The 69057-nt window shown below is 48.4% G+C and overlaps 6 protein-coding genes across 7 annotated transcripts in view; 3 read left to right on the top strand and 3 right to left on the bottom strand.

Moving 5' to 3' along the window:
- LOC149285768 (serine hydroxymethyltransferase, cytosolic-like) overlaps positions 1-1937 on the top strand; it is an 18679-nt gene extending 16742 nt beyond the window's left edge. Inside the window, exons 8-13 of the mRNA XM_089494842.1 lie at positions 1-27; positions 110-226; positions 820-942; positions 1138-1254; positions 1538-1648; positions 1765-1937. The exon at positions 1-27 is cut by the window's left edge and continues 186 nt beyond it. Coding sequence (XP_089350968.1) covers positions 1-27; positions 110-226; positions 820-942; positions 1138-1254; positions 1538-1648; positions 1765-1937 — 668 coding nt within the window. The remainder of the gene's footprint in view (positions 28-109; positions 227-819; positions 943-1137; positions 1255-1537; positions 1649-1764) is intronic.
- Positions 1938-6128: 4191 nt separating this feature from the next.
- LOC149285767 (guanine nucleotide exchange protein SMCR8-like) lies at positions 6129-10168 on the bottom strand. The gene is made up of 2 exons (XM_089495070.1): positions 7824-10168; positions 6129-6573 (listed from the first exon to the last, which is right to left on the bottom strand). Exons 1-2 carry the CDS (start codon positions 10166-10168, stop codon positions 6129-6131), a joined length of 2790 nt encoding a protein of 929 aa, XP_089351196.1.
- Positions 10169-10209: 41 nt separating this feature from the next.
- LOC149285766 (DNA topoisomerase 3-alpha-like) lies at positions 10210-19561 on the top strand. The gene is made up of 20 exons (XM_089494841.1): positions 10210-10392; positions 11529-11816; positions 12072-12131; positions 12261-12334; positions 12854-12929; positions 13122-13230; positions 13609-13752; positions 13925-14095; positions 14529-14629; positions 14726-14800; positions 15180-15262; positions 15639-15846; positions 16266-16451; positions 16849-16978; positions 17090-17203; positions 17290-17455; positions 17758-17898; positions 18048-18170; positions 18561-19291; positions 19377-19561. Exons 1-20 carry the CDS (start codon positions 10210-10212, stop codon positions 19559-19561), a joined length of 3348 nt encoding a protein of 1115 aa, XP_089350967.1.
- A 4043-nt stretch (positions 19562-23604) lies between these two features.
- Positions 23605-25845, bottom strand: LOC149285765 (mitochondrial dynamics protein MID49-like). Its single transcript, XM_089495042.1, has 3 exons — positions 25699-25845; positions 25346-25532; positions 23605-24656 (listed from the first exon to the last, which is right to left on the bottom strand). Exons 1-3 carry the CDS (start codon positions 25843-25845, stop codon positions 23605-23607), a joined length of 1386 nt encoding a protein of 461 aa, XP_089351168.1.
- A 2684-nt stretch (positions 25846-28529) lies between these two features.
- On the top strand, positions 28530-41802 carry LOC149285764 (protein flightless-1 homolog). 2 transcript variants are annotated; one of them, XM_089494906.1, is made up of 30 exons: positions 28530-28592; positions 30063-30173; positions 30700-30771; positions 31636-31716; positions 32048-32133; positions 32428-32589; positions 32705-32808; positions 32945-33120; positions 33346-33503; positions 33623-33707; positions 34137-34290; positions 34572-34705; positions 34996-35208; positions 35309-35488; positions 35738-35820; positions 36073-36147; positions 36239-36322; positions 36602-36773; positions 37011-37115; positions 37269-37460; positions 37557-37745; positions 38095-38234; positions 38614-38851; positions 39014-39168; positions 39544-39604; positions 39817-39945; positions 40588-40694; positions 40892-40997; positions 41320-41385; positions 41668-41802. In XM_089494906.1, exons 1-30 carry the CDS (start codon positions 28530-28532, stop codon positions 41800-41802), a joined length of 3816 nt encoding a protein of 1271 aa, XP_089351032.1. The 2 variants fall into 2 exon arrangements, with proteins under 2 accessions (XP_089351032.1, XP_089351033.1); XM_089494907.1 differs by lacking the exon at positions 32428-32589.
- Positions 41803-44963: 3161 nt separating this feature from the next.
- LOC149285763 (lethal(2) giant larvae protein homolog 1-like) lies at positions 44964-62371 on the bottom strand. The gene is made up of 22 exons (XM_089494840.1): positions 62291-62371; positions 57179-57276; positions 54096-54177; positions 53775-53905; positions 52623-52781; positions 52229-52391; positions 51688-51823; positions 51061-51115; positions 50810-50964; positions 50443-50660; positions 50261-50328; positions 49489-49642; positions 49006-49110; positions 48604-48896; positions 48086-48239; positions 47729-47882; positions 47319-47602; positions 46808-47072; positions 46134-46248; positions 45895-45983; positions 45521-45641; positions 44964-45039 (listed from the first exon to the last, which is right to left on the bottom strand). The coding sequence occupies exons 1-22, from the start codon at positions 62369-62371 to the stop codon at positions 44964-44966; spliced, it is 3156 nt and encodes a 1051-aa protein (XP_089350966.1).
- Positions 62372-69057: the final 6686 nt, after the last annotated feature.

The raw sequence follows: 69057 nt of genomic DNA, 5'->3' as shown, positions 1-69057 counted from the left end.
GGGCCGGCATGATCTTTTACCGGAAAGGTGAGTGTATTGGCGGTAAAGCATTCGGATACACCCTGTGTAGCTGGAACGAGTGACTGATTTGGTGCTTTCTCTTCCGCAGGAGTTCGCAGCGTTGACCCAAAGACCGGGAAGGAAATACAGTATAACTTTGAAAGTCTGATTAACCAAGCGGTGTTCCCCGGTCTCCAGGGCGGCCCCCATAATCACGCCATTGCAGGTAAACCGGGACATGAACCTGGAGAAATGGTTTTTTTGTCAGCTAATATTGGAATTTGCCATTTACAGCTCCTGGCGATGGTGCAGGTCTATTTCTTCTGTGCATGAGCACAGGTTTAAACAACACTGATTGTATTTAGTCTTCGGGCAGAGCAGGAGAATTGTGTTGTGAAATTACTTGTGTTTGGGACATAGAATGCCCTTTGACCCAAGAACAGCAGAGAAATGTCATTTAGATGTGTTGTGAAAAAAAGGCTTAATGCCGACGTGCAATAATACAAGAAGGAAAAAAAAAAGATTTTTAACTTCAAATTACAGGCGCCATATATATAATTGTATATAATATAATATATATATATCTCAAAATTAGCAACTATTGTGTTACATGAATCGAGTCTCTTGCCTTTTAAGTGTTTTTCTATGTTTAGTGCATCTGCTTTCCTCGGATGTGAACATGTTCTGATCTGTGTATTGTGTTTCTTTTTGTGCTGATTTATCATGGAATTTTGGTACGTAAAGGGTGTTTTCCTGTTAATGATAACTTTTACTGGTGCCGTATTGCATTTTAATGTTTTTTTATTTTATGGTTCGCAGGAGTGGCTGTAGCTCTGAAACAAGCTCTAACCCCGGAGTTCAAACTCTACCAAAAACAAGTTGTCGCCAACTGTCGGGCGCTGGCGGCAGCCCTACAGGAACTCGGCTACCACATCGTCACAGGTGACTGGTGACAATGGTTGTTTCTTTTGTAGCATCTGGCAGGAAAGGGTTAAGCAGAAAGTAATGCTGCAACAGCACCCACTGAAGAAAGGGGGGAAAAAAATGAAGCCGCTTTGCATACCCCCTGGACACTGATTTATACGTAGATTTTAGAGCGCATGTCATCCGTATGATCGGTTTTTTGTTCTTTTGCAGGGGGCTCTGACAATCACCTCATTCTTGTTGACCTCCGGAACAAGAAGACGGATGGAGGGAGAGCAGAGAAAGTGCTTGAAGCTTGCGCCGTAGCTTGCAACAAGAACACCTGCCCAGGTGAGCGGCTGACGCTGCAAAGACTCATCCTTAACACGGCAGATCTCACCCGGTTCACCTGATTAACTAGCAGAAGCATTCTCTGTGCCGTTGCCATTTAAACTCCATTTTTCTCTCACCAGCACCTCTCCAATCCCTTTATAAGAACTTACGCATGGAAGTCCTCTGCAGCCGTATCATTCTATATGTTTTATATGTCTTATTGAGAATTGGTATTCTGGAAGGCTTTTGAACCGCTGTAGGATGTACCCTAAATGTCTTTTTTTTTTTTGTTCCGTGACAGGGGACAAGAGTGCTCTGAGGCCTAGTGGCCTCCGGCTTGGAACCCCTGCCCTGACCTCCCGTGGACTGCGAGAAGAAGACTTTAAGAAGGTCGCACACTTTGTTCACAGAGGTAAGTGTTAGCCGGGGGCGGCCTCTGTGATCACACAACATATCCCGCGATACTCTGCGACGTTTACTTCTCTAGTTTTGAACTCGTTGATTTAAAGCTTTCTTCGTGTTTTATAGGCATTGAGCTTACGCTGGAAATTCAGAACGATCAGAATCCTAAAGCCACGCTGAAGGAATTTAAAGAGAAATTGGCTTCTGATGACAAATACAGAGAGAAAATCTCATCGCTGAAGGAAGAGGTGGAGCAGTTTGCCGGCTTGTTCCCTATTCCTGGACTGCAAGACCTTTGATTTCAGGTTCAATTTTATATGAAGGTATTCAGTTTTTCCACAAAAAAATTAAGGCAAATAGTATTTCTTAACCCTGGTGCTAAAGCGCTGGCTCTCTCCAAGAACTCATGAAGATCTTAACCAATATGAACTAATCTTACTTATACTGATGACATCACTGCTGACACCATAGCCCTGCCTCATCATGCTGGGAGTCAGCTGTAGCTGCTCTGGATACATTTTTAAAGACTTATTTTTATAGAGAAACCTTTTAATTATTAATTGGCTGTTCTAGACCCTTTTTTCCTTCTCTAATCCTAGGCTAGAAGGCGCAGAGAATTACTGATACTGTGCAGCTGGTGTTGAATATTACAAAATATATTTGAAATGGTTAATATTTGAATTAAGTTCAATTCTTTGCCCCGAGCGGGACTGTATGAAACGATTAGCTGTGCTTATGCGATTTATCTTCTTCGAGGGGGGAATGCTGGATCAGCATGATAGGAGGTGCAGTAGGAACTTGGCCAAGGCTAAGCACGTGGCAACCGGTTCAACGACAAACTTTTATTTTTCATTAATAAAACGGCACAGTCTGAGGCGAAAACATTCTTTTATTGTGAATGGCTTCCCGGTGGACACGGTTTGCCCGCGCACGCTCTGGGTTCATGCAGCACGGCGCACTGGCTCTATACCCTAGAGAACGGACTCACACATGCATTTTCCTTTGCTCTGGCTCTGCTGCCCCAAGTGCCCAGGTGAGGGGGCATTTATCAATCAAATAGTCTCAAGGAAGGGGTAACAAGCCCCATCCTCCACATAACGGCTCGCAGATTCAAAACAGGTTTCCAGCAACATTTATCATCGGCACCATCGCATTTAAATGGCTCGGAACAAAAACATGGAGATCTATTACAAACTGGGAGACGATTCCTTTTTTTCCATGCCAATAAAAGTAGTTTCACAGCTGTACAAAATAACAATAAATAATAACAATGGGTTAAATAAAGTGAGATGCTTAAAAACGGGTGGGCATTTACCTCCACGCCACGGCCTTCCGGGGCAGAACTCCATGTAATGTAAATAAGAGGTAGCAGAAGTCACTACTCACAGCTTATGATTTATTGCTCATCTCCCAAGGCAGCACGGGTAAGATACCCGCCACGCGCGGCGTATTCACGTATGTTTCTCACCCTCTGTGTGGCGCGGTGGTCCAGTTGGAAGCTCCATGAATGAGGCAGGAGGGACCATCAGAGGCCTGGGTGTAAAAATCCCAGAAGCACCAGCCCGCCGTAAATATAGATTACATTTATATCATTCCAGTGAGATGAGCCAATGCCCCCCAGCACTGACCAGTGGCAGCTTAGTCAATTTGGTGCGTAAACAGAAAAAAAAAAAAAAAAAAGCCCATTCTAGCACCATTGCAGCGGATACTACCCCCTGGAGAGGGTGGTGGTTAAGTGGCACAGCTTTCCAGCAGAAGTGAAGTTGATCCGAGTGCAGAACTGATCTGTTTAAATGTCTAATCACCTGGTAATTTTTGGAAGAAAATGTGTCTTACTACGGCTTCAGGGAGACCTGAAAAATGTCTGAGCTGGCCCTTGGCACTGCATACATGATACCGTCCAGGTATCTTTCTTAGTATTATCACCCTGTAGAGGTCTAAATTACTAAAAAAAAGTAGCGCAAAGGCTTACTGTTCACAAGTTTGGGGTCACTCAGCTGGAAAACAAGGACATTTCTGGCTGTAACATAATTTGCAAAAGGTTTGGTAACCATCAACGTAAACTTGGATCAGAGAACACAAGGGGCCATTGGGACATAGGAGTGATGGGAGTGATAAAGGGCCATTGAGACACAGGAGTGATGGGAGTGATAAAGGGCCATTGGAACTTTGATGGGAGTGATAAAGGGCCTATGAAGAGATTCCATTAAAATACAATAGTCATTTACAACATTAACCCCGTTTGTGCTGGATTTCTGATCCACGTCATGTTATTTTAATGGACAGAATGTGGTTTTCTTTTTAACAAATAAAAAGAAATTTCTAAGTGACCCCAAACTTTTGTAGTGTATGAGTCTCGGAACCAACCACTTTCTTAAAGGAAATGAGGCAGAACATAACCATCGGTCACGGTTACTCCGCCTGGTTTTGAACATATTTTACCCTTTGAGCCAGGAATCTGTATGAGCGCCTAAGCCTCACGAAGGGTGCAGTGACGGCCGCGAACACAGAGAGAAGCTTTATCAAACGCGAATAACGGGTAGTAGATTCATCGATCAAACTAGAATTCTAAATAAAATGTATTTTTTGTTAAACGTTTGCAAATGAGTTTGGGATCAAAACAGTAGATTAAGAGGGGGGGGGGGTAAAAATATCCCAAATGGTGCAAATCCAGCTCGCGTCTCTATTCTGGAAATCGCACGGAGATGAAAGAACAGACGCTTGTTAAATCCGGGCCTCGGCTGCTATTTGGGACACTTGGCAGGAGTCATCAGGAAAGGGAACACGAGAACGAGATGTCATTTCTATTCATATAACAGAACAAATCATAAGGGAAACAATTAGTGCAAAATACACATTCATATCACAGACACGGGGTCAAAGCTTGGCGTCCGGCTAATCGCTATACTCCGTGACCCCAAAAGCCAAAATATTTGGAACAAAAAATAAGAAATGAAGGCGGCCGGGGGCCTTGTGTGCATCCTCAACGCTGTAAACATGGCATATTGGGATCAAACGTAACTCGCCAGGACAGGAGAAATTAAATACGAACAAATAACGTGCATTAAAGATCTGCATTGAATGCCAGAAGTTCTAACGTATTCGCTGCGGCTCGCTGAGCTTCGATGAATATATAACCGTACGACGGCTAAACGGAAGGAGAATTGCATGTAAGAGACCTCGTCGCTTTGCGTGTTCCTCGAGAACCAAGTTTAGTTTATGGCTTCCTAGTTTTCTAGGACCCTAGCCGGGCCTGCTGCCCCTCAATTGAGAACAAAGTGCTCTAAGCTGCTTCCCCGTTCCGCTGGGCCACGCAGGTTAATCATTACGTGGAACCAAATCTTAATTCTCGAGGCTTAATTTGCCATCCGCGCCGTGCGCCAATGAGATGAACGCTATGAGCATTGACTCATTTTACAGGATTTGGGGGGGGGGGGGGGGGCACCGGTAATAGGCAGGGGGTATGGAGGGCAGATCACTAAATATTGGCAATTTACGTAAATGCCTGATTAGGCTCAGTGCAAAAGAGTGCTGACCAACAACCCCCCCCCCCCCCCAGCGTGGAGTCAAAGAGCCAGAAAAAAGGTCTTTGCAGGAAAAATATGAAATATTATGTAAATGCGACGCCCCAGCAGATGGTTTTACCCCAGGATCAAGTTTATGGGATACTTTATTGAATTATTCCTCCAGGCTCGGGGGCCGATAAGCACATGGTTAATGCGCTACTTTGGCACGCAGCCTTTTCGGTGATTTCGACTCATGACTCCTAGTATCAGGATTGTTAAAGCTGGTAGGGAGCACAGTGATGGACTTCCGAGCGTCAAGGAGATTTCTTTGGCTGGTTATATCGATATTATCCATGCTTAAAACCTACAAGCGGAAACAGAAACAACCACCTCGGGCTATCGACACAATACAGCTCCCAAGATCCCCTCCAAAGCGTCTATTCTCTAAAGGTCTAAAGAGGTTGCAGGAGAGTTTGGCCTCAACTCGCTGGGGTTGGACCTTCATAACGAAGTCAAGAGGTTGATCCCAAAACTCTCCTGCCAAGTCTCAAGGGTTAAATCTCTTTAGTGAATAAACCCCCTAAAAGGAGATGGTGAACAAGTCTTACATAGGCTGGGAACCGCAGACCATCAACCGCTGGACTCGGGACCCTCATAACAGAGACATTTTTAAGGACAAATATTGAAACTTTCCTTCTATAACAGAGCGTATTATCGGGTGATTTCAGACTCTCCCTGCGCTCCGAAACTAAACAGCGGCAGGTGCTGCTCAGCAGACCCGTCTTCTCAGTAGTACGGCACGTTCTGACATCAAGTCGGGGAAAGAAAATACATACAACACACCAAACAGAACACGCCATAGACTTTCTCAATACCCCCGGCCCAAGTTGCGAGACTTTTCATGCTTCTTAGTTTTTGGGGGGGGTTTTTTACATCCTCGAGGCTCTCCGTGGGAAGGAACGTCCGACTACGGCATCCCAGAGTTCAGATTTTATATAAAAAACTAGGGATATAGTCAAACCTGAGCACCGGGAGAAGCTGCGTCCCCGTCTCTCGTAGATAATGCATTTTGAGAAGCTCCGAGAGGTATTCCACTATTTTGCTGTCCTCCGGGGCGAGTCCGAGCAGCTGCTGGAGAAAAGCGTTCCTCCGCCGGGCGATCGACTCCTCGCTTTCTTTGTCTCGGATCGGAAGGTGGACGTGGTGGCAGAAGGTGAAGAGGAAGGCTTTGGAGCAGAGCTGGGTCAGCATGCTCTGGACGTGCATGTAGTACGTGCTGCCCTTCCGGATCTGAGTGCGGTGGTCGGCCATGCGATGTAGGAGTGAGCCCTTATAGACGGGACAGCGTAGGGTTTTGTTGTCCGCGTCCAAGATGCTGGTGTACCGGCCGTAGCGATGCAGGATGTGGGCGCCGGACGGAGAAAGTCCTCTATGGTAAAAACAATTTAAAAAATCATATACTGTATAAAACGTAAAAAAAAAAAGGAATTCAAACAAATTACCAGAATGAAAAGTCTCCCAGGGACCCCTGGAACCCCCGGGTCGCGGGAGTGGTGTTGCCCCCCCACTTCCTATCCAACCATTGCATGCGGGAACCCCCCCCGACGCAACCTGAAAAGGGAAGACTCCGAGTAGCTGAAGTCTGGATCATCCCCGGCATGTTTACGTCTGACCTGCCTTTTTTTTTTGTCGGACCCAGTGAGGAGTTCTTGGTATGAAGTTTAGACAAAACCACTAAATGTTACTGGAATCTATCACTTTTTATTAAAAATGAGGGCGTTTTGTTAACTGTACTCTTCCTTTATAGGAGATGGAACAACCTGCACGCACAGAACCCCAACGCGTTTCTCCCCAGAAGCTTTCTGAGAATCGGAAAAGAAAAATAGCAAAAAAAACTGACCATTAAAAAATTATTTTTTGTGTACATGTTTAGGATTTTACCATAATTGTCTAAATTAGAAACACTTGTAAGTGGGAACCCGACATTTCTCAAAACCTTTGGATCGCTCTCGTGTTGGGCTGAAACTCACCCCAGCCAGCACCAAAAGTGAATCAGGAACGCGTCGCAAACAGAAATTAAGGGAATTTCTTCTGTTTCATTTCCCTTTTCTTTGATACCACTCAACCTCCCCGCTTGCTTTTCGCGTGATTTTGACTCCTATATATTCAAATTATTTCTGCTCAAAGCTTCACCTACTAAGGCTTTATCTTACTGTATTGCTGTAACCGACACAATGTTTGGCCGCCGACGTGAAACACTCACCTGTCTACAAAATGTACATTTCCACAAATATAGGCTATCGGCACATATAGAATGTGGCAATTATATACTATAGAACCCCTCCCTTTTAATTCAATGAGCGTATTCCCTGTAATTATACGTCAAACAGGAGTATCGCTGACCTGCACATAGGAGGATAAACATAAGCTGGGTGTTGCAAATACTTTAAATACTTTCCCAACATATAGATTTAATATAAGTTAATGGAGGTGATTTGAGATCTATACCCGCAGTAAGAGATTGTCGACAGACTAGAACGTAAACAGCCCTCAATGTTTTTCGAGGGGAAGCGACATTCATGCACCCTTTTCCGCTTGTAAGATGAATGAACACATTCACAGACCGATCGCGCAAACGTTTCATATAGAAAGGCTTCTATTTTACACCAAATACTTTACCTGTGAAGTCCAATCAGCTTCCACTTTTGAAAGTCTGTTATGTGCAGCGGGGACGTGACCCACGGCTTTACCGGTTTGGCATCGTGTCCACAATTAGGGACAAATATAGACAAAGCAGTCACCAGCCTTTTCACAAAGGCCTCCTCTTCTCCCAGAACCACGAGAGTCCTCCCGCTCAGAAGAGAATATATGGCAGGATGGGCGAAGGGGTACTGCCTGATAAACATTAGCGCGTTCTGCCCGGCTTTCCTCTTGTGCCGTTCGGGGACGCCGATAACAGGAGGCGGGGAAGGGGTTCTATCCGAACAAGTGGACGCGCTGCTCCTATGACTTGCGGAATCCGAATGCTCTTCGAGAGCCATTCGTTTGGCTTCCCTGATACTTAGTAAATGACTGGACTCTGGCTCAGGTGTGGACAGTCCGCTTTCATTAGGAAGATTCCCAACCTCGTCCACCGATAGCTTCACCTGAAAACCTCCATCCGAGGGTCTACATGGCTGTGGTGGGACACTAATCACAACGTCACCTCCACCGGTCTCCAGAGATAGGCCTTCCGCTTCCGCCACGATGTCCGAATTATCTGAACCGATGCAGCAAGCCGGGTCTACTGGCAAGTCATCGAGATGAGTTTGGACCTTCTCAACAGGAGTAGAACTGCAAGGTGGATCTCCACCTTCTTCATCTAAATACGGCTCCTCTTCATTGATAACAATTTGGTAAGCGGCTCTGAAATCCTCAGGTATGACCGTCTCGGACGTACACGTGCTAAGCACCTCGATGCTGTCCTCGCTAATGGTTCTCCTGCCGGCCGCTTTCCTCCTCGGCGGCTGCGGACTAGAATTCAGCCTAATACACGGCTGGCTTTCGGAATGAGCGAGCAATGAGGTGGATCTTTCCGTCCGCAAAACCTCGATGCTTTCACCGCTGCTCACGCTCCCTTTCATATCCACATCAAGGCATTCTGCGTTCTCCCCGCTGTCACAGACACCGTGGTCGGGTTCTTCCGCATGACTATCTCCGGTAAACAGGTCTGGCTCGATTTTAATAGGGACGGACTCCACGCTCGACTTGTACGTCTCCAAACTCGTGGCGGGTTTGAGGCTTTCGGGCTCCTCTAAGAACCCGGAATTTCGCAAACTTTGAGAAACATCAAGCTTATCAACGTAATGCTTGGCAGACGCCTTCGCGTTCCACATTGACACATCTTCGAATAAAAAGTTCGTAATTGTTTGCTGCTCTAGAAGTGCTTTATCAAGGTGACTCATGAGTATATAACTCACGTCGCCCCTGTATCTCTTCTCTACGCCGGTTAGCAAGTCCACCGTCTGCGTAAAGAAATAAATATCGACAAGTTCCTCTAAGGTTTTCATTTTTTTATCGAAGCATTTGGCCGATTTGGCTTTTATGAACTTGGGAGTGTAGGAGGGTCTCAACGGGAACACAGTCTCCCCTCGCAAGGGGTTCAGCTCGAGTTCGGAAGCCGGTAACGGCTCCTGAGACTCATCGGTAACCGGCGCATCGTGCGAACACTCTGGCACGTATGGTTGGAAATCATTGGCGTTCAGCTTTCTGTATGGGTAGGACTGTATTTGCCTTAATAAGTCCCGATGCTCGATGATTGACTTCTCCACGTTGGCGAGTTCGTTGGCTTTCTCGATGGCCTGCGTGGTGTAGAAACCCTTGTCGTCCGTCTTCATCTGTTCTTCCAAATGCGCCTGGAGCACAGATCTGGTGTAATCCAGATCTTTAAGCTTCTTCTCCAGCTCGTTGGCAAACGCCTTCCGGTTCCCCGTTTTCAGGCAGTCGGACGCCTTGGAGAAGTCATTAGAAAGCTCCAGAAACTGCTGCATGATCTTCTCTTCATCGGTGGAGATGTAAGCCATGCAGAAGGGCCTGACGAAGCCCCGCGCCTCCAGGTCGTACAGCGTCAGATGGTGGACGTAGGCAAATGCCCCTTCCTTAGAGTCCCCGAGGACCACCTTGGAGTCCTCCACAAAGTTCAGCTTGGGATAGGAGGAGCCAGGCGGGTGGCCGACAAAGGAGGCTTGGTAGTCCACCGACATGATGCGCAAGGAAAAATAGTTCAGGTCGAAGACGCCTTGGACCCTCTGGTCGTCGGGGATGGTTAGTAAGGGCTGGGGCCCGACCTGCTCAGAGAACTCGGAGATGAGGATGAAGTCCCTGCTGAATTTGGCTCCCGAGAGCCTGGACCAGGGGCTGCTGTCTGGGTCAGTGAAAGGGAAGAGTGGTACCGAGTATTCCTCGGGCAGCCCCGGCGAGCCCTGCAACTGCTCCTCATACTCTTCCTCCCTGGTAAAAGCCACCAGATCCGGAGATCCAATCATCCTCCCAGTCGGGAAATCCTTGGCTCTCTTTACCAGACCCAATGCACCTAGCGATCTCTCGAAAAACACCTCACAGGGAGGAAGCCATCTTGGAAGATGGAACACGTGACCTCTTGTTGACGTCACGCCCCGTCCCTGAAACAGGCGACCACTGCGAAATATACGACGAACACCTCAGGAGAATAAAACCGAGAACTCCCGGGAGCTGGTACTCCCGAACACTTGTAAGGTTTACCCCGAGAGGGGGTCGCTACTGGGAAAACAGCGGAGCAATGCATTACGGGAGTTGTAGTTCGACTTGTTGCTTGGATCACATGACTCACTGTTCGGCCTCAGCAGCCGCTGACTGTCTACGGAAGCCGAGGAAGCTTGGACGGCGTAGGGAAGCAACACACTCTGCGCGGGAAAAGGGAGTTAATACTTTGTATCGCTCTATGCCATGTGTCACAGCAGCAGGTATTATACCCGGTAGAGCTTCGGACCGGAGGGTACCGTGATCACCACAACCAGAGGGGGGATAATTAAGGTATATCAGTGATAAATCGATTCTATCTGTGATCCGAGCTGGGCTGTCGTAGGGCTTGGGGGTATCTGTCACATGCTGCCCCCCTGCATGGCCGTTTCCTGTGACTTTAAATATTTAGAAGAGGGGTTAATGCCGGGAGGGGGGTCTGATGCTTTGAGATCAGCATGCCAGGGGCCACATCCCAATAATAATAATAATAATAATAATAATAATAATAATTACTGTTGTTATTGTCACCAGGTGTTGGTGCAGGTAGTAAATATGAGGCTCTCCTATCTTTTTCCTTTCTTTACTTTTTTTTTTCTCCTTACACTGGGGGAAAATGCTAAATGTGGAGCAATCACCATGGCAACTAAAAGAATGTTGCCCCTAACTGCTTCTCATTCAGTACTTTGCCCCACAGCTGCCCCATACCCCCCCAGGCAGTTTTGAATTTGATCTTAACTTATCATCATGTTTCCGAAACACGTTAACTCTTTATTTTATTGCCAAGTAAATATAATATGTAAAATGACCAAAAATTTATTGAACGCCAACCTGTCTTTGCTGTATAATCTCAGGATACCACCGCAATACAAGCTATATATATATATATATATATATATATATATATATATATGTCTCAATCTATAAAGGGGATGATCATTATTAATATTATTTATTATCATAAATTAATTTAATTTATTATCAATCGTAATAACGATAGATTTTTTTTTTTTTTTTTAATTGTAGATTTATTTTTTTTCTTTTCACTATAGATCCAGTGTTATACTAGTCTAGTGGATCTGCTTATGTTGATATAACTACCGGATCTCTATTGACTTCTATCCATAGGTGACCTTTGACCTTCCCGGCCGGACTGACTGCGCGAGCGAGTCTGCGCATGGACATGATTATTCCTGGTGCCGAGAATGCCGCTCGCCGCCGGGGATGATTTTTCAGACGAGTATCTCTGCGTTTAGTAAGCTCAAGATTGCTGCGCGTTCTCTAATTCGCTTGCGCTCCGCGGGGCCCGCAGACATGACCCTGAGGGGCCCGGTCCAGAAGGTTCTGTGCGTCGCCGAGAAGAATGATGCGGCTAAGGGGGTCGCGGATATCATGTCCAACAGCAGGATGAGACGGGTGAGCAGCCTAACATTGGCCATTAAATGGGAAGATAAAGCTGATTTAAAAATATATATATATATATTTAGAATTTTTTTTTTTGAAATCAAATTTAAAATTTCTAAAAAAAATAATCTAATTTTTATAATTTTTCTTACAATTTATTATATTTTTTTATAATATATAAAAATGTTATAAAATGTATTCTTTATTATAATTTCTGCTCTGCTGACATCTCGGTAAATTGTTTTTGTTTTTTTTTCTCTGATCCAGAGAGAAGGTTATTCCAAGTTCAACAAGATTTACGAATATGAATATCATTTGTTTGGAAGGGTAAGAGAATTATTGCGAGCGGACGGGAGTCCGAGACGTCGTGTTCTCGAGCGTTTGCGGGTTCTAGGTGTTCCGTGTTCCGCGTCCGGCAGCCTCGCGGAGATTAATCCGTGTTTTGCTGTTCTGCAGGACGTCGCCGTGGTGATGACCTCCGTGTCGGGACACTTGCTGGCGCTCGACTTCCAGAGTCATCTGAAAAAATGGTTGGTATGAAGCAGACGGAGCCAGAAAAACACTTTATCTAATTTATGGTGCTTTATAAGGAAATATCCAGAGATCCTTAAGTCATGTTTTTTTTTTAACTACTGTTCATAAGTTTGGGGTCACTCAGCTATTTTTATGGAAAACAAGGAAATTTCGGGTTTCTAATCATCAATTATCCTTTAAAACTTAAACTTGGACCAGCGAACACAACGTGCCATTGGGACACAGGAGCGATGGGAGTGATAAAGGGCCATTGTGACACAGGAGTGATGGGAGTGAGAAAGGGCCATTGGAACACAGGAGTGATGGGAGTGAGAAAGGGCCATTGGAACACAGGAGTGATGGGAGTGATAAAGGGCCATTGGAACACAGGAGTGATGGGAGTGAGAAAGGGCCATTGGAACACAGGAGTGATGGGAGTGATAAAGGGTCATTGGAACACAGGCGTTGTCTTGTTGCTGCTTTTATCTGCCATTACTGTAGAGGGCGCTGTTCTGTATAAGTGTTTCTTGTTTTAGGCACAGCTGTAACCCCGTGTCGCTGTTTGATGCTGAAGTTGAGAAGTATTGCCCTGATGACTTTGTTAACATAAAGGTACGGCCAGCCAGGCAGACAAGGCAGGAACACTGTATATAGCGCTGGGGGGTTATTACTGGATATTGTTTTCCATGGGGCTCTTACTTAGTAAACTGTGAGCTCGAGCTCTTGCTTGGAGTTGTTCCTTACAATACCAGCACGTGGCTGCGGATCTCGTGGTGACCAAGGCTCCTGCATCTCTAATTTCAGAGGACTCTGGAACGTGAGGTTCGGCAGTGCCAGGCGCTTATCATATGGACAGATTGTGACAGAGAGGGAGAGAATATCGGCTTTGAGATCATCCATGTGTGCAAAGCAGGTATGCAGCTGGGCAAGGGCGAAGTGTACTGGTGTAAGGGGGTGATAGATAAGTGGAATTGCCTGCCAGCAGAAGTGGTAGAGGGTAATACAGTGAGGGTATTAAACATGCATGGGATAGACATACGGCTCCCGAATCTAAGACGAGACCAACACTGATTAAGGTTTGAGTCTTTACAGCAGGAGAAACGGGCGACTAGACGGGGGCCGGATGGGGGCCGATCTGCTGGCAGGTTCTACTTTTCTACCCAATTTTAGTGTGTTATTCTGCCAAATTCCCTTTAAAACCATATAGGGGGAATTACGTTTATTTATGGGGTTATTTATATTTTTCCGCTCACATTTTCTCTTCCCACGCTTTTATTTTTATTTTTTGCAGTGAAACCAAACCTGCAGGTGTTCAGGGCTCGGTTTTCGGAGATTACCCCCCGTTCGATCCGAACGGCCTGTGAGAACCTGGTGCAGCCCGACCAGAACGTCAGCGATGCCGTGGACGTCAGGATGGAGCTTGACCTCCGGATAGGTGGGCGACCATCGCTGCCCTCGTAGGACGTTATTCCTCTGCCTCCAGTGTTTGAGACTCCCGGAGCTCCGAGGACTCCTTTTGGGTCATTTAACCGCGTTTCGCTCGGAGTCTCGTAGAGTCCCGTAGGTCCGCGGGCGGGTTGTTGAAGTCCGTCTCGTGTCTCGCTCAGGTGCCGCCTTCACCCGATTCCAGACTCTTCGCCTCCAGAAGATCTTCCCCTCGGTGCTCTCCAACCAGCTCATCAGCTACGGCAGCTGCCAGTTCCCCACGCTGGGGTTCGTGGTGGAGAGATTTAAGGCGATTCAGGCCTTTATCCCGGAAACCTTTTACAAGATCAAAGGTAGAAGCGACAACGCGTGACGTTACAAAACTACATGTGAGCCGTAAGAGGCTATTTATTTATTTATTATCGTGCGGTCATATACCGGGAATCGATACGCCATTTTTAGTGTTCTCCATGCGCAAGATGGTCAAACTAATTATAAGGCAGTATTGTATATGGATCTCTGTCGTTGTTACAGATACCTAGATGTCCTAAAATAAAGGATCTTTATTTTATAAATTATCTTTTTTTATTTTTATTTTTTTTTTCCTGGTCAAAAAGTACATTCTTGATAACGTTGTCCAGAGTTTCTGTTTCTATTGCTTGCGGAGAGTCGGCGTATGTTCTGAAAGCTGCCGCTTCTCTTTGTTCCGACGTATCCATGAAACGTTTTATATCTTTGTGCTTTGGTGCTCTGCTAACCCCCGTGCCATCGCTTTGTGTCCACCAGTGACTCACGAGCACGAAGACGGGAATGTGGATTTCAGCTGGAAGCGGAACCGTCTCTTTAATCACACGGCCTGCCTGGTTCTCTACCAGATCTGCATGGAGGTACGGGCTCTGGTACTGCATACAACGCCAAACCGGGTCAGATGAGACGTGATTCTCAGCGCATGTTTATTAAGAAATATCTTGATGCGTTTCTAGAATCCAACGGCGACCGTGGTGGAAGTGGGAAGCAAACCTAAGAGCAAGTGGAGGCCGGTGGCCCTTGACACCGTGGTACGTGCCGTGGGGGGGTACCTTGTTAGCTGTCGGCATTTCTCCATCCATTTCTCTAGTGGCTTAGAGCAAGTCTATCGCTTACAAAGAATTGATCCGAGTTGGAGACGTCTACAGTAGTTGTGACATCACCCTCGATCCTAATTAGCGAAGGGCCGTTAATTTGCATATGAGGTCATCATAATGGTGGTGCGTGCAGATCTACGGTTTCTCCTTCTCCTTTTCTTCTTCCTTTACAAATTGCCCCAAATTGGTGATGGTGATTCCCCCGTGAGGCTGTCCCTCTCGGTAGTTATGGGGTTACGTTATTAGGACAAAGGAAGAACGAGGGCTGCGGATCTGTCTCCTTCTCCAATTTACTATTAACTTCTTCTTCCAGGAGCTGGAAAAGCTGGCTTCTCGAAAACTGAAAATCTCAGCCAAGGAGACCATGAAGGTCGCTGAAAAGCTCTACACGCAAGGGTAACTCTCTCTCCTCTTACACGTAATTATATAATTTCAATAATGTTATAAATATTTAATATTAAAGATCTATTGAAAAATGGATGACAGCCAATTAGATTGGGGGGGGGGAATAAATAGCACAGTAGGCAAAACGGCCAATGACGTGCCAAGCCGTCGTCACATGGGGCTTCTGGCTTTAAAGGGATTAAAGACCTTATGGGTACGCCTGCTTCGGACACCCACGTGGCAGATTGATATTGTCGGCAGGTACCTGGCGATGTGTTCTAGGTGGGTAGAGCCGGAAACCCATACATTTTTGCGGGGTGTCCCTTAGCCCCCCGTTCTCCCAAATCTCAAGCCGCTGAATTTCACGAATCCCCGTTTTGCTTTTCAGTTACATCAGTTACCCCCGTACCGAGACGAACATTTTCCCGAAGGACCTGAACCTGACGTCTCTCGTCGAGCAGCAGACCCAGGACTCTCAGTGGGGGAACTTCGCTCAACGCATTCTGGATAGGGGTGGGCCGACTCCTCGCAATGGAACCAAATCGGATCAGGCTCACCCTCCCATTCACCCCACTAAATACGCTGGGAATTTACAGGTGGGCAAGCGCGTTCATCCTCATCAGGCCTTACGGCGAGGGTGAAACTGAAAAAAATGGGAGTCTGATTGCTCTACAGAGAGTCAGTAAATAGGAGAGGCTGTTTGCACCATGCAGGGCACTGGGTCCCTTTATTGTTGTTACTATATTTTCTTTGGCAAAGGCTTATTATTTTCAAAGTTCACTCATCCCTTAGGGAGTATGTAATGTGATAGCGGTCCTTACTAACTTGCTGTTTTCAGTATGTGAATTATTATTCCTCCCCGTTAAATTATCGCTAGTTCAGGGAGAAGGGAGAGAACTTCAGGACAGGAAGCCAAGCGGATAATTCTGGCTCTGCCACAGGCTGCTTCCAATGTCAGCTTGCTTCGGAAGTAATCTGAACAGGACCTGACTTTCATTTTTTTGTTCCCGCGCAGGGGAATGAACAGCGTATCTACGAGTTCATAGTGCGCCACTTCCTCGCTTGCTGCTCGCAGGATGCCCAGGGCCAGGAGACCACCGTAGAAATCGACATCGCGGCGGAGCGGTTTGTAGCTCATGGGCTGATGATCATTGCCAGGAACTATCTTGATGTTTATCCGTATGACAAATGGAACACTAAGGTGATTAATCGGGAGTCTTAAAAACAAAAATATATATTAACCCCTTAACAACCGGCACGTCATGGCATTAAACAAAAAATAACAGCTAAACACGAGCACCGCAAAAGTGTTAAAACAGCCTTGTTCACGAAGGTACAAAAAAAACAAAAAAAAAAAACAGCTGGGCCCTTAAGGGGTTAAAAATGTCCTGTTTATTTACATTTTAGTACAGTCATACCGTTTCCCTTTAAGTATGGATGCTTGTTATCCCCAAACCAATGAAAAAAAGTATTATTTATGTCGCTTTGTGTCCTTTTAGAGTATTGAGTATTAGAATGTTAGACGTTCAGATTTTTAGTAGAATCCAGATTTTTTAACGTTGTGGTGTTTGTGTTCCGTCCTCTTTCTGGTGTTCTAGATCATTCCGGTGTACGAGATGGGGTCCACGTTTCAGCCAACCACAGTGGAGATGGTGGATGGAGAGACGACCCCCCCGCAGCTTCTAACAGAGGCCGATCTCATCTCTCTGATGGAGAAGCACGGGATCGGTAAGTCGCTGCTCCTGTCAGTCTTTAAACTCTCGCCTCTATTCCTCGTCGATGCTGGCAAAACTTTTATTTGAAGCCTTTAATGTCTAAGTTTCCGTGCCCACTTTGCAGGTACTGATGCCACACACGCCGAGCACATTGAGACCATCAAATCGCGCATGTATGTAGGGCTCACGGCAGAGCAAAGGTTCCTCCCCGGAGAGCTGGGAATGGGCCTGGTGGAAGGTGAAGCAACGCATTGTAACCGTGGTGGAATGTATGGATCGACAATACGTTTCCGCTCATTAAAATAATCTCTTACCCGTCTGTAGGTTACGATTCCATGGGCTTCGAGATGTCCAAGCCAGACCTGCGTGCCGAGCTGGAGTCTGATCTGAAACTGGTCAGCGAAGGGAGAAAGGACAAATTCACCGTCCTTAGGCAGCAAGTTCAGAAGTATAAGCAGGTCTTCATAGAGGCGGTTGAAAAGGCGAACAGGTAGGTTCCTGCGTATTGTCACCGCTTGAGAAGAATGGTGGGACGATGATCCCAAGTCCTCCCTCATCTTATGTTGGTGGGAATTGGATAGAAGCTTGGACATCGCAGGCAGTAGGATAGACAGCAAGGGAATGGGCGGAGGTCCTTGCCTCTTGGCTAGTATTTACAAAAGAACCAGATCTTGGCCATAACCCTTAGACCTTTGAGTGCAAACCAGTTGTGAAGAGTAGTTTGAGCATCTCCAGTGTTTGTAAACCAGTTGTATTGATAATTAACCCCATTCCTCTCTTGCTCTTTGTCAGGCTGGATGAAGCCCTGTCTCAGTACTTTGGACAGGCGGCACAGCTGGTGGAGCAGCAGATCTACGCGGAGACCCCGCTACCCGTGCGGAAATGCCCCCAATGCTCCCGGGACATGGTCCTGAAAACCAAAAGAGATGGAGGGTCGGTCACCTGACGTGCTGTGCCATGGCAATCCCTATACTAAATCTCGGGGTCTTAACCCATCGGAGATATTATAACTGTGAACCTCAACAGTCATTCACGCCTGCGCGACTCCCGTAATGTGATCTAATGATTCTGCCTCTTCGTAGGTTCTTCATATCATGCGTCGGGTACCCGAGCTGTAAGTCGGCCATCTGGTTCCCCAGTTCCGTCCTCGAGGTTTCACGGGATGATAGTGTTTGCAGCGTCTGCCGGCCTCATCCTGTCCACAGGTGAGTTACGGTCGAGATCCTTTGTTTTAGGACGTCTAGGCATCTGTAACAATCTTTTGAGGAACTTTTTAACAAATAAAACATCACTTATTACTAAAAGGGAAACTTTGTAGCCGATGATACGAACCCTTTTCTCTGTAGTCTGTGAGCAGGGAGTATGGGGATCATGGAAAGGGACCTCGGCCACAAAGTCCTTGGTCCTCGCTGGGACTGAGAATAAGAATGTCCCCGTTTAGGGCAACTTCATCTTTTAACCCCTTCATGATAAAGCCTGTGCATGTGCTGGCTCACAATGCATTGTTTTTAATGGGTTTAAGGACAACCTATTGTCCTTAAGGGGTTAAACCATAAGACGGGGTTTGCTGTGTATGACCTGTTTTGCCCTTGCAGGCTGAAGATGAAGTTTAAGAGGGGCAGCGTCCCTCCTCTCATGCCCCTGGAGTTCGTTGGCTGCATTGGCGGCTGCGATGAGACGCTGAGAGAGATTCTGGACCTGAAATATTTAAATGGTGGAAGCAGAGGGCCCCGGGCCGACCCGTCGGGGGCTAACCACGTGCAGGTGAATCCGACCGGCAACCGCACGGGGAACAGCCGAGGCGGGCAAAGCAGGCAGCCGCCAGCCAAGAGGGAAAGGAACTCTGTTACGGTGACACCTGCTGCCCCAAGACGGCCACCTGACCCCAGCGCCAGCAGCGGGGACAACGAAGTGGTCTGTAACTGCGGCGTAACCGCCGTCCAGCTCACCGTACGGAAGGAGGGACCCAATCAGGGTCGCCCGTTCTACAAGTGCGACGGAGGAGCTTGCAACTTCTTCCTGTGGGCTGACGAAGAGGGGGGAGCGAGTAGAGGTGCGCCGGCGGGATTGTCTTCCGCGGGGCGTCCGTCTGGCGCGTTCAGCAGCCCCAGGGCGGCCGGTGACAGCTTCGGGTCTGGAGGGACCGGCGGCGGCGATTCGGGGGGAGAGGCTACCTGTATGTGCAACCAGGCGGCGGTCACCCGCACCGTGCTTAAGGATGGAGCCAACAAAGGGCGACAGTTCCATACATGCGCCAAACCCCGGGACCAGCAGTGCGGCTTCTTCCAGTGGGCCGACGAGAACGTTGCTCCAGGTGAGACCCGGGGTGATGAGGTTTGAGGAACCGTTCATTTATTTATTTTATAGTTCCAGCTTTCTGATGGATTTTTTTTGCTCACACCTTCTTTCAGGTCCTTCCACCAGCTTCCCCAACGCGTTTGGAGGCTCATCAAACCCACAGAGAGGATCAGGGGCAAAAAATAAGCGGCCGGACTACGCTTCATCAGACAGGGGTCCCACTGCTAAGAAACAGAGGACGTGCGGAATTTGTCATCAGCCCGGACACAATAGGACCAACTGCCCCCAAAACAGATGACAGAGGAGGGGGGTCTCCAATGAATATCCGCGGCTTCCCTTTCTCGGTGAAGGGCGGACATCTTTCTATGTAGTAGTTTTTTGTACATAAATCAGTCTTAAGCCCTGCTTTTAAATCTCGCTTTATTTTTTTATAGATATTTCCCCTTATTGGTCGTACAAGACGAGGTTTGTATAGATGTGGCGGCATCATTGGAGGCGGGCGCCTAACTTTACCGTCTGGGGCCCCTGTGAACTTTAACTAAATCCGGAAGGAAAGATAAAAGTTTTAACTGTTTTTAAGACGGTCGTTACGTTTGAGAATTAGTGAGTTAGCAGCAGGATTGTTGGAGAAAGTTTTTATTTTACTGGCTTGGTGGGGTAATTACCCCTTAGACAGCAGGGGGAGCCATAGGCTCAACTATAGTCTTGCAGAGCATCATGGGAGCTGGAACATTACCTCTCTAAATTATAATATATGCATTTATTTATCATTATTTATACGACTGCTGTAGCTCTGATGACCAGTTCATTCTTCGCTCCGTTATGTCCAGTGCCACACGATGGAGCGCTCGTCACTTAAATTCTGTTTTCTCATAAAGTTATCTAAATAAAATCTTTGAACGTTATATTAGCAGCAAGAAGCATTTTCTTTTTATTGTATATAAAATACCCCAATTTCGGCAAGTTCTATCTCATTTTTCATGGCTAGATTGCTTACGAACAAGCTGAAGAGGCAGAGCTCTTGCAATTTAAAGCCCTCTCTGGACGTCATTAACCCTTGCTTACCCTATGAGTGTATTGGTACAGTCACAAAAGATTTGGGAAGGTTACCTCTTGGACCTATAGCCCTATAGAAAGTTCAGGGGTGCAGCCAAGTGATCGTTGTATTGACCAATCGCGGCGCATATATTTATAATCTGCGGTGCAGGAAAGAGCATGTAGTGGTCAAAACCCACATTACACCACCAAATATAACGTTTAGCCCACTGAGCACCCCCCCATCCTTAAAAACAAAAAAATATATATATAATTTTATAACTACATTTATGCTGTATTTTAAGATTAATGGGTGGCGAGAGGGGATTGGGGACTGTAGGTTATGGAGGGAGATTTTATAGGATATACATATTTTATAGTTATACAGTATATATATATATATATTATAAATATATCACGCTTTTACAACACTGATATTCTGCCTGATGTTTCATCTGACGAAGCCACGCTTACAAGGCCGATGGAACCTGTATCGGTGCCCGAGGGATACGGTGGTCCCAGAAATACCCCCATTTACTGCGACTCAACGCATCACATGCAGTATGGAGCCAGTTTTCCCTCCGGCAGAATCCCAGTCACATGATGCGGGGGGCCGCGGGAGATCGGGATTCCGTCCAGGGTTTGGAAAGCATGACTTGCACATAATCTTTTTTCGTCTGCAACCTTAAAATACAGCTCAGCGTCTGCGATTACTGCCCAATAATAAGGAAAGTGAAGGGATCGGGGAACCTGGAGCTTTAAAAGTCTATAGAGCAGCATCGGGCCCTCTGACTAGAACTAGCCCCATAGGCCGCCCACCAGCTCTTACATCACAAATATGGCCGATGAGATAATAAATGGATTTTAACGCGCCCTAAACCAGTCAGAAGAGATCAGAGGATCTCCCCAAACGGCCCACGATCCCTACTACCCACAAAAGCGGGACAGTACACAAAAATCAAGACTGCCCTGTTAAAACCAGGGCTGTTGGGAGATATGATACAATGTGTGCATCATTCTTCTGAAAGCCCTTTGGTAGCAGACAGTTTAAACGCCGAGCCCCGCAACAATAAACCGAAAATAACCGAAATGACGAAGCCGTCCACACGAACCTTTATTATTACAATTTAGTTTTATTTTTAAAAAATAAAGACAGACTTTCACACAGCAAAAGCCACGAGAGATTCAGCGATGGAGCTACGGAAAACATACACGCATTAAATTAACCCCTTCTGTGCCCTACGGGCCACCATATTCATTGCACCCCCCCCCCCCCCCAATATTCTTACGGTAAAACGGTATCAAAAATAGATGAATCTGAATGTTGAAAATTAACGACAGCTTTCGAGACCCCGGAGGTTTGGCACACGCTAGATTCTCAGACCAAAAACAAACTCCAGTCCAGAGGGGCCGCTCCGGTCCAGGTTATCACAGTAATACTTGGCACATGGCGATCGTCATCTGAGTGCAGGGTCATTAAAGAACGAAACTATTAAAAGTCTGGTAACGCGTCGGCACCGTTGCTGGGATAGGCAGCTATATCTATTTACAGACAATTCCTGATTAAACAGGGTCTGGGTTTAAAGTCCTTCCTCTGGGTCTGGGGGTATTTGCAAAAAAAAAAAAAAAAAAAAAAGTTCAGTTTTCAGTTTTCCCAGTAAAAGGTTAGATTGGGTCAGTAAGGAGAGCGACCCCCAACGATTAAGCAGCAGGTACAGGAGAGGCGAGTATCTGCTCCTTAATGAAAGGTTAGGGGACTCGATGATTGGGCAGCTGTACAGAACTAAAAGTTAAAGTGCCCCCGAGTGTAGACCACCGAACACTCTTCTTTTAAATAATGTGCACATTTTATTAGAAAGTGACGTGCAATTTCCTACCATAAAGCAGCAAACCCTTAAACCCGGCATTCTAGAGCTTCCTATAGGCCGCGCTGTGAGGACGCTATCCCTGCTTGGGAACAGATGATTTCGACTGGCCCACCTGGGCTCAAGCAGGATGAGCTTTAATTCAGAACTCGTAAGACGGACTGCGGGGATCCTGCCAATAAAACAGGAAGGTGGTTAGGGAATTACTCCCATGACTGTCAGCCGTGAAGCCGAGCACTATGGGATCAGTGCAAAATAAAATCATGTGCCTGTGCCCTAAGCGGAAAAAAAAAAAAAAAAAAATACAAAAAAAAAATAATGAAAAATAGGAGAATTTAAACAAAAAACAAATCCTGTAATTCCTATACCTAGTGTATGACGTGGATAAGCTTTAAAAAATATGGGAAATAAAATCCATACCCAATATCGCACAGCCGCCCGAACCCAAACAGGGCTACGCTTATAACAGAATTAGAATTCCAGTGCTAAATATGGAGCAGTCACTTAGAACATCCCCCACGATTGCCATGGTAACTGCCCCACAGAAAATATGGCCCATAATATTGTGTTCTTCCAAAAACAGCTCCAACCCGGTTCCCAAGAGGAACAAAAACATACAGAAAAAAAGGAAAATACAAAATTAAAAATATGCAGTTTCTCCATTGTCTGCCTTTTTAGACACAATATTCAAATACACAAAAGTAACCCCCATAAGGAGCAGCCGCTTGAGTTTCGTTAGTTATTTCTTGATTGGGATATTCAGTAAACCAACAGAAATTTAACTCACGCTGACGATTTTCTATTTTTTCATAATTTTTCCTTCAGTCATTTAGCAGACGGCACTTTTAAGGAGAGAATGCCCGATATTAGCATTAACCTCACATAACAATATAGCTCTTTGCATTAAGAGCCGCTGAGAGGTCCATAGGGACATCACTGAACCAGTAACATGCTGGCAATAACGATAACCCTCCTCTGGGAGTAGGATCCTGCACAGACTCCTCCGCCTGTAGACACTTAACACCTCATCTGCCAGAGAGCTTTCCCTAAGCGCAGAATCTCGCTTTAACCCTGCAGAGTGCCAACGGCGGGTTACTGCGCTGCTAGACACAGCTTATACTTAGAAAGGCAAGAAAAGAAAAATGGAACACGTTGAAAGGACGTTTTATGCCCGAAATTCTAACCTTCCGAACATTTACGCCCGACGACGAGATGAAGACGATCGAATACTCAGAGTATTTAGAAGACAAGTAAATGAATATTAGATTTTAAACAGAATTATCTGATCTGAAAGCTACAAAGTCTCCAGCAGAAAGCAATCAGGGAATTTTTAACACGTAAAGGTTATCCCTACCATGAGCTTAATGCATCAGAGGGGACCTCTGAAAAGTGCAGCGATTAAAGGGTTAACAGATTCTCAGAGCAGATCAAAGCCCCGGATTCACTTCTTCAAAGAAGAATCCGGATCGGTGAAAACCTGATACAGGCCGTATCCGAGCTCGTCGATGTCTTCCTCCCTTAAACAAGAGAACAAGTTCACGTTGCCGTTGAAGTAGCCGGGCAGAAAGCCTTTGTCTAAGTAACCGATCAGTTCCTCCAACACCTGCAGGAATCGGTCGGCCAGAACGGGCTCCGTCCAATCGGATGTCTCGTTACTGAGGTGCAAGACGACGTTTCTCAAGCAGGTGGCCGGCAGCTGCCTCAGGGACGGGTTCTGTCGGCAGATTCCGTGGAGGATCTGGAGGCAGGGCAGCCTGACCCCCGAATCGGCGCCGTCCAGTTCCTGCAATAGCCTGGCTTCTTCGTTGTAGAAGCTTTGATGCCAGAGGTTTTCCGCGGGGGCATTAGGGTGGTGGTGGGCGAGGAGGACCGTGTCCTTGGCGGCCACCATTGGGAGGATGTGGATAATCATGTGGAAGTCGGAGTGGGTCACTTCCAGTTTAAGGTCATCGGGGGCTATAACTGGCTGTATGACGCACTCCAGCATGGTCCCGATCGCTGGCCAGTTGATGGATCCCACTAGAGTCTTGTGCAAGGATTCCACGACGGTCCTGGAGGAGAGGTATCCCCCAACCATGAACCTGTCCCAGGGGCTGCTGCCTCGGGCCGTGAATTCCATGTCCTCTCTCTTCACCATCCAAAACTGGGGCTCATTCAGGATAGTTTCGTGGCCCGGGATAAACCGCCACAGTTCTGGCTCCAAGACCAGAGGGAGCGTCAGGCCCGTGTGCTCCGAACAGCCGATGGGGAGACAGCTGCCTAGAGGGCCCCCTAGCTGAAGGGCAGAGAACGGCATCTCTGGGTGTTTGGCGCGCAGAAAGTCCTGTAGCTCCGCCACGATGTCGAGCACCAGCCGGCGTCCTGCCTGCTCCCGACGCTCTGAGGCGCCGGCGCAATGTCTGGAATAATCCAGCAGCCGCTCTTGCAGAGTGAAACAAATGGGGGCTTTTTTCAGTTCATCCGTGGGTTTATCCTGCTCGGCGCTCAACGGCTCTGAATGGGACAAAAAAAAAAAAAAAAAAAAATGAATAAGGAAAAAAAAAAGATAAACAAAAAGAACAACCCCCTCACTCTGTACAAATGACGCATCTGTTGAGCTACACTCAGTAGCTGTTGAGTCGTGTCAGCAATCTCAGAGTCAAGCGAGCGGCTAAGCCGTCCACAATAACCCTGTCCGGTGGAGAAACTCATACTTTTGTCCAGCTGAACTTCATTACATTCTAGTCTAAAGCCGTGGGCTCATTTGATAATACAGCTAGTCCTCGGTGGTGGTGGGGGGGGGGTCTTTATTAGCCAGCCTGCGAATTTACTTTAGTACAGGACCGTCCAACCTGCGGCCCTCCAGCTGCTGCAGGACTACATCTCTCATACTCCTCAGCCAGCGGCTTAGCTGAAAGAGCATTATGGGAGATGTAGTCCTGCAGCAGCTGGAGGGCCGGCGGGTCGGACACCCCTGCTTTAGTATAAGCCGCGACACCCAAGCCAGGCCTAACATTTAAATATTTAACACAGAAGCCAATAGCTGCCCCTCATCCTGAAAGCCGCAGCGGCTCCCATGTCAGCGAATGGTTAAAGGAACTGCGTTATTTAAAGGGCTCTCGTTATTCGGTGAGGACGGACGTTCAGATAACATTATTCACGAGGGTAATTTGCAGCCGCGAGGCAAGGGTTGGGGGGCCGACCTGGAACTGGTTCGCCGGTCTCCTCCCGAGAAACAGGGACCCCGAGATCCATCCGCTTTGTCTTTCTGCTGAACTTGGGAGAGGTTTTCACCAAGACGGCTTCTTTCCACGTCTCCTCTAAGGATTTCTGCTCCGCTTTCTCATCCAGCTCTTTATCATCCGGAGGGGACGCTGCGCGATCAATGAGCTGCAGGCGGAAGGAGAGGAATAATCATAATTTATATATATTCATGGAGAACGGGGAAATTTCAAAGCGACCCCAAACTTTTGCGTGTATAAGAAGAAGAAAAAAAACCTCCCCTAAAGTAACACGGATCTATCTCCACTACCCGGAGTGGGGCGCCGTCACTCACCCGTTTCACGGCCAGTGTCGCGATGCCCAACATGGCGGCTCCTCCGACCCCGAGCACCAGCCGGGCATTGGCCAGCAGGAAATCCACCACGCTGCCAACCCCGTTGTCGTTCTTCTTGCCTTTCTTCTGGAGCTGCAGGTCGGCCATCTTCAAACTATCAAACTGCGCGAGGAGGAACAGAGAGAGTCCGTGAAGACGTCAGAACAGGACCGGCGCCGGGTTTTGCAAAAGCCCTGCGGGGGGGCGTCGCGTCAGCCTCATCGGTCGTCAGAAAGCAAACCCGATAAAAAGCTGCTTCCCGGTATCTTCCCGACCCCCAGTCGCCCAACAAACGCTGCGTTGTAATAGAACGGTGTGTGTGGGGGGGCATTTATGATGCATCTGGAAAGAATTTGCAGGGTCGGCTTTTCACGCGACCCGCCGGTGCCCCTCGGGGAGGGGGGGGGGTCAGGAAGCTGGACTCTCCGGGCGAGTAACATTTTAACGTTAACTTCTATCATTTACCCAATAAGTAACAGAATAACGTTACTGGCCGCTTTCAACTTATTATACATCTAGAAAACGGGATTTATAGTTATTTATCGATTTATATAGCACCACCATGCTCCGTAGCAGAGTACAATGGGTGAACAGGGCATTTGACAGGAAGAGGAGGTAAGGAGGGCCTTGATCCAAGGAGCTTACTATCTAGTTGCGTGCCCCATGGCTGGTTTATAGCTCCCTGGAGGAAGGGAAGCGCTTACTCGCCTGCGTGGACTCTGACACCGAGTATCAACTCACGAAGTAGATGCGTCTCATCAGGACTCGCTGCGAGATCTCTGGTTTAACCCATTCTGTCCCAATTTCCCTGCCTTTTGGTAACCGGACCGCTCAGGGCCACCAACTCTGACCCCCCCTAAAAGCACATCCTCGCCCTACTTGTTTGATGAGGCCCGGGGCCCATCAGACAGCCTAGAAGCGCATTGACTACAGCTTAGGGGCCCCCACAGCACACGGACCCCTTCCTGATCAGCTCTACAGAAAGAGGGGACACGCAACTTATTTAAATGCCCCAAACATGAGGCGACGGGGGAGGCGAGGGCAGCGGGAGGGCCGAACGGTGTCATCGCCTAAATATTTCACGCGGTTTGTGGACAACAGGTAGAGAGAGCGATCCAAAAAGGTGACTCACGAGTACTGACGACAGTCCCATTTACAATATAAAGTAACAGCCCCGGCTCAACCCCATCATATATATATATATATAAACCCAGGAGGCAGATCGGCCCCCATATGTAAAGACTCAAACCTTAATCAGTCATCGGCCTCGTCTTAGATTCAGGAGCCGTATGCCTATCCCATGCATGTTTAATCCCCTCACTGTATTACCCTCTACCACCTCTGCTGGGAGGCTGTTCCCCTTATCTACCACCCTCTCTGTGAAGTAAATCTTATCTCTGAGCCTCTATCACTGGGACTGGGCTGAGGGGTTATTTCAATCATGACATAAACAGGTAAATAACAGAAATATATCACACAGACATATAGAATGTATCATTATATTAACAAGCATTACATGTATGTGTCTTAGCATGTTACTCAGTCACATGTAACTTCCAGCACACATTCCTCACATGAATCTACATGTCAATGTTTTAACTCTTTGGGGTACATTCCCGACTCGTGACCCCCAGGAATGGCCCTGGCGGACACCATCCCACCCGAAGAGCCCAACTCACCTTAGCGCGCCCCTGCCTGTCAGGGCCTCTGCCCGGCTGCGCACTCACTGTCACCGCCGTTAGGCCTCTGCCCGCACTCACCCCTGAGCTATGTCCGGGAAGCTGCGAACTCATCTCCCTGACCAATCACCCAGCGCGTTCTATGGTAAACGGCCAATCAGCCTCTTCGAGCAAATGCTCTAACCAATCCACGGCCTCCTTGGAGAGGTCTGGCCAATAAAAAGAGGCTACAGTTAAAAACAGCCTGGCGAAAAGAGAAAAAAAGTTTCCTCAAAATAGAATCGATGCAGCCAATGAACGTCTTGCTCGCGAGAACGTCGCGCTGTCGTCATCAGGAGGGCCTCCATAATGAGTTCAACTTAACCCTTTCGGCGTTTCTTCAACTTTAAAATAATAGGTGTTAATGTATTATATGCAGCTTTCTGCATACTCAATAATAATAATCATTATAATAATATTAATAAACACTTCATCTAAATTTCACCGGAAAATGCTTTCTCTGAGTGACATCTGTCACATTGATTGACAGGTCTCTGTAACTTCAGATTAGTGTTCCTTGTGCCTCCCCCACCTCTGATTGACAGCTCTTCTGACAGCACCTTCTCTCTCACACATTCAGTAGTGATATTTGATTGTCAGCCTCCCCAACTTAATGGCCCTTAGTAACCCAGGACACCATACTGATTGACAGACTTCATGCTGATTGACAGCTCCCTTTTTAATCACCTTTATGTAACTTGTCAGACCCTCTGCTCATCGGTGCTGACTGACAGACCCATTCTAATTGCCAGTGTTTTTTGATGATTGACAGCTCCCATTCTGATTGACAGTCCCCGTTTTGATTGACAGCTTTTAGGATGTGAAATACTCGGCAGCTGGCGCTGGTTAGCAGGGACCTGTAACTGTTCTGATACTCTGTCCCAGTTCTCCGGCAATGAGAGAGTGAAGTGGGAGGGGCCTCCCTGCCTGCATGGTTGGTTGTCTCCTGCGGGGGGGCTGTACCTTAGGGAGGGTGGGGCTCTTCGTGTTTGGCTGACGGGAGGGGGCGTGGTTTGGCCGCTTCCTGCTGCTAAGTATAGTCCGAGTCAGACAGGAACACCCTGGCACCGGAACATGGCGGCCACCGGGGTGCTGCCCTTCATCAGAGGGGTGGACCTGAGCGGCAACGACTTCAAGGTGAGGGGGGGGCAGAGGCTTGGGGTATTAAAAAGGCCAGGGAGATAGGGCTAGGGGCAGAAAGGGGGCAAGAATGGGTCCGGGGGCGCTGGGCAGGGCTTACCGGGGTAAGTGAGGGGTGGGTTCATAGCAAGGGGAGGGGTGTCTTTTTTAACTTAATAGTTAAAACTACAATTCCCATCATCCATATTGGCAAAGTCATGGGGGGGTATAGTAATCGACAGCTGAGACTGATGAGAGTTGTATCCCAGAGAATAGGCATGCTGCAGTGTATAGTGGTGCTGAGTCCCTCCCACCCTCTGTCACTGCCTTATATTTAGTCCATCATGGCATGGTGACCCCAGGGGCAGCAGCTGGTGAGACTCAGGAGTGCAGGTGCTTAGCAACAGGACAACCAGGAGGGGCAGAAAGCTCCATTATTTTCTAAGAATAAGAGTTTTTAATTATTTTGCAGAATCTGCATTCTACTCCCTGCAACAAAGGGTTAACATTAAAGTGTACTTTGTTACAAAGAGTGGCTACGGCTTCTGACTGACACCCTGCAATGAAGGGTTAATTATTAATTGTCTGTAATGCAATATAATGAACCCTCTCCTTCCATAATACAGGGACTGCTGGCAGGGTTTGGGGAGCCGGGGTGGCATCTGGTTTGGGCAGCGCCTGCCCCACCCCGGGGTGATTCACCCAGATCGTTATTGGTGGAAAGCGGCTCACGATTGTTGTTTAAAAATAGCTTCTGGTTTGAAAAGCAATCTTATCACCTCGGCTGCCGGGGGGAACGCGTCTCCTGATTGGATCATTCTGATGGTTGCTATGGCGACAAGACAACTTTTTAGACTTGCTAGTTATACCAATATAACCTCCGATGAGAATATGTATAAAACCATGATTTTGCGTCAAATGGTCTTATTCCCATAGCAACCAAAAGAAAGGTCCAGTCAGCCGGAGCATCCCGTCGGTTGTTATGGTGATGAGGCAAAATGTTACGGGAGAACTTGAAACACTGTCACAGGCAACAAAATTAATTAATGTTTAAGGGTTTACCGCAGAAAAATGGGCTGACTAGAAGGGGCCAAATGGGGCCGATCTTCCGGCAGGTTCTATGTTTCTATTATACCTAATCGCAGGCAGGCAATGTGTTGGTTCTGTAACTTGTCTGCTTGCAGTCAGGTGTAAGTTAAAAATCACAGAAGCAAAGAACGCAGAGGCCATGTTTCGTTATCATTTTTTGTAGTTTATAGGATACAGTTTGTCGTTGCCCCTCTTTTTTAAATAATTTTTGAGATGACATCACATCTTTGAGGTGACATCGTGTTTAAGATTTAACCATTGTCTGGGAAGTTGTAGAATTCCACCTGTTACATCACCTGAGGCCGTTATTTTCTTTTCCTCTCCTCCGAGAGGCGCGCGACCCTCTGAACGTGTGTCTTTGGTGCTGACCCGCGCCCGTTCCGTGTCTCTCTTTTCCAGGGAGGATATTTCCCGGAACACGTGAAGTCTATGACCAGCCTGCGATGGCTGAAGCTGAACCGGACGGGGCTGTGTTACTTGCCCGAAGAGCTGGCGTCGCTGCAGAAGCTGGTGAGATAAAGCTGTGTGAGAATGGGGGGGTGATCGGTGTCGGCTCTGTCTGCCCCCATACAAGAATCCCCCCCCACACACACACACACCATGCATTTAAAGGGGGCCCTCGGCCATCATACCCACACGAGTGTCCCTTTAAGCTCTCCCGGGCTTCACAACCCGGACCGTTAACGGCATCCCCCTCAATCGGAAACGGTTCCCAAAATAACCAAAGCCCTTTATCCGTAGAGCCCGGGACTTATATCCTGGCGCCTCATCTAAGGGGGGTTTGGTAACCGCGCATGACTTATTCCTCCCCCGCAGGTACAGCCGTGGCGAGAGAGAATCTCCTGCCGGAATGCGCGGACTGTTACTTTCTAATCCTAATTCTCGTTACTTTTTTCGAGCGTAAAGTTTTCCGTTTATTCCGGAGAACGCCCGGCTGGTGCAGATGTTTGAGAGAACTTGGCAAATGTTTACGGTTTGGGGGTCTCAGACTCGCCTTCTATGTTTAAAAGGATGGTATTTTTATCCCCGTGTGTAGGAGCATCTGTCGGTGAGCCACAACAGCCTGACGACGCTACACGGAGAACTCTCCACTCTCCCCTGCCTCCGGGTGAGTACGCGACTCCCACTCGCAGACAACGCAAGCTTGGATCACAAAGCGCGATAGGGGGAGAGGTCGTTGAAGAGTTAACCGCTCTCCTTCCATACCGCTCTGGCTCTGCAGTGGTTAATCTTCCCTGGTGTCAGGCTGGAGAGGTCCTTTCCGCTCCAGGTCTCTGTTAATTCTTAGGGGAAGTGACTAAACCGGTTCTCCAGACCTCTCTTCCTGTATGGTTAATGGGGTTTCACCACGCCTGTCCCTCCCGGACGCGGTAAAAACACACGTGCAGGGGCGGCACCCACAGCTCACTGTTTACATACATTTGTAATATACATACATGCCGTGTAAAATCCGTGACGTCCATTACTTGAATGAATCAACATATAATTAGACTTAGCGGTGCGTGTGTCAAGAGAAATGCATGTGAAAGGGACCCGTCATCCGAAATAAAAAAAAAATTGTTTTCTAAATATATAATAACGTTGTGTTTTAAAACAGTATATGACGTAGCGCGGGGGTCCCTGTTTATTTTTTCTTCATATGCTTGTTTAACTTTAGTTTTACTGATCTTAAATCCTGGCGTGTGTGCAGCCATTTTGCTTCTGGAAGCCCCGCCCACCTCTTCTGTCCATGCAGAGCGGTCACTGCTGGATGCTTCCCGGTGATATCCACCTGCCTGCCCCAACTCAATTCCACCTGATAAAGCCCAACTTACATACACCTCTGGCAGCTACTTGACTCACACAGGTTTATGGGAGTTGGAGTTCCGTCCCGTGTTTTCTTATCCTGCCATTGGTTGATCAGCTCTGTTGTAGATTGAATTAACCATTTCCTCCATTTCTTCATTTTTTTTTTTTTATTTTTTTTTTCCAGGCAATTGTGGCTCGAGCCAACAGCCTTAAGAATTCAGGGATTCCTGATGAGATATTTAACCTGGATGACCTCTCCGTGCTGGTAGGTGAAAAAAAGTGTATATTGGTATATTCCACGTGCTCCCAATTCACTTTTTTTTTTTTCACTTAATTTTGTATTGGCCTTACCTTCAAATATCTTGAATTAAATATTAAAGCTTAGGATAAAAAAAATTACTTGCATTTTGCTGAGCTGAGCTTCCCCCGCAGCCGATAGGAACTTTTAAGGAGAAACATTTTTTTTTGTTTGTTTTTTTAACGGTACCTCCTAAATCTTTCATATTCCATAAATTGGGGAAGGATAGAAAATCGTATAAAATTACCAATCTTTTAAGCCTATTTTACGCCGAATACCGACGCGTTTCCTTTTGCAGGACCTCAGTTACAATCAGCTGACCGAGTGTCCGCGGGAGCTGGAGAACGCCAAGAACATGTTGGTCCTTAACCTAAGCCACAACAGGTGAGAGGTCAAAGGTTATGCATCATTCCGCTACTTAAAGCGGTAGAACCACATGTTCCCAGACGATGCCTTTGATGTGCACAACCCCAAGAGATCCCGTGTAAAGCAGCGACGTTCTGCAGAACATAAGCTTTTGTTACAGTGTGTCTTAGACGCTCTAGAAGCGACCATTGCCACTTCCCTCTTTCTCTGTTCTAGATCTCCATTACAAAGCAGAGGACGTGTTACATGAAATGCATGATCAGAACCCTGATTATGTATCTTTTTTTAAAAAAAAATTCTATTGTTTCTCAGCATCGACAACATCCCGAACCAGCTGTTCATCAACCTGACGGACGTTCTGTATCTGGATCTCAGCGATAACAAGCTCGACAGTTTACCCCCTCAGATGAGACGTCTGGTGCATTTACAGACCCTCATCCTCAATAACAACCCCCTGATGCATGCGCAGCTCAGGTTAGAAATCCGGGTCGCCTCCTCTTGCATGGCGGCTAGTGGCAGGGGCAGCTGGGGCGGGGGTTGGGGGGGGTTATTACGTTATAATTAAATGGCCTCCCGTCCCTTTAAACAGGCAGCTTCCTGCAATGATCGCCCTACAGACCCTGCACCTCAGGAATACTCAGCGCACACAGAGCAATCTACCCACCTCCTTGGAAGGCCTGACTAATCTATCAGGTAACATAACTGTATTCTAGGCTGATGTTTTATAGGGGGGGGGGGGGGGTCTGTGCCCTTAAACTTTGGGGACAATTCACAGAATTTTTATAAACGACTCGTCCTTTACGTCATACGTGTCTTTCCTGTGTGGCAGACGTGGACCTTTCCATGAATGACCTGACACGTGTTCCCGAGTGCCTCTATACCCTGACCAACATAAAGCGTCTGAACCTCAGCTCCAATCAGATTTCAGAGCTGTCCCTCTGCATCGACCAATGGACGCAGCTCGAGACGCTCAACCTGTCCCGCAACCAGCTGACCTCTCTGCCCGTACGTAGGGGCCGCGTTCGCTTTGTTGCCTTATCAGCGGCGTAGCGACAGAAAAGCAGAGTCCCCGTGGCTATTTAAATGTAGTTCCCATGAACCACAGCCGGAAAAGGGGATGATGGGAATTGTAGTTCAACAATGCCAGAATGTCCTCTTCCGGGGAGGTACTTGGCTTCTAGCAGCGAGGTAGCGCAGGCAATAAATGTTGGCTTCTCTCTCGTTTCGCAGTCGGCCGTCTGCAAGCTGTCTAAGTTAAAGAAACTCTATCTGAATTCCAACAAGCTGGACTTTGACGGAATCCCCTCCGGAATCGGCAAGCTGGGCAACCTGGAGGAGTTCATGGCTTCCAACAACAACCTGGAGCTCATCCCGGAAAGCCTGTGCAGGTAACGAGAGAAAGAGATCCCCGGTCGGGGGGCGTTTGAGGCGGATTCCGGTTACTCGGTTCAGGTACCGCTGACTGCCTCCGATACCCCTGACAAGGCTAATGATTTGCCCCCCCTAGGTGTGGCAAACTGAAGAAGCTCGTGCTGAACAAGAACCGTCTGGTCACCCTTCCGGAAGCCATCCACTTTCTGGCCGAGCTAGAGGTTCGTGAATCCTACACCATTCAGCCGGGGGGGGGGCAGTCTCTTTCTGGGCCAAATCTTCTAAACCCAAGAGATGGGTTATGGGGTAGTAAACGATAACCACAGGTAGAGGTCCTGTTTAAATGATTTGGGTCAGCAGGAGCAGCTTCTTCGTTTGCTCAAATGTCAACTAGGAGTTAATTTAAACTCTGTCGGTCTGACGGACGCCCAGCTTGACCCAAAACGTTAAGAGGTTTGCGATGCCGATGGCGCCCGGCGACAACTCAACTGGAGTTGACTTAGTCGAGTGGTTTTGAATGAAGACGGTTACGTCTAATGCTGTAATTAATCGATTAGACCGAGGACCTGGGTTTATGGGCGAATGATTAACGTGAAGCTCTCTTTTTGTTGCCTGTCCCCCCCCCCCCCCGACCAATCCCTATCGGGCAGGTCCTAGATGTCCGCGAGAACCCCAACCTGGTGATGCCCCCCAAACCAGCCGAACGCACCTCCGAATTCTACAACATCGACTTCTCGCTGCAGAACCAGCTGCGTCTCGCTGGAGCGTCTCCCGCCACCGTAGCTGCAGCGGCCGCCGCGGGGGGTATGAATTTTTATTATTTTAAGCTCATTAAGCGGTGTTTCCGCACATTTTAGGGGATTTACTACAGCTTGAATAAATATATTGTTAGACACCTAAATAAGTGATGTTCTATATGTACAGCTTTTAAAATTGGTCTGGTATTTCCAAGAAAAGGCCATTCACGGTCTGGGGAGGAATAATATTTTTGTTTTAATTATATTATATATCTATTGTTTTTTTTTAAAAAATATATAACTCGATGTAGAAAAAAATGTGAGTATTTATTGTGTTTTTATGAATAGGAAGTGCAGCCAAGGACCCGTCTGCCAGGAAGATGAGACTGCGCAGGCGCAAGGACTCGACGCAGGATGATCAGGCCAAGCAAGTGCTAAAGGGGATGTCGGATGTGGCCGAGGAGAAGAATAAGAAGATACAGGTGAGGTGGACCTGCAGCGTAGCTGGAAAAAAAGATACATCATGAAGAGCCAACCCCACTGAGCTTCTGCTGCAGGGAGAGCTTGGCTGGCCCCGTATAATGTATAATTTAAATCAGTGAGAAGTCTCCTTACACATTGAGTTATACATTATACGGGGTCAGCTTAGCACTTATTGCCATTGGTGGCTTTCATGATGAAGAGCAGAGTGCTGGAGTTGACCCCACAGCTCTCCCTTTAGTGAATGCACCCCCTTTGTGTCTATTCATTGTGGGGGGGTTCCCTCCGGCAGGAGAACGGTGACATGAAGTACACGGACTTGAAGACCAGAAAGTGGGATCAGAGCCTGGAGAAGCCCCCACTGGATTATTCCGAGTTCTTCCTGGAAGATGTGGGGCAAATCCCGGGAGTAACCGTCTGGCAGATCGAGAACTTTATTCCGATTCTGGTGGACGAGGCGCTCCACGGGAAGTTCTACGAGGCCGACTGCTATATAGTACTGAAGGTGAGGGAGTGGAGTGTTAGCTCCATGGGTTAGTTGGTTTATGTTGAGCTCAGCTGATCTAATGGTCCGTCCGTCCGTCCCCCCCCCCCGCATTGTTTAGACGTCGATGGACGATAACGGCGCTCTCCGCTGGGAGATTTACTACTGGATCGGACAGGAGACCTCGCTTGATAAAAAGGCTTGTTCTGCAATCCACGCCGTCAATCTACGCAACTATTTAGGGGCCGAGTGCCGGACCATCCGGGAGGAGATGGGAGACGAGAGCGAGGAGTTCAGCCAGGTGAGAGGAGGCCGGAGCCTGATCTCTCCGAGGGAAGCCGGGGGGTCCGAGGCGAGGGAAGCCCGGGGCTTCGAGGCGAGGGAATGTGAGGGAAGCGGGGGCTTCGAGGCGAGGGAATGTGAGGGAAGCGGGGGCTTCGAGGCGAGGGAAGCCGGGGGGCTTCGAGGCGAGGGAATGTGAGGGAAGCGGGGGCCCGTTTGGCCCGTTAACCACCGTGGGTGTTTCATTTATTTATTTGTAATTTTCCAGGTTTTTGATAACGAGATCTCCTATATCGAAGGAGGGTCAGCCAGCGGGTTCTACACAGTGGATGATGCTCAGTATATCACCAGGTGAGAACAAAAAATAACCGGTCGCATGTTACGACTTTTACCAAAACCCTGCGTTTCGCTATTAATTAATTAATTAAAGGGTTTTGGAAAAGGGACACCCGTCTTATTCCTTTTGATAAATATGATGACCCCTGACCTTGTGGTTCAGAAGATGGCCGTGTTACGGCCTGTCGATTACATATAAATATATTTATATTCTATATAGAAACCATTGTGTCGCCATCCCCGTCTTACCTCTGCTTTTCTCCGCAGGCTGTACCGGGTCTACGGCAAGAAGAACATCCGCCTGGAACCGATGCCCCTGAAATCTTCGTCTCTAGACCCCCGGTTTGTATCTCTTCTTCATACGTTTCTTTAGCGTGGTGTCCCCTGCTTGGACAGGTCCCCCGCTCACGCGTTGCCGTGTTTTTGGTTTCAGGTTCGTGTATCTTCTGGATCACGGTTTGGAGATTTATATCTGGAGGGGCGGTCAGGCCACCCTGAGTAACACCACCAAAGCCAGGTGAGGTTTATCGCGGTCTGATCGCCGCCAAACCGGCCCATTGGGAGCGTCTGGGACCCCCCCAAGCGACTATGGTGGAACATCACCTGTAGGGCTTGCATCGTGATCGTAGCCTCTAGACCCAGACCTTGCACCTTCTTAGAAGCCCCTCTTTCCTATAATTGCCCTCCCCTTTGCCGTGTGCCTCCCCTATTAAATGTAGGCATAAGAGGGGTTTCTTGCGGCAAACAACAAGCTGTATGTGGGGGGCCGCTGACAATTCCCCGTTCCCCCTCGCAGGCTCTTCGCTGAGAAGATCAACAAGAACGAACGAAAGGGCAAAGCGGAGATCACTCTGCTCGCGCATGACCAGGAGACCCCTGAATTTTGGGAGCTACTTGGGGGGCAGCCCGAGGAGATCAAACCCTGTGTCCCCGACGACTTCCAACCGGCGCGCCCTAAACTCTACAAGGTACGATATCTCCACGTGACCCCCCCCCCCGTGAATGACCCGGTCTCTAGGGGTATATTTTACAGTGAGAGTAGTAAAACTACGGCATTCACGACAAAGTGCCGCGGGTGGTCTGCATCTCCGGGGGGTGTTTGTATGTAGCGGTACGTTTATTGGCGACTAGTGTTTATATTTTTCCATATAAACACTATATGGTTGTTTTTTGTATATTTTGGCTCACCTGGTAATCCCCCTTAGGTTGGGCTCGGCTTGGGATACCTGGAGCTGCCGCAGGTGAACTACAAGATTTGTGTCGAACACAAGAAGAGACCCAAGATCGACCTTCTACCCGAAATGCGACTGGTCAGTGAATTTCCAGGCTTTTTTGGAGGATTTACGTTTGTTTTTTTTCATGCTTTCAGGGCCTAGAAGCCCTCTGGGTGCCGGAGCCGGGCTTGACGTGTTACCATCCGGTGCACGTGCCGGGGTCTCATTCCGCCGTACCTTTCCCCGCAGATCCAGAGCCTTCTGGACACCAAGTGTGTCTATATTCTGGACTGCCACTCCGAGGTCTTCATCTGGATCGGCCGGAAGTCGTCCCGCTTGGTCCGCGCGGCCGCTCTGAAGCTGGGGCAGGAGCTCTGCGGGATGCTGCATCGCCCCAAACATGCCATGGTGATCCGGAACCTGGAGGGCACAGAATGCCAGGTACCCCGACGTCCCCGGACGACCGCAGCGTGGGGGGGGGGGGTTAAGAAGCTGAGATGTGACGCTTAAGGACTTCTTCCTCTAATTTACCGCCAGGTGTTCAAGTCTAAGTTCAAGAACTGGGACGACGTCCTAAAGGTGGATTATACCAGAAACGCCGAGACCGTGAAGCAGAACGAAGGCTTGGTGGGCAAAGTGAAGAAGGACGCTGAAAAGAAGGATCAGATGAAGGCCGACCTAACTGCCCTGTTCCTCCCTCGCCAGCCCCCAATGCCCATTGCAGAGGTGAGAACATTTTTTGCCTTTACCACCAGGGGGCAGCATCACCCATTAGGAACAATGCATTGTGAGCCTATACATGTTTGGGCTTTTTTCATGAAGGGGTTAATTGCTGATCTGACCCAGACCATACATGTCACAGGTCTATACGGTAAATTAACCCATGCATGATGTTTACAGATCCTTATGCTTTGTCAAGTTATGTTACGTACTAATGTCTTGTTTACCCATTGTACGGCACTATGGACTATGATAGCGATATAAAACCCTATAAATAATAAAATAATGCGTTAGAAACATTCCGCATACGGCACCCTCTGGTGGTTATGTCGGCATTTAACTCCTGCACCCCTAGGCTGAGCAGCTGACCGAGGAGTGGAACGAGGATCTGGATGGAATGGAGGGATTTGTTCTGGAAGGAAAGAAGTTTGCGCGACTCCCCGAGGAAGAGTTTGGACACTTCCACACTCAGGACTGTTACGTGTTCCTGTGCCGGTAAGAATCCAACGGCCCCACAGCTCCCATGACCCTCAGCCAGCCAGTGACATGATGATGAGAGTTGCGGTTTCTGCGATTCTGATAAAAAATAAATTAAAAAAATCTGATTTTTTAAATCTCATTGATTTATAAATATTCTTCAAATTTTATCACCCCCCCCTGTACACCCCCGTTGCATCTTTTCATCTTCCCCCAAAATGCAAAATGTATTTCTTGCCCTGTTTTAAGAGCTTGCAGACGATTTGGTGACCTGGGCAGCAAAGGGTGTTTGTGGTGGAACCAGGGGGGCTAGAAGGAGCTTCAGGGTATTAGTCGAGGTAGTCCGGTAATGCGGCGCCCGGTCTGACCAGTAACCATAACCTCTGACCCTCACCAGGTACTGGGTGCCGATCGAACACGACGAAGAGGAGGAACAACAGAGCAAGAAGAGGAAGGTCACCGGCGACGAGGACGACGACGGTGATGAAGAGGAGGAGGAGGAGAAGCAGCCGGAAGAAGACTTCCAGTGCGTCGTGTACTTCTGGCAGGGCCGAGAAGCCTCCAACATGGGCTGGCTGACCTTCACCTTCAGCCTGCAGAAGAAGTTCGAGAGCCTCTTCCCGGGGAAGCTGGAGGTCTGTTCATTCCGCGGGGTAGATTATTGGGGTCCCGGCGGCTGTTGGGTGGATGTAGCCCCCCCCCCCACACACACACAATGGAGTGGAAAGGAGCAGCACCTGTCTATGGTGAAATGTTCTGCGACTCCTCACCCCGCTTCCTTTAACCCTTTCCGGTAGGTGGTCAGGATGACGCAGCAGCAGGAGAACGCGAAGTTTCTGTCTCATTTTAAGAGAAAATTCATAATCCACAAGGGGAAGCGGAGGACGCGGGACGTCGGGCTGCAGCCGAGCCTCTACCACATGCGGACCAACGGGAGCGCCCTGTGTACCCGGTACGGGAGAGCCGACTGTCCGACCTCATCGGCCGGGCTTCTCAGCCGGGGTTTTACTTCCTGGCCATTAGACTCCCGCTGAATGCCAGGCGGTGTTACTATGAGGCCGGTATATGTTACAGGAACACTCCAGCCATCGCGTTCACTTTAATGGGTTTGATGGCTGAGAGGTCCCTTTAAATCGTCACAATGTCCCCCCTGAAAATGCATGGGGGGTTCTGCAGAGTCGCCCCTCTGTGCTCCTGATGACATCAATGGGAGCGCTTTCCTGCCGCTTTATTGTAATTTAAAGTCCTCTCGACGTAAAGTGTCCCTTTTAAACGCGAGGCTCGTGATGTTTTTTGCGGGTAATATTCTCTTTTTCCGCCCCTGCAGGTGCATCCAGATTAACACGGACTGCAGCCAGTTAAATTCCGAGTTCTGTTATATTCTGAAGGTAAGTCGTGAGCGGCTTTGGGTCTCTGGGAACGAGAGCTTAATTCCTAGCCGTGGCGTTTGATAACCGGGGGGCTTCCAGCTGTCCGGCCCCTGAGAGCGACGAGTGAACCAGCCAATATGGAAATAACCCCCTGAAATACCCAGCCCTTCGGGGGTCTCCCAGCCCACCACGGCCGTTCTGGGGTTAATTGTTACTTTTTGTTTGTAAAGGTCCCTTTTGAAAGTATCGATAATCAAGGAATAGTCTACACCTGGGTGGGCCGGGCTGCGGACCCCGACGAAGCCAAGCTCGCGGAAGACATCATGAACCACATGTTTGATGACACCTACAGCAAGCAGGCGAGTACAAACCTGAGCTGACTCCCGGCAGAAGCCGCCATTCCCTTCATAGCCCCCCCCCCCCTAAAACGAGCCAGCGACGGCGCTTTATCCTCCTCCTCTGTGTATCGATGTAATATAGCGCTAGAAAGCTTTTCTTTTGCCTGAAACGTTATCCGTCCGTCAGTCCCGGCTCCGTAGATCCGTTGCAGGGAGAGGAAGTCGCGGTAGGTTTATTGAGCCAGATATGGCGGCAATAATCTAAAGACGACAAAGCGGATGGATTTCCCGTGAGAACGGAGGAGGGGAAATTCATCTAAACGCAAAGGGAGGAATTCTCTGAACGCAGCCGGAGTTTCTGTCCCTCCGACGGGATTTTGGACTCTTCCTCCATTGTCTGTAGATTTTTTTAATTATCCCCCCCCCCGTTTCCCACAGCCGTGGTTGGCGGATCTACAGATCTGGATTAACTACTCCGCTGCCAGTACCGTATTTAATCCGCTGCTCGATTGCCATTAACCGGCTTCGAGCTTTTAATAAGAAATTCCTGATTTTTGGGTCCGTGTTCATCGTTGTGTTTTTTTTAATAATCTCTTCTTTTTATAGCGATCTGAGTCGCCAACCTTTGAAATTCTCACTTTTCTTTTTTTTTTTCCTCCCCAGGTGATTAACGAAGGCGAAGAACCGGAAAACTTCTTCTGGGTCGGAATTGGAGGCCAAAAACCGTACGACGAGGACGCCGATTACATGAAATATTCCCGTCTTTTCAGGTGCGTGACGTCCTTCTGTCTGAAATCTCGCGCCTCTGGTCTAATTGTGAGCTTTCTCAGGGTATTTAGTTTAAAACATGGATTATTTTACCCCAGAAAATGACTTCTCCGCCAACGGGGAGGAATAATGAAGCAAATTACACCTGGGACTGTTTCTTATCAAGTTCCTGCCAATTTAACCCTACGTTTTCCCCCAGGTGCTCCAACGAAAAGGGTTATTTCTCGGTGTCGGAGAAATGCTCGGACTTCTGTCAGGATGACCTGGCCGACGATGACATTATGCTCTTGGATAACGGGAAGGAGGTAAGAGCCTCATCCGTCTATCGCCGCCAAAGATGACCCTGTGCGACCCAGCGGCGCCTTCCCCAATCCGGCTGTTTTACTTCATGGAATAACGCGCTGCAGAGAGTGTTCTGGACTAGGACTCCCGCCGGTCGCAGTGCATTGTGGGAGTTGTAGTTCATGAGCAGCTGGAGGCTCGCACGCTGCGGAAATCTGATTTGTAGAGAGACTTTCAATAAATCCGAGCCGGTGTTTTCTCTCTCTGTGTCGATGGGCGGCGGGTCCCTGTAACGACTCCGCATTCCCCCCCCCCCCCTCTTGATTCTTAACGTTTTCTTTCCAGGTCTACATGTGGGTCGGGACCCAGACCAGCCAGGTGGAGATTAAACTCAGCTTGAAGGCCTGCCAGGTACGTTTTGCGGTATAAATATTCAAAACAAAAGGAAAAAAAAAAAAATAATTTAAATGAGTTGCTTCTCTGGCCCCCCATTTTTTTTTTTTATTATTTGATTAGTCGTGGCTGCTGTGGCTACGGGGCGCATCCAGTCCTCGGGGCGGCGGAGTTTGCGGGGACAGCGATCTTTATATTGCTTTATATGGACCTTTTTAGAAGCGGCTTTTTGACAAATATACTGTTTTTGCTGTAAAATTTCATCAATAATCTTTTCCCGGCTCGTCCCCCCCCCGCCAGGTCTACATCCAGCACATGAGAGCCAAAGACCCGGAGCACCCGCGCAAACTGCGTCTGGTCCGGAAGGGCAACGAGCCGCACGCCTTCACCCGCTGCTTCCACGCCTGGGGTGCCTTCCGCAAGCCGCCGGCCTAGACCGCCTATTGCTCGGAGCTCTGGCCCGGGGGACCGCGCATGCCCCAGGTCTAAAGTCTTGGAGGCAGGAGGCCTGAAATTCTTCTGATCCTCCTCCCGCTGCTGGAATTGCTGAGACGCCCCGAGCGCCCCGGCGGGTACATCGTCTCTCCCTTCAAACATTAAACTTGCCCTGGCCCGGGCTTCACCGCCTGGGCGCCTTCTTCAGACGCCTCCCTCCGGACGCTCCTCGTCTGCCTGAACTCTGTCCGCGGATTCCATACAAATACAAGCGTTTTCTAAAACTCGTTCCCTTTTATGGCCGGGATCGCTAAACGTTTTTATTATTTAACCGAGATTTGGGTAAAAGTTCCTGTCTTTTGTATCTTGAATGGGTTTTTATTAAGGCACCGGCGGTTATTGGGGTGAAACGTTATTTAAAAGCCTCGCATCCACGTGCTTTCCTATTGCGGCGTAGCCCCCTTGATTTATACTAGAGGCTGAGATGGTCCGCGTGGGTTCGGGGGGCTCGTCGGTTTTCCGCACCCCCCCCCGGGGGGGCCTGTGCCTTTAAGGTGGGATGGGGTAGGTTTAATGGGTTTCGTGCACTGCCTTCATCTAGTAATTCACTTTTATGACCTTGCGCTATAGAAAGTAAGGTGATGCTTCGTTGCCCGGGATGGATGACTGAGGATAATGGGAGTTGGAGTACAAACGCACGCGTGTATTTTTAACACCTTCTATGCCAGAGGGTTGTGTCCTCGCTGCGAAGTGTAACGGAGCAGGCACATGGAGGGTTAACGGACTGTTTGAACCCACGCGTGACACCAGCCCACCCGTCTCGACGTACGGAGGGTTCCGGAAGCACGGCTGGGGATGGATAAATACTGTATGAGCTTTATTTTAATAAATTTGCACTTCACCATGTACGGAGTCCGTGTTCTGATTCCCGGGGGGTTATAATCTGACCCGGGGGTGTATTAAAGGGACGCTCCGGTGCTCCAGGTAGCCCGATATGCCCCAAAAAATAAAAGAACTTTGGCTCACGGAGAAGCTGCAGCCCCGGCAGACTGCTGTCTCCATCATTTCGATCCACCGATCAGATGCTTGAAGTCAACGGAAGCCATTTGTGTGCACAGAGCAGGGGTCTTCGACACCCCCCCGAGCTTACTGGAGGCAAGTAAAAACAATGCCACGCACCCCAAATGGCTTTAAGGCAGGGGAGAGGGGCAAATACATAGGAGGGCATGTGAAGTGTTCTCCATCCCAGTGCAGAATGAGGTCGGGGGGTGAATAAAGTGCCTATCCTGAAAGGTGGGGTAATGCTGAATTCCAGGGGGGGGATAATCCGCATATCTGGCCTAGGCTCTTATTTTACTTGTATTTGTTTGACTGTAAGTAACGGTGTCTGGCCACCCCGAGTGTCCCCTCATACTAACGAGCCAAGGGCCACTGAACCGCTATTTGTTTTCCTCTCTCCGCCCCGTGAGCCGTCTCTGCTTTTATATACACAACACAGAATTCGGAAAAGATAATAAAAATGCGAATACAGACCAAAAAAAAATTCTTTATTGCTCTTAATAAAAACAGTTTTATATCTAAACAAAAAAAATAAAAAATGAAATAAGATTACATTCTAAACAGAAAAATAAAATCCACGTAAACTGGATAATTCTTCGAAGATAAAGTCGTCGCGGTTAGAGAAATAACTCCAGCTGCAATCGTTTCCACGCACAAAAAAAAAGAGCGGTACCAAAAAAAGCAGCCTTCGAAACGGAGGCAAAAAAGGTACAAAAATATTTCTAAAATGTATCGTGGTTACAAAAAAAAAAAAGTTTAACCCCTGAGGTGCTGCAGGGGTCAGTTAGTCTATGGGATGTGCAGTGAAACGTCGCCCGGGGCAGGGCGGCCCATGCGCGCCTGGTGAAACAGGATCGGCATCGCCCATTACCGCTTGCAGTGCATTGTGGGAGTTGTAGTTCGTTGAGAACCAGAGACTCGCAGGCTGCGTAAATGTGATTTAAGTCAGGTTTTAGGGCGCAGTCAGAGAATATAACGGCCCCTATGACACGCTTGTTAGCAGGCGTCACATTATTGCAGGGTTAACGGTTTTAACCCTTTCTTGCTCCGGCTGCAGGAAAGGCGATTATTGAATCTAAATTATAAAGCAGCTGGTCCTTCATCCACAGCGTATCTTCCACTATGAACTGAAATGGAGCGTAAAGAGTCCTGCGCGAAACGCATATCCAGAATTATATCCAGGACAGATGTCCCCAGACTAAGAATGGGGCAAGAAGACCGTTCATACCCCACTTTATGGAAAAGATGGGCTCAAAATCAAAGAATTATTTATAATCTGGCTCCATGCAACTCCCATTCCGGCTGAAAATGATCGCATTTGACGTTCTATAGCCTGGTGGTTTCTGACCACGGCCAACCCAGGACTAAAGGGGTTAAAAAGCATCCATATCCCCCCCCCCCTTGTCTGACATGAAGTTTCTAAAACTCTTAGGAGAGGGGGAAAAAAAAAAAAAAAAAAAAAAAGAACCTTAAACTTGTGTTGTTTCACCCCAAAGGCACTCCAGGAAACTGTAACCCCCCTAACCCCAGGTCGCAGCGCCAATAGGCAGAAAGTTCTTATTAATAACCCCCAGTGTTCGGGGGGGGGGGGGGGGGGGAGATGGGATGCCCGCAGATGTCGGTTCAGAGTCAAGGCGACGGGACAATTCCCGGGAGTATTATCCATGTCGGCTCCAAACCCAATAATCCATTTACTGGCTGGCAAGAAAAGGGGGTCGGATCCAACAACACACCTGAGGAAACAAAGGACCGACTCCAGGGCAGCAGATCTCTTCACAGTAAAAGCATCCGGGTCTAACTTTGTCTTAGCGCTGGGGGTCCCGCGGTGCCCTCGTCTTCAGTTTAGGGGGACCCGATAGAACGAACGTTTGGGGCAGAACAGAAGGATGCGCCCTCGGGTTAATCTTCCGCTAACAGCAAGGCGCTCAGTGAAGGCGAACGCGTGTGAAGCCGATCCTCGGGGGAACACGGATGTCCGACAGGCCGGCTCCTGCACGGGGGGAAAAAAGAAAAGAAACGTTAACGGCCGCAGCCGGTCTCTGGATTAAAATCAGATACAAGATTAGCAATTCCCCCAGAGCCGATCGCTTTGATCACCGACCTCATTTAATGAGAATGTCCGGGGACCGCGGGTCTTCTGCAGAATTCTTAATGTTCTTCTCACATTCTTCGGTTACTCTGCAAGAAAAAGGAAAACAAACATTATTTTGTCCAGAGCCCCCCCGATACACCATGCGCAGCCTGCAGCCGTGGACCTTTAAAGCCAGCCGGGCCTCAGCCGTCCTCTAACTGGGGGGGGTCAGATTATAGAAATTTATTTCGCGTTCATGTAATAAATACAAGGATCTTGGGCGTAACGTCTCGCTCTCCACGAGGGGGAGCCAATAACCCACTAAATGCCGGCAAAAACTTTTGGCAAAAGCGTTCGTGAAGCAGATTACAGATTAAAAGCGACAGATGGGATTAACCGATAACAAACCTCAAAGTGGGTTTATTAAATCAGGCTAAAGAGTCTGGAATGGGAGGAAATTTAGTGCAATATTCCGGACACTAAGTTAGTGTAGAAATTCCTGAGTTTCCTCAATATTGGAGTAATAAAAGCCGCAGGTCAGAATTAATTCATAAAGATAGAAGCTCAAGAACGCGAGATGTTCCTCACCCCAGAATGTCCCTCACGTCCTCCACGGTGATGTCTCCCGTAGTGTCCAGGGTCGTATCCGTACTGTTCAAGGGAGAGTCGAGAGGGGAAGGCGACAGCGCCATGCGTTCACTCGCGTACCCTGAGTGAGGAGGGCAGAGGACACTTAGAAAGGAGACCGGTTGGGACACAGCAGAAGAAGACATTACAGAAGCCCCCATGGCCGAGGACAAACTAAAGAACGCATTGGGGCAGCCGGTTCTTCCAACTGTCTATTTAACAATGATGGATTCCAGAAGAGAACACTCAGTGCTATTAAGTGTGAGTGGTAGTCGGTTAGGTCCCCTTGCTCCCAGTCATTTGGGGATAATCTACAGCATTGATTTCAGACTCACCATCTGGAGCGAGCTGGGTCCCATCCGGCTCCCTTGTTATGTGCGTCCCATTGGCCTGGTTGGTTTTGGGTGACCCGGCGCCTTTAGTGCTGAAATGAAACGAAGACGATTGTTACGGTCAAAACGAACGCAGAAAGATGTTTTCTCAATGATCGCGTATGACCAGCAAGGAAAAAAAAACACAAAAAAAACCCCCATCATTCAAGATGGCGGGATTCGGATGCTCCCCTTCTCCTTACCCAAGAGGAACTGGGTCATGCGGCCTTTCAAACTCCACCAGGCAGACCGGCTCGGTGATGTTCTTCGCACTGAGTGAGAATCGTTCGAACTCCGAGGGCGAGATCAAGTAAAACCCTGGAGAAGAGAGATAGACGACTGGTTAGACGCAGAACGAATCCAGGGAGGACATGGTTAAGCTTTTAAGCTTTTGTATCGGGGTGAAATTAAACTCCTGACCACGTTTGAGCTAAAAAGCGAAGCTGCACCGAGTTGGTCTGCAAAATACGTCTTAGAATCTCAGCAGCAGTACACTCCCATTGCGTTAAAGCTTAAATCTTTGGAGACGGAGCATGGTTGGGTCTCTCAGTATTAGAGCAAGCTCAGCGAGAGTTAAAAATCGTAGGGTCCAGGGGAGATTAGTGAATATCCAACGTCGTCATCTAAAGAGCGGCGAAGGCCAAGCAACAAGATGTTTGGAAACAGACCCTGCCAAGTCTTGGTGGGCTTCGGTTCCAACATAAAGAGAGAGATCTCATCGCCGAGGTCCATCGGGACAGCAAGGGGGAAGGCGTGGACGGATATTAAGTTTCTTCCAAGGAATAGTTATGTCAAATCACGCTCCGTGGATTCAATATGGAGCACAAACAGATGTATGGACACGGAGAACACGCAGAGCGGCTTTTGTGCGCCTCACCTTGACCGTATTTCGTGAAGACGCACGACGCGATGCCGCTGATGTCCTCCTTGCGGACGCAGTCGTAGCGGACCTGCGGCCGGAGCCCCGGGATGCTGAAGACGTGGATGTCCCCCAGGTTGGTCAGACACGCCAGGCAGTTCTCGGAGTAATCGTCGGACGCGCAGCTGGGGAAGTTGGCGAGGGCCACTTTCCGTACTCGGCAGCCCTCGTGCGCCGTCAGCTTGAATTTGGTTTTGGCGCTGATTTTGGGCAACGTGAACACCTGTTCAAAATAAAACACACTACCATTAATCAGGAGAACCTCAAAAAAAAAAAACACAAAGAGCAATTCCAACGCTAAAGGGATCTGTTTTGGTTACAAAAATGAAGTTGGCACTGAACACTATCCAGCAGCACCAACGTTCCTTACGCCAACCAGTTTAAGGTAGAGCTAGACCACAACGTCGTACAAGATTCATTCGGGTCTTTGTTACTAAGCTTAATGCGTTGGCCAGACCTCAAAACTCACCTTAAACTGCTCCTCTGAGGCGATCAGCACGGAGTGCGTGCCCTGCATGTCAGGGGCTTTCGCTAGGTCACGGGACACCTCGTAAGGCTCTGGGAGGGGGTTCCCTCGCCCGTCCAGCACGCCTATGGACACGACAGGCGCCCTGTGCATGAGCTGGATCTCCTTCCCCAGGACAGCCTCCGCGCAGCGCTCGGAAAACTTCTCCCTGGACGGCACCTCCAGGGCATACGCGAACACAGAGCCGGAGTTTGTGCCAGCCCACAGAGTGGGACCGTGGTGGATGGCTGGGCAGAGAGACGGTCAGCGGTTATTAATGAGAGAGATAAGAATATAGGAGACGCTCAGAACGAGCCAAGGCAAATATTTTTTAGAAGTACATTCCTCCACCCCGGCCCCGATCAGCCACGTACCGTCCCGGAGGAAAGTGTCGGCAAAATACAAGCAGCGCACAACACCGGACAAAGAGTCGTCGGCAGATCGTGCCTCAATCCTCCGCTGGACAGGAGTCACTTCAAGATCGTGGGGTCCGGGCTGCTCGGCAAGGTGAGCGTTGGCCTCCTGCAGCTGGAGAAGAAAGACAGAGGTTATCGGCGAGGACAGGAATGGAGGAAAACAGACACAGCACATCAGGATCATCAACTCATTGTAGGGGCAAAATTGGGGAGAAACCCCTCCAGAACATTCAGCCTGAAGCTACCCCAAGAACCAAATATATAGAGGCAACTTTATATACCACCAGCCCTACCGAGAGACAATTCTGTCCATACCTTGCTAGCCGGGCTGGCAGTTTGCGGTCTCTTCTTGCCGGACACCCTGCTTTTCCTTATTCTGCGGAATGACTGTCTGAGAGACTTCTTCAGAGACTTGACCCGGGACAAGGGACCTTCCATAGCCAGAGAATCATTTGGATGCAGCGTGCACCTGGGGTCAAGAAGGGGGAAAAAAAAAAAAAATTGAGACAGCCTGCCACCCCAAACCACGGACGACGGCGCCATCAGAGTAGGACGCCGATAAGTACTGGCATTGTATGGTATATCACAAGAAGCCACTCCAACAGGGATCAGCGGGGCAAACGGGGCAGATCATCAGGCTGCTTGGATTCTTTTCATTAATGTATTGGATTAGACAGGAGTTGGAATGGAGAAGATCCAAAAGTGATTCACAGAACATTCAGCCACCGCACAAAAATAATCTCCGAGCACAGAGGTGGAAAGGGTTGGCGGGATTCAGATTTCTGCCCTTACGCGTTAGTTGGAAACGACATCATAAACAAGAATGCCGTCACCTTGTGAGCACGGGACTCCGTCTGTGATAATCGAAGAGGCCGAAGCCGTGGCTGGTCCCGAAAGCCACGAGACTCCACTCCGAGTGTAAGGACACGGCGGTGACCGCAGCCGGCGGCACGCACTGCACCAGAAGGGTGGTCTGGAAGCCAGGTGGGAAGAAGAGGGAGCCGTTCCGCGGAGTCAGCTTGTCGTGGCCTTTCCACGTGAAGCCTTCGCGATCCTGCAAGAGGTCCACGGCTGCCACGCTAATCACATGCTCCGATTTCTCGTCACTCAGATCCATCACGAGAACCTGAAAAGGTGGCAAGAGGGGGCATTAAACCGCAATCCGATCAACGGACCGCCTCGGGACAGAACCTGCCCCCAAAAAAGAAGAAAGCAAGACATTTAAAGGCAATTACCTGTCCGGCGGTACCCGCCACCACCATCTTCCCGCTGTACTTGCAGAGCGCGATTTTCTGTATCCCCAGACGCGGGTCATCGCTGTACGGATCGAAGCATCCCACCTGCATAAGGAGCCACAAACACACGATACAACTCATTACGTGGATGGAAACATCCCTGCGCCGTTGAATTAAAATCACTGACCTTGACGTGAATTTCTTTCAAACTTTTATTTATTTATTTATTTTTTTGGTCTACCAGCTATATAAAAGGTCAAATTAAATAAATATATAACATTTTTATTTTTTTATGGGATGAAAGTTAAAGGAAGGATTTAAGATTCAATGAGGACATCCTGCATCGTTGCCAAAGTCTGAAATATTTCATGCAGGACACGGGGTGGATGCGGTCCCATGTCATGCGGCTTGAGGAACGTGTACCTCCCCCCTTACCCCCACCGGAAGACCCTCTCTCCCTGCCCGCGAGGCTCGTGGGTTTACCTTTCGGAAAGGAGGCCAGTCCTCATCGTTGCTCTGATTTAAACTCTCGTTGTGGTCGCAGTCCGTCTGAAAAATTCCTGCCGTCGGCACTCGGTACAAAGGCTTCAGAGCAACGCCGGAGGCGTCCCAGAACCGCACGGTGCCGTCTTCATGGCTGAAAAGAGAGTTCATTATATTTTTTTTTAGAGAGCCTCACGGGATCTTATTAGAGGTTTACGTGAAACGACTTGCATTTCTCGAACCATTACAGCATCTCCCGGCTTACATGGAATGGATATGTAGACACGTGAAAGGCATCACGTTACCGGTTACCTGCGAGAGGTGGAGCGGCCGGGCCGGAGCTGGCTGCGGAGGGACACACAATAGCCTGCAGGCTCGTTGGATGAGGGGGAGTGCGGCGGTTCCTCTCCCCCGCACATCTGGAGCCCGTCGCCCCCCCAGACCCTGAACTCCAACAACAGCCTCCTACTTCTGCCAAATTAAACAGGAGGGGAACCGGCCCCACACAGCGAGGGAGAGCCTCGCTACTCCTCTAAACCTCCGAAGAGCATCCCATTGCTTAAACCATTACAGCTGCTCGAAAGCACGCAGAGGAGCGAGCGGCCTCCTAAGACTCTGCGCTCGGCCGACAGAGCACAAAGCAAACGGCCGTAAAAGTCCACGTGAGTCAGCACTAGGCACGCACTTGGGTAAAGTGTCTCTATTCGGGTTAATACAGTTTAGTAAAGTTGAGGTTCGAGTCGAAGGGTTAAATGTTGAAAATCTCACTTACCCGGTGAGAAGCAGCCCTCTCTGCGACGGCTCCTCCGCAAGGCTTCTCCCACCATCTATTGGCCACCTCTTGGGGGGGAAAAAGAAGGCAGAATGCATTTAGTTCTTCAAAAAATTTTTTTGCCATTTCGTGGCATCGAGTTAAAACCCAACGCGCCTGAATTCCGGCGGAAAGGTTCTCACCGCAGACGACAGCCGGGGGTTCTGCTGCTCGCCGGCGCTGATTATTCTTTCCCACAGCTTCAGCGTCACGTTGGAGATGTGATAGGAGCAGGTGATGGCCGAGGAGTGGAGAGGAGCCAGGTACGGGGCGGGAATGGTGGGCCAGCCAGGAGTCAGCAAGTCAATGACTACCAACTCTTCCTCCACCAAGACCACCAGAGCGGAGGGATCGTCCTGGCCTGCAGGACACAAAAACAGCGAGGAGTCAGCCAAAGGCGACAATAACAAGATGGAGGGGGACGGGCGCTGTTACACCCCATACAAAGTTTATATATTAACATTATGGGGCAAAAATCTACAAAAAAAAAAAAAAAAAAAAGACACGCACCGTCTTCAGTCTTGACCGGACATACTGTGAAGAAGTCGATGACGCGAGACGTGAAGTCGAAGGTGACCAAGTTCTTCCCCTGCAGGACGGTGACGCAGTGTCTGTCGCCATAGCTGGCCCGCGGCATCCCGCCGCTAAATATAATGAAGTGATTCCTGAAACAGTGAAGACGGTAAGATTCCGAGAGCCCTGCTACCAGAGCGCAAACCTTAGGGTTTGACAGAAGCGGAATTAAAAAAACAAGAACATACCCGGAACTGCTGGATTTCCACTGAATTTTATTGATGGCTTTGCACGGAAACGGGCCTGAAAGAGTTAGAAGAAGAAAAAAAATGTAAATGCCAGCATTAGACACTCAAGATATTATACAAATAAAAAAAAAAAAGTTCCTGTATGAATGTAAAAAAAATTATAAAAAAAAAAAACAAAAACAAAAAAAAAAAACAGGCCAAGTGTCCGAGATTTACACCAATATTTTAAGGAATTTGGGTCATCCCCACCTAAAATAAACATTTTCTATAAATGGTGAGGGGGGGTGTGGAAGGTCTCGTGTTACAGGCGGAACATTAATCAGTACAATGTACACGGGCTAAAAATGCATTACGGTGTCGGATTTCACCCCAGGTGACCGCAGAGGCCGGTGACGGAATTAAACGTTCAGCCGAACCGCTAGGTATCATTTACTTATTAGAAGCTGCCTAAGTAAACAAACACCGTATCCGAACGGGATCTGAAAGGCTTGAAAGCCCAGGACGTTAACAGCCGAGAGGGAAAAGAACACGAAAGCTCTCCTGTAAATCTTCCATAGAGAATGGTAGACAAATGGAACAGCCTCCCAGCAGAAGTGGTAGAGGGTATTACACAGGGTCCGAACTCACCGTAGGGGATTGTCGAGGTGCTCGCCTGCGTTGTGACCGAGGAGCTAGCGCTCGCTTCCCACACCATGTACCCGCCGTCACTGTGAGAGCTGATGAAGGATTTCCCACCACGTTCCCAATAAATACTTTCCATTTGCTGCAACCGACACAAAAACACGGTCAACCGGGATGTATAAAATAATCTATACATAGATTAAAAAAAAAAAAGGGAGGTTCTAAATCGGGCTCATATATATATATATATATATATATATATATATATATATATATATATATATATATATATATATATATATATATATATACACATATATATATATATATACACACATATATACACACACACACACACACACAGCGTGGCACGCAAAGTACTAAAAAAAAACCCAAAAAACTAATTTGCATGTAAGGCCATACAGCGATTCTATCGCAAACACCATGAAGGTGACCAATCACAGACAGCCGTTCACTTTAGGTGTAACTAGTTTCTCCGACCCAAAACGGACGCAAGAGCCGTAGACCAAAAGGGGGTTCAAGTCACCTGATTGCCCAGGAAGAGATGCAAGACTTTGCGGGTCTCGCACTCCCACCAAACCACAAGTCCCCGGCTGTAACCGATCAGGATCTGGCCGCGGCGCTCCGGGTGTTCCTGCAGAGACTCTACGGGGCCCAAAGCCTTTCCGCAGCGGTGCTCTTCCGGAATACTGCAAAAAAATAAAAATAAGAAATAATAATATAAATATATATTAAATAAAAAAAATATATATATTTATATTATATGAATTTAAAAAAATTGGGCATTATTCAGAGTGATGACAATCATGTATCATCTACTACAGCAAGGGTTAATTCACAAAGGCTAAGGATACGTATCCTAGACGGCTGCACCACGAGACGGTAAGTATAGATTACCGGAAAGCGCCGTCTCCCCTCACCTCTGTAAGACCTCATCGGGAAGCAGCGTCCGCTCCTCCAGTAACGTCAGACTCGGGATTTGGAGGAAGTAAACCCCGCCGCCTTCCGTCCCGAGGCAGGCCACATCGCACGCGGCGTTCACCAGGATCACGGTCACTCGGGAGATACTGGGGGGCGAGCTGGAAAAAAAAAAAAAAAAAAAAAAGACGTCGCGGTCAGAGGGAGGCCGAACAAACCAAAGGCAGAAAACCGGTAAGATGGTCATCCTCAGTTTACTAACGAGTCAAATCACCAAGCAGCCTCCTGGCACCACCGAGAGCCTCTCTCCCCCCGCCACCACCTGGCACCGCCGAGAGCCTCTCTCCCCCCGCCACCACCGAGAGCCTCTCTCTCCCCGCCACCACCTGGCACTGCCGAGAGCCTCTCTCCCCCCGCCACCGCCTGGCACCGCCGAGAGCCTCTCTCCCCCCGCCACCGCCTGGCACCGCCGAGAGCCTCTCTCCCCCCGCCACCGCCGAGAGCCTCTCTCTCCCCGCCACCACCTGGCACCGCCGAGAGCCTCTCTCCCCCCGCCACCAGCGTGAGCCTCATTTACCCCTCACGCTTGTAATTGACCTCCAACCCATGACAGGGGCCACCTGTACCGAATCGCATTGCCCACAGAGCGGAGGTTTCGGGCATCCTTGTAGATTACAAATGACCAGACAGGGGATTTATCAGATCTACCCGGATCCATTCTAATCCCCTTCCAAGCAAACCGATCAGCCAATCAGGATGTAGAGTCCAGAAGCAGAATATGAATACCGTCCCAGGTTAACGAAACTCATTTAAATAACACGGGTCGTATTTATCACTGAAGAAAATCCAGACCATTTATGGAGCGAGTAAAACAAGAACTGCAACCTTAACATATTGTACTTATTTTAGGAAGTCTAAGACAGAAACAGTTTATGAGAGAACGGATTAATACCTATTTTTGGCTAACTAGACCTCATATCTTAGCTCGTTCCGGACCAAAGTTCTAGATTTAGAGAAATTTGTGGCAGGTTCCTGCCAATAAACACGGGCCACGGCGTCTGGGAATAATGTTGGGGTATCTGGGATGGACTACTACCCCCCAGCCCCCCCCCCAAATAAACAAGCGTGAGAGAGAAGAGAGGCAGTTTGAGTACTTAGCGCAGTCGAACCCTGGCCGGCCGGGCAGCGTGAAGCTCAGAGTCTCCTCCAGGTGAGTGCAGCCGTCCTTCTGCTGAAGCTCCCACAGGTGCAGCGTGTTATCATCCAAGAGGGTAATGAGCCGGCCCTAGAGGACAGCAGGGGGGACAAGTCAGCTCATGGGAAGCAAAGCATCGTCCCATCTTGAGTGTAAATGACAAGAGATTTCAGCTCAAAAAAAAAAAAAAAAAAAAAAAGTTCTTGATCTATACACGCCAGCAAATAAAGAAAATGTATAGATCGACTGGAAAGAGCTTGCGGATGGGATAGATGCCTACCTGTCCCGGCAGAAAGTGCATTTGGGTGACGGTGGCCATGTCTTTGTGCAGACCCGTGAACTCCACTCCTGGGGTGCCATATCTGTAAAGGTCAGAGGTCAAGGAAAACATACAATGGCGTCGGGAACAAAAGCCACAGAGGTAGTCTGTTAAAGCACCCCGCGTGTCCCCCCAATTCTCTTTCTACATTCATGAGGCGTGTTTAGATCCCGTGGTCCTTAAGCAACACAGATGCGGAGCAGGAGCATGTCTTTTTTTAATCAGCGGTCTATCCCTTTAAATCGCTCTTCGGAAAGCCAGGAGTTAAATTTACACTCCAAACGCCTGAGATTTAACGTGGCCAGGAATGGCGTGGGAGGGAGGTCGCCCGTTTACACGGAGAGGCTCGTCCAAATATTTACATCATGAACACGGACTCTCGGAGAACTCTAATAGAACTCCGCACACAGACCCACGAGTACCGGTTCCGACCCGGAATCCCCGCCCGCGCCTCGGATCATTAAACCGCAGAGCTTACTATTATCCGAAATAAACGGCAAACCCGAGATCCCGACGGAAAACCTTTGTATAAAACCCATAATTTCCCCGCATTTTAATGTATTATTTATACACGGCGCAGGAGGACAGGTGTCAACAGTGTAGCTGTCAGCACAAGTGGATGAAAGGGAATAGAGAGTGCGTGCGCTCCGCCGCTGTGCCTTTAAAGCCCACCGCCTTACCCGTTACCATGACTACAGGACCTTTAAAGTTAACGAGGAAACCCAAGCACATGACAGGCTGGCCCACCCCCACCCAGCAATCTAAAAGGGACTCCGGCAAAGTATTAAAAACCTCCGGAGCCGGCAGTCAGGCTCTCCTCTGCCGTTATCGGAATGCGTTTGAATAATTCGGAGCGTTCCTACGACTAATTTATTTATTTTTTCTTTATCCCACCAAGATGTATTTTTTTATTTAACCAAATGTAACACTTGTTCTGTAAGAGGAACGAGGTTCAAACATGTTTATGTTAGACGGGCTTCCAAAGTCCTCTCCTAGACCGAGCGTGTAGGAGGCGTGAGTAACGATTACTCACTCGGTGCGATGCTCTGCAAGCCGCTGCGGGCTTCAAAGCGTTAATCTAAACGCGTCCTTACGATTGGGTCAGAGCGGCGCTAAGGTAATAAAACCCTCGAAGTGTTAAACCCCAGAGGTCTCGTGTCATTGGGATACAGATTAATGGGGGGGGGGGGCAGCGGGAGGAAGAGCCGGTGCGGCCCCGCAGAGCCATCAGGGGCCGATACAGATCTGACTCACTGTCAGACCCAGCTGCAGACATACAATAACCCATTGTGAGGGGCACGGACTTCTCAATGCCCCGACACGGGGCGGAATACTGACCTGTACATCCCCCCGAGCCGGGGCAGCTGTTGTCTGTAGATTGGCAGAATACAGAGTGCGGCCACCCAGCCGCCGAGCAGGGTTATAATGGAAATAGCCGCACCATAAAGACAAGTGACCCACAGGAAAACCCTTGAATCATGTAAAGTGACTAAATTGTTAAAAACAAATAAAAGCTACAGTTAAGAACTCCAACAATTTTTTTTTATTATTATTTTAAAAAATATATAAAAAAAATTTGTAACCATCTGCACCGGGAGTTGGGGATCTGTAACCACCAGAAGGCTGCGACTCCCAATAACAGCCCTTCCATGGGGCACATCGGTATAAACAAGTGAATACTGCCCTGTGCCAATAAACACGGTTCATTTACCCCCAAAAGGTATTCGACGGAGGCCCCCAGACAGCGTGCTGCCACCACCGGGCAAAGAAATTCCCTCTGTCCCCTGCTGGCTGCCTGCGCAAGCGCCGCCATGGCAACCGGCGCACCAAGGGGCCCCACCTTCCATCCCTTGTGTTTCAATAGAGAGAAGCTATTCAGGGGGAACGTTGCTCAGAGACCGTTAAATCCCCCCTCCCCCCCTACTGGGATCTGCTGCCCAATCCGTGGCATTTTCCCCCGACCGAGCCACGCAGCCAATAAGAGCGAGTCGCTGGCAGAGGTGGAACAAGGGGTTAAAAGCCAGCTCCCAACGCTGTTGGCTTATTTCTAGTATCAGATTAAAAATACGTTTTAAAAAATATTGCTGAGTTTTCTTTTCGGGGTTCTCGCTCTGTTATCTGAGCCCCGATCGACAAACCCCCCCCCCCCCCGACTCCTTACGATACTGCCTGTGGGGAACATTAGAATGGCTTGGTCCTAATCACCCAGCCGGACTCTCTGACTAAAGAAAGTCTATGGAGGAACGGACTTCATTAGCATTGCCGTAAAGCATCAAACTAATTCTGAGAAGCCTTATTGGGGGTTTCGTACACAGGTGAGGACCCTGAAACAAACGCAGCGTGGCTTAAAAGACCCATTCAGCACAGAAGCAGTTAAAAGTACTCGGCCATGTTAAACCATGCAGGTGGCAGAGCAACCAGACACTGAAACCCTGAACCATGCATTAGCTATAGTTATTATAAGGAGGTTATTATTCTTTTACTAGGAGAAAGGGTTAAGTATCCTTCCTGCCCTTCCCTGGAGTATCTCACTCTTCCCGGGAAAATTAAGGTGCGGCCATTGTTCAGGCCCCTCCCCCGCCGCTAATTACCCATGAAACCAGAGAAGAATCACAGGTTTCGGTAAATTACCCTACAAATAAACTTCGGAGGAAAAGAGGGGAACGGAGCATAAAAAAAGCATCAGTAACTGGGACGGCAAACCAGTACAGGTGCTGGGGGGTGGGGGGGGAGGAGGAGGCGGAGGGGGGGGTACAACCGATTTCTGGCGTCGCTCCATCCTGAGCTTGCGCAACGCGCACCTTGCAGCTGTATATGGTGTAAAAGATTAAAGCCCGGTATCACCCTTAGCAACTTGATCCATACATTATGCAACAGAATGCATTGTAAACACCTGGTTTACATAGAAGGCTTTATGTCGCGGGCAATACATTCACCGCTTGCAGGCGGCCTGCTTCACAAATCGAAGCCATGATGCTGGTGTTAGCTGGGGATGATGGGAGATGTAGTCCAAGTTTTGATCCATACGCCGGTAAAAAGGATACATTTTAACCGCTCCTGATTTCGCTCCGATGGCCATGATTTTGAGGAGTGGGTCGAAGGCGAGGGAGCTGGGCTGGTTGGGGAATCCATGTTCCACGGTCTGCAGGGGAAGGAGAAAAAGAAATCGTTAGACACCATAAGGATCGTCTCTCTCGCGTCGAGATGAGCCTGGTACCTCCGCGCTTAGTATGGTTTCACTCCCTATCTTCTAAATCAGAGTTAGGAGTGGGAGTATTTGGGGAGGGAAACCCGGCTCTGGTGCTTTTATCCTCTTCAGGCATCTGAAAGAATTCCACATTCTTATGATGGAAATAAAAGGGAAAGGAGAGAAAAAAATGCTGATAACGGAGAACGGGGACAGCCTGCGCATGGGCTGAGATTCTAGCAGCCTTTATACTGTCTGTTCACAAAACAATATACAGAGGTCTGCCCAATATGAAGACACCGCTGGGAGGTTAGACCGGGGGGGGGGGGGGGGGGGAAATAACACCACTGCACCATAAACAGCAACAACCCCTCCAGCACTGTATACAACAGCAACCCCCACCCCCCCACAACCTGATCAGTCACCATTCACAAAAACCTGGTTTTATCTCATTTTGCTCCAATAAACTCCCTTTATCTGCAGACCTGGAGCCACCGGTGCTGTCAGTCATGTGATATTTTGGGTGACTTTCCCGGCTCAAACACCGCACTGAGCTGATGCTTATAAAGTCCGTTCCTCCATAGACTTTCATTAGTCAGCGAGTCTGCCTGGGTTATTAAGACCGAGTCATTCTATTGTTTCCGCATCCCACCCAGTTATCCTTAAAAGAAGAGCAGTGACCATTTGAATGATCTGCTTTCCCGTTGTTCACCAAACTCTTCTCCGGGCCCGCGGAGCCCATCCTCGAGTCACCCCGGGTGAGTAAGATTTTGGGAGCTTCCAAGCTTCTCAACTCAAGACAAAAGCGAGGTGTCAAACGTTCTCTACAACAGGAAGTTCTTGGCAAACTGAGACCACCGAAAAACCAGAGATCACGCTACTTTCTTAAAAGCGAACACCCAGGAGATCCCGGTAACCGCCCGGCACATCTGGACAGGTCACGTTTCCAGCCCCAAAACACAAGAAAACAATCCCTCCCGAAATCCGAAGCCGTAAAGGGTCAGAGCCAGGCGACTCTCTAAACGAAACATATGTTTTTTTTAAAAGCCATATCGCAGGGCGTATGGAGGATCTGGGCCGCTGCGTCCCGTCAGGGGAGGTTCGTAAACATGCGCGGGGGGGGGGGGGGAATAAGCGAATCCTTTAAGGTGCGGGTTGGCCGGCGCTCGCCCCTCGCTCGGTGAGATCATATCGCAGCTGCATCCGGTCTGAATCAATTATCTCTCCAAGAATCTGATTCTAATTACAGCAAAGTCAGAGCGTCCAGCTAATCCCACCATGCGCAGCGGCCAAAGGATACGAAATACTGGGGGGGGCGATGTCTGAGCGCGGACGCCATTCCCCACGTGCGACCAAAATACGATTGCCCCCCCCTTGCAACACAATACATATAAATGTAACAGTCCAGCCTTTACATATATGCTGCGGATGCAGACGTTAAAGGGACGCTCCAGCCAATCACAAGCACTGTAACTTTTAAATATTCATGGTGCCCCCCCCCTTGTAAACGCATTCTGTAGAATCCCCCCCCCCCCCCATCAGCTATATAATATCCAGAAGATGTTGTATATATATTTTTTAAAGCTGGGTCGTAAGCGGATTTACTGCTTGGTGAGGACGACGCGTTCCCGATTTGCTTTCGTGCGTCGCCGTCTGGATAAAAATCACCCCATTGGGGAATATTTCTAGTAATCCGTTCCCCCGAGACGCTCCATGCGCGGCGCGATCAGTAATGACGCCTCCCGGATCACCAAGAGAACCCGGCACGAGAAACGCGCTCTATGAAAACGCTCGCAAACCGTCACCAAACGCCACGTACGACGCGTTACACGTAATCAGTCACACGAACACGCGCTCCCATGGTGCAGAGGAACACGCAGGGACTGCAGCCCCCCGCTCACCGGCTTCAGGGGTCTTTGTAGGACTCCTTTTTATAAGGAACGACCATTACTGTGCGAGTATTCGAAATTCATCCGCAACTACGTCTCGGGGTAAAATAGAAGCCAAGGAACTGTCACAACGCGACCTGGTTTGGGAGACAATTTAATTCGTTTTCCCGGAAAGCGTTCAAAATAAATAAATATAAAAAAATGAAAAAAAAAGTTCCCCCATCACGGGGCGTTTATCCGCAGATTTCCCCCGACAAGCAAAAAAGTAATTGGAAGAGGGGGAGGGGGCGCGGGATATTTAGGGCCAACTATTGTTCCCACAAAAGATCTAATCCAGGGCTGCAGAGAAAGGGGTCTTTTGTCCTCAAAAAAAAAAAAAAAAAAAGCGGAGGGCACACAATACGGTGAAGAGGCGATGGGGGAGGAGGGGGACCGCCGAAGAACTGGAGGAAGAGGAGGAGGAGATCACAGAGATGTGACCACAATGGTACCCAAGGAGGAAGCAGGGCAGCCCCATCCGGAAAACTTTACCCCCGCTCCACAAACTGGGGCAATTATGAAGTTATTTGGGTTACGGAACAGAAAGAGGCCAGCGGAGAGTTATGGGGAGTGATACGTAATCCAAATTGTGATGTCACCACGAGATTTCATGACATCACATTAATCTGCTGGGGCGGATGTTACCACGGAGACCTCTGGAACCCTTTTAAACACCCCCCCCCCCCAACACAGATGTTCTAAGGAGCTACAGAGGGAATTAAGAACACATGCTGAGGAAGGACAGGTTCGGGATCACCCCCCCCCCCCAAAAAGAAATAATAAAATGAAATAAAATTTAAAAAATATAATAAAAAAAAAAAAAGTTTAACGCTGTGAAGCTGCAGCACTGCGTGTCGCTCCCGGCTCTCACCGGCGGCAGGTAGATAAACATTTACTTTCGCAAGAAGAAAATCTATAAAATGATCAATAAAACCCACAATCTGGTGAATTCCGATCCGCGGCTCCTCGCCACTAAGCCTTTAACCGTTCACACGCCGGAGCAAAGGCCAGCGGGGAGGCAGCAGATGTCCCGACAGAGGGTTCTCAATGATTTAACAGGAAGTGGTGTAATATAATATATCTTATATATATTATATGGGACCCTATAGGGGAGGAAAAACAGATGTTTTATACCAGGGTCCGAACAGCAAGCCCCAGCCAGAAGTTGCCCCTGAGTGGTGGGAGCCGAGGTTCTTCCCGGTTACCTTTACTGGCGCTCCGGCTTATCTCGCTATTTGTTCAGATCAAACAAGGCCCCTCGTGTTTATTTAAGGAGGGCTTCGGGGCAATAAAGCTCAGGTAGAGCCTCGCGGCTGCTCGGTAAACAGTGACGGAGTGTGACTCAGGCGAGTGGCCCTCGCTCCCAAAGTCCAGGGAGTAGGAGGAATCCGCCAGGGGAGGAAGCACGTTCAGGGGAAGCCGTAAGGACCCCCCCCCCCGGTACACGGGGCGAGATGCGGACGGGTACCCCGGAAAACACAGCTCCCTGCATCGGATACTCATCTGGAACTGGAAGGGTTAATTCCCCGGCATGCTTATTCTTCCTTCTGTAATATGACATGATTTGCAGCCTAAACCTGACGGAGTTAATGCTTCCCAGCTGGGGTGGCCGGGGACGGAGGGATGACTTCCAGCTGCCCCCCCTCTCTATTGGCATTCAGCCCCAAACTTTCTATACAAACACCAAGCTGCCCCCCAGCCAAATTTAACCTATTCAGCACTACGCACCGGGCACTTACTGCCCCCTTAAGTGATTACAGCAGAATACTTGCCCTTTAATAGATACGAGCGAACCGCTAAAAGATCCCAAAATAAATCTATAAGATCCTCTTACAGCCCAGAGCAAAGCATGGCACACGGGACATGTATGTACGTATGTATGTATCCGTGTAACACGCGTGCTATACAGAAATATGACAGTTAATAGAGATTGTGGTAAAGAGACCTTATGCCAGCTTATGCCCCACATCTGTCTGACAGCGGGGAACAGAGACACGGATGCCAGGCCGGTTTGCAGCTCGGGGGGCACCGGCCCCCAGTTTGTGGCTCGGGGACATTACCGGGATAATAGAGGGACTTTATCAGAGAACCAGGAAACTTTATACATGTAGAGGTGGAAAACAACCAAGGTACCGGCAGACTGTGCCAGGGTGCCCTCCCTCTGCGGCCGCAGCTCCAACGCCACCAGACGCAGCCTCAGAGGTGCTGGGAACATGCCGGCCGCGCTTAGGGGCCCCTCCGAGGGCCCATTGGGGGGGTGTGATGGAGAAATAAAGTCAGGATTAATGAATTTACAGAAGGAGGAAGAGAAACCAAAACCATTGACTCAAACATAGCAATAAACCGGACCCCTGGCACACACTGCGAGGGGCTCGCATTAAAAGCAGGACCACCAACCGCATCTTCAGGGGTCCCAGATCCCCTCACCCCACCCGAAAGAAAATCCAGCTTCCCACATCTCACCCAGAAAGGTGGCCCCTGACCCAATGATGAAGCTACAACACCCACTGACTCCTAGCACCACGTAAGGGCCCCAGCGGACACCGAGTGCCGAATCTGGGGTATTAGAGTCACCCTAATAGTATTGGGAGACACATTCTAGGTGCCCCATGTTAACATGGGAGCTGAATTAGATCTACCCAACAATAAGGGGGCATCAAGGCAACCACTACACACGGCGGGGGGGGGGGGCACCACATCCTCTAATAAGCACCTGCCCCTAGTGATGGGGGCAATTGCATCGTCAAATAAGAGCCTTCCCCTCGTGATGGGGGCAATTGCATCCTCAAATAAGCCTCACCCCTCAATCAGCCCCTTCGTCTACTAAATACCCCCCCCCCCACCATAACAAGCCCCTTCCTCAAGTAATAGAGGGACCCCCAGACTCACATAAGCCGATTCCTCGTGTAATGGGGCCCTTATAAGCGCCCTTGCCCGCAGAAACCCCACAAGTTTAGGACCCCCACCGCACTCGCCCCTGCTACCTCATCCCGTACTAAGACTTGGGGCCCGACACCCGCGCGACCAGCTGTGGCTCCCACCTTATTAAAAGCAAACAGGTCCTGCTTTATCTTCTCTCTCTGAGGGTCGTTGCCCTGCCGCCGAAAGCGAAACTTCATCATCTTGCCGGTGTCCCGAAGCCCGTGCAGCCGCCGCTCAGCAGCCAACACTCACACAGGCGGCCGGGGAACTTGATCCAGCCCAGGCTTGACTGACACTGCCCGTAGCCAATCAAAAGACAAGCTTCGAGCCCGTCCGTGCCTGCGGATCTTTTAGAAGCTTGGCTACTTCACTATGCCCTGAGCGCATGCGCGATAGAGCGCAGAGGAGTGTGGGATTTGTAGTTCTTCCCACCAAACTGCACTTATTGTTCAGAAATGTGGAATGTGGTGACTATTTTTCTACCAAGAAGTTTATAGTGAATTCTAAAATTAAATTGGTTTTAAAGAACACCCTGAATATACAACTGATACTTAAAGAGTGATAATAAATGGGGTCCATCTCAGGCCGGGGGAGTGGTATTAAGGAGCAGCAAACAGAAATAAAATAAAAAAACTCTAATTAATAGTAGTTAATTTAAAGGCCTTTTGATCTATACATTGTGCTGAAGAACAGGCTACCGAGTACAGGTTATTTTTAATAGAAAAATCAATTTTTTTACGATTTGATTTGTTTATTGAATAATAACCCCCCAGCGCTGTATACAGTAATATAACCCCCAGCGCTGTATACAGTAATATAACCCCCAGCGCTGTATACAGTTATATAACCCCCCAGCGCTGTATACAGTTATATAACCCCCCAGCGCTGTATACAGTAATATAACCCCCAGCGCTGTATACAGTAATATAAACCCCCCAGCACTGTATACAGTAATATAACCCCCAGTGCTGTATACAGTAATTACCCCCCAGCGCTGTATACAGTAATATAACCCCCAGCGCTATATACAGTAATATAACCCCCAGCACTGTATACAGTTATATAACCCCCAGCGCTGTATACAGTAATATAACCCCCAGCACTGTATACAGTAATATACCCCCCCAGCGCTGTATAGAGTAATATAACCCCAGCACTGTATACAGTAATATAACCCCCAGTGCTGTATACAGTAATATAACCCCCAGCGCTGTATACATTAATATAACCCCCAGCGCTATATACAGTAATATAACCCCCCAGTGCTGTATACAGTAATATAACCCCCAGCGCTGTATACAGTAATATAACCCCCAGCACTGTATACAGTAATATAACCCCAGCGCTGTATACAGTAATATAACCCCCCAGCGCTGTATACAGTAATATAACCCCCCAGCGCTGTATACAGTAATATACCCCCCCAGCACTGTATACAGTAATATAACCCCAGCGCTGTATACAGTAATATAACCCCCCAGCGCTGTATACAGTAATATAACCCCCCAGCGCTGTATACAGTAATATAACCCCCAGCGCTGTATACAGTAATATAACCCCCCAGCGCTGTATACAGTAATATAACCCCAGCGCTGTATACAGTAATATAACCCCCAGTGCTGTATACAGTAATATAACCCCCAGCACTGTATACAGTAATATAACCCCCAGCGCTGTATACAGTAATATAACCCCCCCAGCACTGTATACAGTAATAATAACCCCCAGCACTGTATACAGTAATATAACCCCCGAGCGCTGTATACAGGAATAACTCCTGATTGGGTGATTAAGACTGAGCCATTCTATTGTCCCCCACAGGCAGTATAAGGAGTCGCGGTGTTTAGTAGATCGGGGATCAGATAACAGAGCGAGAATCATACAAACGGCTGATATGCAGCTGCCTGAAAAGATTTATATTATGGGGCAAAAACTACAACTGGGGTAAAAAGGAAAACATACATTTATAAATATACACTAAGGCATTGTTTTCACCTATACATTCTGCTGACAATCTATATGTTTAGATCGAAATGTTTTTGTTTGGTTTTTATACATTGAGTCACTTCCTGTTGGGGCCACACATTGTAAATAGACTCGTTGTCTCGTAATACGTGTGTCTTCTTAATGTCTAATAAAGAGTTAATGTTATAGGCATCTCAGATGAGCTCCGTGTGTTAAATCGCCCCGTTACCCCGACGCATCGGGGGGGCTTTTACTTAAAATTTCTCATTTATTTAGAATATTTGTGATGGGGTAAAAACTCTAAAAACTTCCTCGATAATGTTTAAAAAACTCCCATTTTTTTGCCCCTAAACCCCGTATCTGCGCCTTTTTGTTTTTTTTCTTCTAGGTTTTGAGGCTATTCTATAGGTTAATGCAATTATCACAATATATACAGGATATATATATATGTGTGTGTGTGTGTGTGTGGAAATGACACAATAACAAGTTTCTTAGTGAGCTTTATTAGTAAAATCTTTCACACCCTCAGCTGTCGGGAGTCGGATGATAAATTGTATGAATCGGTTGTTTCTTATACCGGGAGCAGACGTTGGACTCACTGATGAGACGTCTGCGGTGGCCAGAACTGACTAATCTGAGTCTGTGAGAGTCATACCTGGGAACTCTCAGGGTTTTTGCCCCAATCAGGGTCTCAGGGGCAGACTCTCAGGGTCCCTCAAATTATGAGATAAGTGGAACAGCCTCCCAACAGAAGTGGTAGAGGGTAATACAGTGAGGGGATTAAACATGCATGGGATAGACATACGGCTCCTGAATCTAAGACCAGCAACTGATTAAGGTTTGAGTCTTTACAGCGGGAGAAACGGGCAGACTAGACGGGGGCCGAATGGGGGCCAATCTGCCTATAGGGCTCCTAAAACCTTTTATAGGAAATACATAAAAAACACAGAAGCTTATGTTGGCAAATCAAACATTTTTCTGAGAATTGTTCAAATTTTATCTCGAATCTGTTTTTACTTTAAAGGAAAAAAAAAAGTCCGGAAAGTGGAACAAAAGTCTTGTGATTTCCTTACGTGTCTCCTGATTCACATACACCGTATGTCTTGTCTGCAAAACAGTACAGGGTACAGGCTCATGACTTAAAACATCATACAAAACACATGAACATGCCAACGAAACGCACGTCACATTCCTGTTTGGCGTCTAAAGGGTTCGACATTTTACTTTTTTAGCTTTAAATAAAAAATTACATTTTGTGCAGACTGCGGTCTGTTTTTCTCATAGTCTCGCTTACATTGTTGCACTCTTACCACCGGGGCAGGAAGCTTTCGAAAAATATGTTTTACGTTACTGAGGGGGTGGTAGATAACCAGAACAGCCTCCCAGCAGAAGTGGTAGAGGGTAATACAGTGAGGGTATTAAACATGCATGGGATAGACATACGGCTCCTGAATCTAAGACGACACCGACGGCTGATTAAGGTTTCAGTCTTCAGCAGGAGAAACGGGCGACTAGACGGGGGCCGAATGGGGCCGACCAGGTTCTGCGTGTAATAGTTTACATGGTCACTTGCCTAAGAAGCTGACACTTCATCCAAAATAGTATATTTTTAGCTGTGTGTCAGCGAAATATTAATACGTTTATTACGTTGATAAGTCCCTGTTAATCAACACTGATGAACACTAATAAAAAATATATTTGAACCCCTATTAATATGGACAGTTGGAACATTCCAAAATCCCTCTTGGCAATTTAGCTGTGGGATTGGTTTGCTGTACCCATGCCAACAATTTTAACCAATCGTAATGTCGAATTACTGAAAATTCCACCATGCATGGGGCGTAGAGGGTATTAGTTTACTTTGATGGGTAGACTATTGCGGATAGCCTTTGTAATAATAATAAATAAGTAGCGTTGCGCATGTACGAGGCCTCCTGCTTCTTGGTTCTCTTTTGAGTTCAACATCTGTATCCAATCAAACATGTTTGTATTAAAACCAGAGATAAGACGCTGGGAGAATTCCTTGCGGTTGATTTCGTTCCCGTCGTGCCCACCGTGGCTTCGGGGATCGGCCTCGGCTGAGGATGTTTGTTACAGTTTGTTTCTATCCCTATCTTTAAGTAGAAATGGCTGAGATTTGTCAGATTTGTTCAGGGCCTTAACTAGTAACTATGGCAAAGATCAGCAAAGAAGTGTTTGTCTGTCACATCTCCCAGGCAGCCATCTTTTAGATGGGCAGTTGCCCTTTGGGGCCTAACCTCTAAGCCCTTAAGGACCTATGCGTATCCCCTCAACATTTCAGGTGCCCAAAACAGACACCTGTGTCGTGGGGTGTGGCCAGAGGTGTGGAGGGGCAGAGTCAGCTAGGGGAGTGGGCAGGGCCAGCTTCTTGAAATGGGTGGGAGGAGTGTCCACCTTACGACATTAACATCGCGAGGAGGCCATATTGGAGCCTAGACCGCCAGATCTCTGGTCAACACCCGAATCCTCCGGGTCACAGGAGGGGGGTGTTAACACGCCCCACTCTGCGCTCATTTCATCTTTAAATGGGGGGTGTTTCCTGCGATGTCAGCAAGACCGGCCACTGACATCAGCAGAACCACCCCTAATGTCAGTTGGACCGCCCACTGATGTCAGTGGGCAGTCCTGGCCGCGTCCCGCAAGGGTAGGCTCCAGGTAGACGGAACCCAGAAGTTCCCAGGTATGCTCGGGACAGCGCCCCAAAAAATCGGGCTTGTTGAGAGGTATGCCTATGGCCGGCCCTGATAACTTCTCCTTGAACGTCCATTCAATAGAGGGAGTTTATATCTTCAATAAGTTCCATCTTCCAAGGCCCTGGTCAATCATCCATATGGGTCTCCTATAAAGAAACACGGCTGCTTCCCGTATGGATCTTAGTATTTTCTGTATGCGGAGAAGATGGTAGCAGGAAAAAACAAGGCAATCCTGCTGCAACCTTCCTTTAAAAACTACTACTTCCTATGACCTCAAAGGACATCCTGATTGCTTCCCATTGCAAGATAACATTGTAGCGGCAGATGCCTCGGACAGGGGTCCTCACCTCCAGATGATGCGGGAAATGGATAACCGACTTAAAGCACTTTAATCATGATGATGATGATGGCTCTGAGGTCCCTTTCATTTTTTGTGTGGAATCTCCCCAGATGCATTATCCCCTCTCCACCTGCCAATTGCCCTGCAGGAGGCATGTTCAGGTGAACACATCTCCCTGCATGTGATAGACCCCTGTGCGCATGTGAAATCAGCAAGAGAGCTTTCCTGCCACTGATTGGCTGCTTCAAGCCTCATCAATGGCAAGAATCGACATTCCATGGAGGAAGAGGGCAGCTGCAGCAGCAGCGCTGCAGATTCTAACTCAGGCAAGTATTTTCCCCCCTCACTGTATTACCCTCTACCACTTCTGCTGGGAGGCTGTTCCACTTACCTACCACCCTCTCAGTAAAGTGAAACTTCCTTCCATTCCATCTCAGTCTCTGATCCTCTAGTGTTAGATTCAGGTCTCTTGTAACTTTTCTCCTCCTTTGGAATAAACTTCCCTCCTGTACTTTGTTAAATCCCTTTAATTATTTAAATGTCTTCCCCTCTCTCTTCACTCCTCCAAGCCAGACATATTGAAAATATGTTTATTCCCCTCCCCCAATAGCTGGGTATATTTAGCGGGGTATATCAGCGAGGCTGTTTAAAGTGCCTAATTGCACAGAATGTCATAGAAGTGGGTGATGATTGAGGCGGGTGACCCTGGAGTCCGTGGGAAGAAGCAATTAGAGTGAGCGGGGCAGGAGCCATCCTCTAACACTCTGGCCTGTGTAATGAGTGCTGGTATTCACAGGGGCCGCTGAGGACCACACTGCTAAACAGACCAAGATGAAGTACAATTTAACTCTTTCCAGGCAAGATTCGTCTCTCAGCCTTAATAAAGTTAATTGCACAGTCCCGCAGAATATATGGTCTTGATATCTCCCAATGCACCCCTCTTCCAGAGACTCAGTCCCTCTACCTTACCCGGATTTGCTGATCCATGAAACATACAGTTTGACAGCAGATTAAAAGGGACTGATGAGTTCATTAGGAAGTCAACAAGCGCCATCTGGTGGAAGGGAACGGAGCAGCCAGACGGCCTGATTCTAGCCTTTTTTTTTTCCCTGTACAGCCTAGAGAGGAAGAGTAACCAAATTTAGTGAAAATCTAATATATCCAATTGCAGCCAGTTTTATAAAGGGACGCCATCTTTGTTTATTCAGCCTTCACAGTGTGTGATGTAGTTGATGTTCTAATCTCCTGGAGGCTTCTAGGTCATTGGAGGGTGCCAGAGGATCATGCGTAGGTGAGTGCTTACGTGAAAAGCAAGTAATATTACGTAACTATGGGGTTTATGATACCGAATTAATGTATTACTTACACGCTTAGTGCTTTATTAAGACCTATTCCACAGGGTGATGGGATTTCACATAAATATGGCGGTGGTTGGTAAGACTTTACCTTAGGGTGGTCTAGTTTTTTGAGCATCAATTATCCAGATCTCTGCAAGAACCCGGGGTATAAAAACTCTAGTCCAAATTGCTATAATAGACATATCTATTGACATTTCGGGGAGGAGTACAGAAACACAAATTCCAGGCTTTCTCCCGATGCAATCTGATCATAAAACTTTCAATGATCCAATCTTATTCTAAAGAAAGTCTGTGTCCTTGGAAATCTGGGAGATTAAGTCGGGAAGCAAATATTTCCTTTCCGGGAACAGATCACATGACGAAACCCGATTCCGGCAGGCGGATGTCCTGACGTTGCAAATTTCATAACCCTATGTCGGTTTGAAATGAACCAATCGAATGCACCATCCAGGTTAAAGAAGCAACGGTCTTATGACATAACTAGAATATTAATTACAATCGGATCTGCC

Source organism: Sceloporus occidentalis, unplaced genomic scaffold, assembly GCF_023333645.1.
Source record: "Sceloporus occidentalis isolate IW3139 unplaced genomic scaffold, rSceOcc1.0.p SCAF_76, whole genome shotgun sequence".
NCBI classification, from domain to species: domain Eukaryota; kingdom Metazoa; phylum Chordata; class Lepidosauria; order Squamata; family Phrynosomatidae; genus Sceloporus; species Sceloporus occidentalis.
The sequence above is the reverse complement of the archived record's forward strand: the minus strand, read 5'-3'. Positions and strand labels throughout refer to the sequence as shown.

Bases quoted from the DNA above. Each gene is read 5' to 3' on its own strand.
- LOC149285764 (XM_089494906.1), top strand. From the start codon at position 28,530: ATGGCGGCCACCGGGGTGCTGCCCTTCATCAGAGGGGTGGACCTGAGC. The intron at 31,717-32,047 runs GTAGGTGAAAAA...TTCCTTTTGCAG, and splicing joins TGGATGACCTCTCCGTGCTG to GACCTCAGTTACAATCAGCT. The intron at 39,946-40,587 runs GCGAGTACAAAC...TTTCCTCCCCAG, and splicing joins ATGACACCTACAGCAAGCAG to GTGATTAACGAAGGCGAAGA.
- LOC149285767 (XM_089495070.1), bottom strand. From the start codon at position 10,168: ATGATTGGATCTCCGGATCTGGTGGCTTTTACCAGGGAGGAAGAGTAT. The intron at 6,574-7,823 runs GTAAAGTATTTG...TTTTTACCATAG, and splicing joins AAGCTGATTGGACTTCACAG to AGGACTTTCTCCGTCCGGCG.
- LOC149285766 (XM_089494841.1), top strand. From the start codon at position 10,210: ATGCACCTAGCGATCTCTCGAAAAACACCTCACAGGGAGGAAGCCATC. The intron at 12,335-12,853 runs GTTGGTATGAAG...TTCTTGTTTTAG, and splicing joins CAGAGTCATCTGAAAAAATG to GCACAGCTGTAACCCCGTGT. The intron at 15,263-15,638 runs GTAACTCTCTCT...TTTGCTTTTCAG, and splicing joins GAAAAGCTCTACACGCAAGG to TTACATCAGTTACCCCCGTA.
- LOC149285765 (XM_089495042.1), bottom strand. From the start codon at position 25,845: ATGGCCGACCTGCAGCTCCAGAAGAAAGGCAAGAAGAACGACAACGGG. The intron at 25,533-25,698 runs GTGAGTGACGGC...TTCCGCCTGCAG, and splicing joins CGACACTGGCCGTGAAACGG to CTCATTGATCGCGCAGCGTC. The intron at 24,657-25,345 runs GTCGGCCCCCCA...TGTCCCATTCAG, and splicing joins GACCGGCGAACCAGTTCCAG to AGCCGTTGAGCGCCGAGCAG.
- LOC149285763 (XM_089494840.1), bottom strand. From the start codon at position 62,371: ATGATGAAGTTTCGCTTTCGGCGGCAGGGCAACGACCCTCAGAGAGAG. The intron at 48,240-48,603 runs GTGACGGCATTC...TCTTGACCCCAG, and splicing joins CGGAGTCCCGTGCTCACAAG to GTGCACGCTGCATCCAAATG. The intron at 45,040-45,520 runs GTGAGGAACATC...TTTTTCTTGCAG, and splicing joins GACGTGAGGGACATTCTGGG to AGTAACCGAAGAATGTGAGA.